We start from the raw sequence: 72,089 nt of genomic DNA on the forward strand, positions 1-72,089 counted from the left end.
CTTTTCCACTGACATGGCCCAACACAACACAACACCACACCACACCACTCCACACCGCCCACTTGTGTCAGGTTTTCCACTACAAAGACCTGGGTAGAGTGGTGTGAAAGTGGTACTAAACGTGGTACTAAAAAGTATCCAATCCAGAGTAGGTCTGAGCTAGGGGTCAAACACTTCATAATGACTGATCACTCACTGACTTTTCATTTAGACCACCAGGATATAGTTGTAATACATGATAGATTCCATTTGTGTTATAACCTATTATAATGTATTATAATTATCATAGTAATATATTAATACTTTATAGAGTGTTATAATCACAGTTATAATCCATTATAGTGCACTATAATTAGGATGGTTGTTATACAAATTTATATTAATCACAGTTAAAAGGGTCAATTTCTTTCTTACTGATAGGGATACTTTTGTGTAATGGAAAATGTCCATATTTTTATGTGGAGTGGTGTCGTGTCGTGTAGTGAGGTGCTAAAGCTGCAGTCGAAAAGCTTTAGTAGCACGCTTTTCAGGTGTCTCTGTTGCTGCTTAATAACTAATGTGAACGCGCCTCGTTAGAAAAGAGAAATGATTAATGTTAGCGGTGATACTTATTGTTTTCAGTGGTAGAATTTGATTTCACTCTCTAACGTTTTCCAGTAATTACTAAAAATCACTGTACAACTTCTGGCATGTTATCACATATGGTGCCAACCCCGAGTTTCCCGAGTTTGGGCCGTTTTTGAAAAAAAAATGAAAAAAAATAAAAAAATGTTTTTTCAAAAAAAAATTGGGACCTCCAGAAATGTATTAGGCATGATCGCGATCGCGAAATTGCATGTTTAACCCCCATACCAACCCATTCTTTCAAACATGGCAGCCATGTTTGTTTATATCTGAAGAAAACATAATGGCTGATAAATCATGAATGCCTGAACGGATTTCCAAGCAGATTTTTTTGTTTGAAAGCTGTGAACAGTGCGCACACACGTGGTGCATCATCTAGGCATGGGCGTGCACTTTTTACACAATTGCGCAATTACATGGAAGTCAACGTAGGACATTGAAGAGAAAAAATCATGGCTACATAAGTGTTAACTGAACTAAAAAGTTTCTACAAACATCTGCAGTAAGTACAGTACAGTACAGTACAGTACAGTACAGTACAGTACAGTACAGTACAGTACAGTACAGTACAGTACAAGTACACCTACGCAGAACAAAGGGTGAGAAAGAAAACTCATATCAGTGAAATCAATCCAAAAACAGACCCAATAAAATCCTCATAATGTGTCCATTTATTATTTAGAGTTAAATGAACCTTAACGATTTGACAGTGTAAATCAAGTCATGTGGCCACTCAAACATACTGTTCACACTCTGTCTCCATCCACCGAGTTCAGGTTCAGGCTCTCACTACAGACAACAAAAATGTTGAATTACGGCCGTCATAAATCCTCTAGAAAGATCACAAAGCTCTTGTATTGAGGACAAACAACGCATGCAAGACAGCAGTTGGTTTGACAGTGAAGACAGCTGAGCTGGCACAGAGAGTAGAGTAGACTAGACTATAGACAAGACAAGACACGACAAGAGTAGCCTACTGACTAGAGCACTGTTTCCCACGGGTGGGTCGCGGGAGATTTAAATTGGGTCGCCAAAAAAATGCAAAAAGTGTATTTTTTATATAATTATTTATGCTCCATATGTGCATGTGTACAGCATTCAAACAGTGGGATTGCTTATTATTGTCAAGGACAGAACAGAAGCAAATAGGAATTAAGTTTTTATCCAATGATGCTGGTTGCATTGTTACACATATACATGGGTTTTCAATCGGTGGTCTGCGGACCACCAAGGGTCTGCGGACCACCTGGTTTTTCACCTTAAAAAATGGGTCCCCTGATTTTTCATCCCCTGTAAAAAAGGTTTGGGAAACACTGGACTAGAGTATAGTACAATAAAGTCTTTGTGTCAGAGACATACTAGAGTAGACTATAGTAGACCATACTGTCTCTGTCAGATTGGTACCGTGGCTAAAACACTAGGCAGGTACAGAGTGGAGTAGAATTTAAATTACATTTTCAAGGACCCCCTGAACTCTGAAAGTGTACTCACATTTGTATACTGTACGGCCAGAGTTACAGACTGTGTAAATGTCCGTTTAGAACCCCCTGTCAAGGAACCCTGGACCCCCCCGCCCCCCCCCCCCCACTCGAGCATATTGTCACTGTCCTCCAAGTTTCAAATGTGTATGTTTTTTTTCCTTAATGAAAGCCCTGCTTCATCATACAAGAGTGTCGCACAAAAGTAGTGAAAATAGCAGATCTAACTAGCACACAACGCCTCGCAGTAGATATTTTAAATGTTTTTTAAAATAATAACGAAAAAAGGGAGGAACGACCATACAGAGTATAGAGCACAGTACTCACTCGGTGTCGGGGTGGTAGGTGAAACACTCGGGCAGGTACAGCTCCACGAGATCCATGTGGGCAGCCGGACGGGCACTGTGGGCACTGCCACCCTCTGACTGAAGAAGAGAAACACCCAACCACTGATATCTGTCTACAGGCTGGGCACTGTGGGCACTACTACCCTCTGAAGAGAAACACCCAACCACTGCTATCTGCCTACAGGCTGGGAACTGCCAACCTCTGAAGAAAAGACCCAAACACCTCTATCTGTCTACAGGCTGGGCACTGTGGGCAATGCCACCCTCTGAAGAGAAGAGCCAACCACCAACCTCCTGCTACAGTCTCACAAGCTCTCCTCACTCACGATCTGTTTCTCTCTATTCTCTCTCTCTCCTTCTTTAAGTAGAGGTCTCTCTCTCCCTCTCTCTTTCAAAGCCTCCTGTCTGACTGCTTTCCCTTCAACTGTTCCCTCACTTTCCCTTTATTGCGTCTCTTCACTCGCTCTCCCTCCTCCTCTCCGCCTCTCTTCTCTCCTGTTGCGTCGCGGTGTCGATCGCTCTCATTGTTCCCTCTGTCACTCACTGCGTCCTCCTGTGTGTGTGTGTGTGTGTGTGTGTGTGTGTGTGTGTCTCTGCCTGCCTGCCTGACTAGCTGGCTGTGTGTCAAGGAGGAGAGTGTCCCTCTGGCCAGGCGGGCCGTCCCCCTGCACACCCAACCACACCATTTGAATGAGCCCTCCCCCCAGCCCACGCAGAGCCACTGTCTAATTGGCTGCCCCTCTAAGCCAATGAGGGCTCTTGGCAAGGGGCCATGGGTTCTTGGTAAAGAGGATGGTGCTGGGTATTTTAAACACATTCTAAAGCACCTTGTGGAAATGGGGGTAAAGCTACTTCACAATTTACTTAGCAGACTTATACAGTAAACACATATAGGCCTTACATGAAATGCAGAGAGACAGTGTAGTGTAGTGTCTCTCTAGGATCCCACAGGTAAACTAGGATCCCACAGGTAAACCCAAGAAGCTGTAGCGTACTAGCGTCAGTCAGCATACATTGTTTAGTATCGTCGTTGTATGTCCAAAACCGTTCGTTTTGTATTTATCATTTAGAAAAATGAACTAAACTAGTGAAAACAGCCGATCTACAAGCACACAACGCCTCACGCCGCGAGGCGTTGTGTGCTTGTAGATCTGCTGTTTTCACTAGTTTAGTGCGACGGCCTTGTATGATGAAGCAGGGCTTTCCTTCGCGAAAGAATTTACAAATTTGAAACTTGGAGATACGAGGTTTCCACCCGACAACGACGATATTATACTATGAACAGCAGGGGTGCCCACACATTTAGGACTTGAGAGCAACTTTTAAAATGACCAGCTCAACATGATCTACCCACCCAATTTCGTGTACCCGAGGGCCTGAGGGGCTTTATAGCAGCAGCGCACAGGCGTTACATATAAGAAAGCACTTTTAAATAGTAGGGAAAGAATAGGGAAATAGTGGAGGAAAAAGTTGTTAGGCTACTAAAGTTGCAAGTTGTTACTTTTGTGATTATGTTTTTATACATTTACTGTAATAGTTTACATTTTAATTATATATTTTAGGGGCATGTCATGTGGTCTAGCTGCACAGCCTTTGTGATCTACTGGTACTGTAGATCACAATCTACCTTTTGGGCACCCCTGATCAACAGAATAATCTGTATATTAAAACTATAGGATCACAGGTAAGCAATGGGTCTGGCATCAAACGACGCCTTGAGAGGTTGTAGATCGGCCATCGTTCACCGTTTGTTTTGGGGGCGAAAAGAGAGAGTGTTTGGAAATAATGACATTCCCAAAATAGGGATGCCACGTTGAAAGTGGCTAATAAAGGAATGGTTGCATGCATAACAATAACAGGATTATCTAAATTATAATAATAACACGTTGTCACATGTAGTTGGACGGGCATCGATTGCAATGAAATCAGATGAATCTGCAAAGTTGTTTTCTTTTTTTTTCTCCTTTTTTTTTGGGGGGGGGGGGTCATTTCCATTACACCTGATCGGAGCCTTGTATAGAGAGTTCTGCCAATGCGGGGTCAGAAACAATGTGGTTCATGTAACTGGAAATGTAACTTTTCCCTCACAGACTTCAATGCATTCTGTAAACTTCCTGGTTCACGCTTTGTCACTATTCACCAATAGACGTGTATGTAGAAGACCTGGCCCCATGAAGCGAACGGAGTTGGCGCGACTCTCCAATACTCTCCAATATAGCTCTGCCCCTGATGCCCCACATGGAGTGCAGAGCAGTTCATGTGGTGTCAGAGCGGTGCTAAGACGGTGTGCGTGTAGACTCAGTGCTCTGTTCATTAGAGCAGTAATAGGGCTTATTGCAGGTGAAACATGGCTATAGCACTAGCTAGCGGGGCATTAAACCTTTAGCTGCTAATCTGCTACATATGGCCATGTGTCTACACTGAGAGGGAGAGAGAGAGAGAGAGAGAGAGAGAGAGAGAGAGAGAGAGAGAGAGAGAGAGAGAGAGAGATTGACAGACACATTACTTTTGTAATCAACAAGGCTCATTGCTGCTATAATATCAGTGTTAGGCAGGCGTCAGGTAACGCCGGGGGCGACTATATCGTCACTGTCGGGCAGAAACCCCGTATCTCCAAGTTTCAAATTTGTACGTCTTTTTCGCAAAGTATAGCCCAGTCGGCCGCCGCACAAAGGTAGTGAAAACAGCAGATCTACAAGCACACAACGCCTCGCGGTGCGAGGCGTTGTGTGCTTGTAGATCTGCTCAGATCAGTTTAAATCATTTTTAAAATGATAAATGCAAAACGAAGAGTTTTGGACATACAAGGTTTCCACCCGACAACGACGATATACTTTGTTTGCACTCAAGTTCCCACAGACTGGTCATTGACTGTCGCAAAGAAAACTCTCACCCTCATCTCCCCCCCTGTAAACTAACACCCTACTTGGTCATAACTACAGCGTCACACAAAATGCATCAAAAGCATCAGATCTACAAGCTCGCTCTCAGTCTTGGACGCAGGAGGTTTCCAGCAACGGAGAGGATGTGAAGACGTAAATTTAATGATAAATTCACAGCAACACTGAATAAAACGCCATGTCTTGGCCATCTGGCCACTGATGTATATCGGACCGGTTACCCATATATGGAGATCCATGTACTGTATATGGAGATATGCTGTGAAAGCCCAAACATGCTTACTCAGTTATTGTCTCCACCAGCCGAAGGCTGAGGGAGAGTATGTTTTCCCCTCCGTCCGTCCGTCCGTCCGTCCGTCCGTGCGTCCGTGCGTCCGTCCGTGCGTCCGTGCGTCCTCGCAGTTTGTGAACAGCTAATCTCAGTCACCGTTGGCCCGATCGCTGCCAAACTGAGCACACACACTCCCTGGATGCCAATCTAGAACCTCTGCCCCACATTTTTCAAATCAGCCTCATGGTGGCGCTATAACAGGCCGATTTGTGTGGCCTGGTTGTTACCAGCTAATCTCCGGCGCCGTTGGCCCGATCGCTGCCAAACTGAGCACACACACTCCCTGGATGCTAATTCAGAACCTCTGCCCCACATTTTTTAAATCGGCCTCTATAACAGGCCGATTTGTGTGGCCTGGTGGAGACCTGTGCTCGGAAGAGCACTGCTTCTAGTTCGTTATGTGAAAGTCCTATGATGTCTATGATATCTGACATCATACCCTTTCATGCCCATACATGGAGATCCCTGTCTGTAGAACCAGCCAAACAGATATGGGCTGTCTTGGCCATATATGGGCATTCCCTTATGAAGTCCTGTTAGATATGGGCTTAATATTGATGACATCAGGGAACTCCATATAGGCATAAAAGGGATTCTGTTCGAGTGGTTCCCCTGACATCACAGTGATGTCAGAGCGTGATGTCAGAGCAGCAAACCCATTCTGTTCGAGTGGTTCCCCTGACATCACAGTGATGTCATAAAGAATCATTGTTTTCTTTTAAGAAATGACATTGTCCGTTTTTTCTGTGTGAAAAAACGCATCTATGTGCAAAGCCCCTCATCCAAGGCGCTTTACACAGATTGTTCATTACATTCACCCATTCACACACATTCACAAACCTATGGCAGAGGAAACCATGCAAGGCACCAACCTGCTCACTGGGAGCAACTAGGGGTTCAGAGTCTTGCTCAAGGACTCTTCCACACTAACTCTGGGGGAGCCCGGGATCGAACTGGGCACCCTTCGGGAACCCTCCGTGTTCTAATGACGGTTTCTCTACCTCCCCTGAGCCACTGCCGCCCTGTACAGTGAAACTCTATGACACCAGGGTAAAGCCATGGTCTCTGGTCATTGCCGTGAGGTTGACTGAAGCCCAGGACTGCAGAGCTAAATGAGTGTCATGTAAGCTGTGGTGATCAGTGCACGGTAATCCACTTTAAACACCACACTGTGCTGTCATCAGGTTGGGCCCTGTCACCCCAACAACATCCTCTGTTTGAACGGATTACCACACACACACGCACACGCACACACACACACACACACACACACACACACACACACACACACACACACACACACACACACACACACACACAGGCGGTGTGTGCACAGCAAACATCAACATTTTGAGCCTGACTTGCGCTTCTAATATCATCTGCAAAGTAACTAGTATCTAAAGTTTTCAAATAATGTATTGTAAAAGTAATATGTTTTATTTGAATCTGAGATGTAGTGGAGTAGAAGTAAAAGTATTGGAAATTGGAATTATTCAAGTAAAGTACAAATACTTCAAAATGGTACTTAAGTACAGTACTTAACTGCGTCTACTTAGTTACTTTACACCACTGTCGAATATAAACGATATACAAGCTCCGTGGCGTGTTGTGAGCTTGTATATCATAACCGCACTAAAGTGTCACACAAAAGCAGCAGCATTTAGTATAGCCTACACACGGAATACAATCTCAATAAATCACACCGGCGTGAAGTGAGGGGTGCTGCTGCTGGTACTGCTGATGATGTGGCTACCCCATGACAAAAACCCACTTGTCCTAGACAATTCACCGGGAAAATCCCAGTTGTCCTACGCCCAGTTGGCCTACGTCCCAGTTGTCCCACTGTGTCCCAGTTGTCCTACTGTAGCCAGTAGCTACATGTAGCCTACCCCCACCTCAGCATTCGTACAGCTACTGTACTCAAGTAGTGTACAGCTCTCGCCGATAATTCGCCGTCCTACTGCTGTAATTATTGTCCACGACATTGCAAGCGGTGCGAAGGCCAGCGGACCTTGGTCCTGCTCTTCGCGCCCGAGCGCCGCAGGCGAAGCCGTGGTGAATGCAATCGTTATATTTAACGATTGCATTCACTGCATTGCAAGTGCATGATAAACGCATGAATGGGATGAAGATCGCTTGCTTTACAGTCTGTTCGCGGACTAGCCCATACAGCCAGGCTACAGTAGGACAACTGGGACACAGTAGGACAACTGGGACGTAGGACAACTGGGCGTAGGACAACTGGGACTAGCCCAATTCACCCTCCTGGCTCCCAAACTGTGGAATAAACTCCTTGTCGCACTTAGAACAACAGACTCACTTCCTAGCTTCCACCATGGCCTGAAGACTCACCTCTTCAGACTCCACCTACTGTAAGCCCATAGCTTTTAACGAAGCACTCGCCTACCCTCAATGACCATACATGAAAGACAGATAGCATTTTTAGGTTTTTATAAAGTCTTTTACTGATTAGTTGCTTGGTCTACCTACATTATTTTCTAGATTGATATTGCTATGCATTTTATGTGTTGATGTTGATGTATTGATGTATTACCTTGCTTATTGTATTTATGTATTACCTTGCTATTGTAAGTCGCTCTGGATTAAGAGCGACTGCTAAATGCCTAAACTGTAAACTGTTGTCCTGTCTTTGCTTTTATGGCAGTGGACCACAATGGTAACACGCTTCTGCTTTCTTTCTTTTCTTGTGTGTTCATCCACGTTGGCGTTGTTTTAAACTAGTTTAATTGTATTTTAATATCAATAAAGTGTTTCTATTTCCCCCTGATGTTCTGAGCTGACCCCACAGTGCGTTGTGTTAATGTGTAGCTCAGATAAAAGGCCAGACAGACAGACAGACAGACAGACAGACAGACAGACAGACAGACAGACATAGCAGTGTGTTAATGTGTAGCTGAGCCCAGACAGACAGACTGCCTGGAGTGGGAGCTTATCTGCATGTCAAACAACTCACATTAAAGACGCACGCAGCGCAACGCGTTGCGTAGGCTACTGTACACAATACATACTGTAAGCTGCGTGTGCTTTCACAATAACATGAATACTTCTGCCGTGTTCAGGAATGACCCTAAAAAATCGGGGAAGTTGTTCGGTACGCGCACACACACAAACACATGCACACAAAAACGATCATGTGTGTGTGAGAGAGAGAGAAACAGAATGATAGTGTGTGGGGGGGCACCCGTTGGCCTACTGGTCCGGGTGCATACCACTTAGGCATTGCCACAGAGGCATGGATGCCTGTTGGCGTCGCCGGTTCGATTCCCGATCCGGACGACCTTACCCAGAAATGAATGTTAGCGTGTGTGGTCAATGAATTTAGTACACAGGACCCCAATGGAAACAAACCATATGCTGTCTTGGAAAAAAATCCTTTTAGCAGACTTGTATTGTTATGTACTTCCCTGTACTGTACTGTCTCTGCAAACTGTTAAATAAAGTATTTAATCAATCAACCAGTGTGTGTGTGTGTGTGTGTGTGTGTGTGTGTGTGTGTGTGTGTGTGTGTGTGTGTGTGTGTGTGTGTGTGTGTGTGTGTGTGTGTGCGAGCGTGCATGAGAGAGAGAGACAGACAGACAAACAGAGAGAGAGAGAGAGTTGTCAGATAAAAGCAGTGTGGTTTCTAAGGGGTAGAGGTACAGTAGATAACGCATATAGTATTATTTCCCTATCATAAACCCACAGACAGACACAGACGCGGCGACTACGTCTGTCCGTCTTTATCTCCGGGCGTTAATGCAACACCTCTGAATTACCTACGCTCCAATATTATCTTCAATAAACCATTTAGGAAGACAAATGTTGACTTTCTTATGAGCCAAGTAGCCTCTTATCGCCACGCATTGGCCTTTTCTGGTTTTGGCAGCTGCCTTCAGTGAATGTCTGTTAAGCCATTTAAACCGGGTACACATTATAACTTTAACCATTATTTTTTGCTTTAACTTTAAAAAAATAGCAGATATACACCGAGTGCCGCGCTGCGAGCTTGTAGATCTGCTATTTTTTGTTTTAAATCTTGAGAATCTTTAAATGTCCTCTAACTGTCCTTTTTTGAAAATCGCATGTTTCTACGTCGGTGGTTCTCAAACTTTTTCATGTCAAGGACCCCTATAGAATTATGTGCATTTGGCAGCCGACCCCCCATCTCAAAATGTTATGTATCAGGGACCCCCCGGAAGCAAATATTTTAGTTCCAAATGTAAACAAAATATATTGTATATTCAAAGATTTACACAAAATGTTGTTAATGATTTTTCTAAAATAGCAGAACTACTGTAGAAGCTTGCATACATGTAAAGTATAACATAATCCCAGGTCTTAAATGGTTAATATAGTGGGAAAGTCCTGTTCTGGCGAAGCCCGAACTGGCGAAGTGGGGATTTGTCTCCTACCGTAGCGATCTGGCGAATCGATTGTCCACGACACTGCAAGCGGCGCGAAGGCCAGCGGACCTTGGTCCTGCTCTTCGCCCCCGAGCGCCGCAGGCGCGAGTGGCCGCGAAGAGCGGGCCAGGGCCGCGCGGCCGGCGGAGCGCCGCGCGAGTTACGAAGCCGTGGTGAATGCAATCGTTATATTTATGCCCAGGCCGTAAGGCCTGGGCAAGCGCACGATAAACGCCCTGTCCAGAAGACGTTCGCCAGATCGCTACGGTATCGGACATTTCCCCACTTCGCCAGTTCGGGCTTCGCCTAAAAGGTACGTGCCCAATATAGTTGCTTGTGGTGCGGGTTGTCATATTCAGAACGCCAGCGGCTAATTCATCCACTTTGGTCTCAAGAGTTCAAACGAAGACAAACACGATTACGTTTTTTTATTTAATATCAGCGCCACTGATACCACCGGAGAAAGGCTGGTATTTTCTTTGGCACAGCGGGCGAGGGTGTCAGCAGACCATAACAATAGTAAGACACACACACACTTGACTCAGCCCACAGTGGCGTCTGGCCGAGAGGTACTTGTGAAGTTGAAAGAACTTTAGTGAGTAGTTCATTATCGCCCGCTTGATAAAAAAAAAGGCTCATTACTACACCAGCGCTTATCCAAACCACTCTCCTTTCAACTGCACTGAGCCTGCTGTAAGTAACTGAGTTTACTATACTATACACACTATGAACTGAGGGGAATAAGGTTTGGTTGGGTCAAAGTCAATGTTATTTGTAAAAGTGCTATTTATGAGTAAATTTAATTAAGCATGCTACGAAGCTTAGCCAGTGTGACCCTGGGCGCACAACATACTTTAAGCGCTTTGTGCCGGGATGTAGGCCATGCTTCAGAGCATGGACTTTTTTTGGGGGCGAACAAAACAATCTTTGAGAGCTGTGTGCCAAGACATTGGCCAAGCTTCGCGTGGCGCTTAATGAAATGAACTCATAAATAGCACCGCTCACTTTACACTAAGTGTGATTTGTCAAGATGACACCAAGATGTAGGCCAGATGTAGGCCACCTTTCAGAGCCCGGACATTTTTTGGGGCGTACAACAAACTTTGTGCCAAGATGTAGGCCAGATGTAGACCAGATGTAGACCAGATGTAGGCCAGATGTAGGCCAGATGTAGACCAGATGTAGGCCAGATGTAGACCAGATGTAGGCCAGATGTAGACCAGATGTAGACCCGATCTAGGCCAGATGTAGGCCAGATGTAGGCCAGATGTAGGCCAGATGTAGACCAGATGTAGACCAGATGTAGGCCAGATGTAGACCAGATGTAGGCCAGATGTAGACCAGATGTAGGCCAGATGTAGACCAGATGTAGACCCGATCTAGGCCAGATGTAGGCCAGGTGTATACCAAATGTAGACCTGATCTAGGCCAGATGTAGGCCAGATGTAGACCCGATCTAGCCCAGATGTAGGCCAGATGTATACCAAATGTAGACCTGATCTAGGCCAGATGTAGGCCAGATGCAGACCACTCCAGATGTTGGATCTTAGCTCCTTTCAGGAGCACCGCTCAAAAAAAGGAAATTATTGAATAAAAACATACACATGCACACACACACACAGCAGCATGAGATGGTGTAATGTGCTTAGCTTCTGTTTGACTGAAATCCATCCATCAATTACTGCACGCACGCACGCACGCACGCACGCACGCACGCACGCACGCACGCACGCACGCACGCACGCACGCACGCACGCACGCACACACACACACACACACACACACACACACACACACACACACACACACACACACACACACACACACACACACACACACACACACACACACACACACACACACACACACACACACACACACACACACACACGTTTTACACACTAAAACAGCAAGAACCCTCTCACACACGAGAGGGAGTCTGAAATTGAGAGTTGACTGATTGATTAATTGATTGATTGATTGATGGATGAATATTGTACTGACAGCAAGGGACAGGCAGTAGGAGTTAAAAACATGCCAGATGGATGACGGGGATAAAAAACATGTTTCCATTGTGGTCCATTTAAACATTCAACACTCAAACAACCAGAATAACTACTGTGTGTACCACTGTATAGAGCATACATGGGCAACTGGCGGCCCGGGGGCCACATGCGGCCCCCACCTTCACTTAATGCGGCCCGCAGCTTAATACTGGAATACTGATATATTATTGATTGAGGTTTCCTATTAAAAAATAACAAAAAATAATTCAGGATTCCAATTCAAAAGAAGCAAAAATAGCCGATCTACAAGCTCAAAACGCATCGCAACTATTTTTTGCTTCTTTTGCATGAGATACTAGAATGACAAAGTAGGACGTAGCAATATGCAATGAGGCCCTCTGGAGTGAAGGTGGAAATATAGTGGCCCTCGCCATCATCAAAGTTGCCCACCCCTGGTATAGAGTGTAAATGTACAGTTTCAATTCATGATAACATAAAACCAGGAGGATGGGTGTCACTCACAAACCATGGAGGAAGGCCAGCCAGGGAAAACATTTAACAAAGTGGGAGAGAGAGAGAGAGAGAGAGAGAGAGAGAGAGAGAGAGAGAGAGAGAGAGAGAGAGAGAGAATTCATTAAATGCTGGGGAAATCGGAAAGAAAAGAGAAAGAGACGTTCACATAGTAAGGTCGTCTGTGTTCATTTAACTATTTTGGGCCTATTGGTGAAACCAGTGTTGCCAGAAGTACACTACTACTACTATAATATTACCCTCTGCATGTACGATCAATAATGCCGAAAATGCCCAAACGTACAATAATTTAGCCGTTTCACGAAAAGGTGCGTGAATTCACAAAATTCCATGGCTTCTGATTCAGGATCCGGTTTGTCAGTAAATCAGGAAATCTGACCCTAGACCTGTACTTGGAGGCGTTAAAAACAGTGGTCTTTCATTCCAGTCCCAGGCTTTTATTTGTGTAAAAGGTCCAGGGAGTTTCCTTGCTTCCACACAGCGCATATTTGATGCATTTTTGCCTCATGTAGGAGTCTCAAACAAGGTTGTTTCTTACAATGAATACTCAATAATTTACACATTTACACATGATTTATCTTTTTTTTGGCAGTGTACGATAGTTTCAAAGCTCAACATCGTTTGGATCGGCTATTTCTTTTTCAATATTTTTGAATGAGGTTTACAACTCTGAAAGTGTACATATATGTAACCCAAGTGGGGTCCAGGCCACAGCCCATAGGGTTTCTTGAGGGGGCTCCAAATCTGAGCGTCTACAAATGGAACCAAATGGACCCTCACACCAGTACAACTCAAGAGTGATGGTGGTCCTTGAAACTAGAAGGTATACTATAACACTAATAACAGATATTCATTGAAGGCAGCTGCCAAACCTAAAAGGCCATGCTTGGAGATAAGAGGCTACTTGGCTCATAAAGTCAACATTTGTCTTCCTAAATGGTTTATTGAAGATAATATTGGAGCGTGTTACATTAACTCTGTCTGCCTGGTACACTGTGGATACATTAACACTTGGGGATTTTTTTAACTGTGTAGATCAGGGGTTTATAGATAAGCAATGTTGGCACGGGTGCAAACATTGGCACTACGCACAAAGATTTTGGAAACTTGCTTACAAGCTGTACCTCGTAAAGATGACTAATCAACGATAAAAATGATATCAAACACAATACCAATTGGTATTATTAAAGGGGATACATAATGGACCAAAGTCTCCTATAATTTCCTATAATTGTTTGTCAATATGCCGACGGGCCGGTATGCTGACACTAAAACTAACCCTAACCCTAACCCTAAACCTAAACCTAAACCTAACCTCAGTAACCGTGATGAGTAACTAACCTGCCGACGCTACTCGGAACAACGGACCGGCGGGACAATGAGCGGACCCCGTACATCCTATAGTATAGACATAATTCTACTACATTCATTCAAACTCCTAACTCTGACTGGGGAGGGATTCTGGGAGATAGGTGGGTTACTGCTCTGAATCTAATGATCATTACATCCTGATGTGAATGAAAATATTTCTAAAGAAGAAGAAATAAAGGTTGTTATATGCAGCCTGTGGGCGATCAGAGTCAGTTGGGAACATTCAATGTTGAAGTGGTCTCATAATTAAACTGACAACCAGGACAATGAAAACATGGCACTGTGTTAAAAAAAGGTTGCTGAGATGAAGAGATACTTTAGATTAGATATCACACAATGAACTGTGTGTGTGTGTGTGTGTGTGTGTGTGTGTGTGTGTGTGTGTGTGTGTGTGTGTGTGTGTGTGTGCGTGTGCGTGTGCGTGTGTGTGTGCGTGCGTGCGTTGCAGTTTGATTCCTTTAAATAGAAGAGAGGGAAACAATATAAAATGATGGATTGATTGACAGATGAGCACATGGAAGAAGGTATTGGTTTCATTACATTGATCTGGTACACGCACGCACGCACGCACGCACGCACGCACGCACGCACAGACACATACACACACACACACACACACACACACACACACACACACACACACACACACACACACACACACACACACACACACACACACACACACACACACACACACACAGCATCCGCTCCCAGCGGCAGTGTGGGAACCTTAGGAAGGCCTCAGGGACGGCCTGATGGCAGAGGATCCAGAGTGCTGTCACTCCATGGCGGAGCCCTCACATCATGCCTTCCACTCATCTCCCCATCCTATATGTACAGTATGTATGGACCCCTAGGGGGCCCACAGTACGGAAATGACTCAGCGCTAGTGTAGCCCCCCATAGTACAGCCATGAACCAGGCCACAACGGCCCTGCCGATCGGACTCAGCCCTATTGGCACGACGGTTTGTGTGTTGGTCTGGCGAGTGGGAGCCCTGGGTTCAAGCCCCGCTTCCGTGCATTACTACAATCAACAATTTCAATCACAACAATTTCACTTCCCAAGGAAAAAAAAACAATTATTTGAAGTGCACAGTAGAGAATACTAGAGAAATGGAAAATTCAAAACGCTAATATACACCTGGGAATATATCTGTTGTATGATGTACTAGAATGTTTTTAATGCTTTTTAATTAGTCTGATATGCGTTCATATCATACAATGATTTTGTATTATGGACTATTCATGTATGTTTCAAATGTATGTTTTTAAATGAATGTACTGTTTTCTTTTTCTCCAGAGATTTAGAAGACATTTGTAGAATCAGCCTATATCAGTGTCAAAGGACCCCTAAAATGATATGTATTTGGCCGTGGACCTCCATCTCAAAGTATGTTGTTCCAGGGACCCCCAGAAGCAAAGATTTGAGTTAAAAATGTTCACTCTGAACTTGGGTCTTGCCTTAAGCTAGATGCAGAATAGATACTGTACAGGCAGCAGGGTGTCAGTCTGGGGTTTGACAGACTAAACACCTCAATGCTTTTGGCTGCACTGCCCCCTTGTGGAGCCATTTGTCCAAGCACCATTCAAAACAAATTCAATACTAATGGTCTTTCATTGAACTCATGTCAAACAGTTGCTCTCCAAGCTTCAAAGGACCCCCAGAACCAGTGGTGTAAAGTAACTAAATAGATTTACTGAAGTACTGTATTTAAGAAGAATTTTGAAGTGTTTGTACTTGAGTATTTCCAATTTCCAATACTTTTATTTCTACTCCACTACATCTCAGAGGGAAATATTGTACCGGTACTTTTACTCCACTACAATTATTTGAACAATTTTTACTAGGTAGGCTAGTTTGTAGATTTCGATTATTATTACAAAACATACATTAACCACTTCAGCCATATATACATTTTGATATAATGCAAGCTTGTAGATCTGCTATTTTCAAAAGATGTTTGTACATTTGAAAACTTGAAATGAGACATTCTGCATGAGTACTTTTACTTTGGTACTTTAAGTACATTTTATACTTAAAAAATATAACTTTTACCACCACTGCCCACAACTCTAGAGAGACAAATATGTTATTAATTGATGTTTTAATTGATGTTTTAATTAACAAACACTTTAGCAATCATTATTATCACAATATAGAGCTATCTAACACTGTTACTGAACAAACACTCTATAGCAGGGGTCTTCAACAGGGGGTCCAGGACCCCTAGGGGGTCCTCAGAGTTACTACAGGGGGTCCTCCAAATAATTTCTATATTAACCACTTGAACCTTTGCGTCCATATTTTGAGAACTTTAGCCAAAAATAGCAGATCTACAAGCTAACAATGCCTTACGCTGCGAGGCGTTGTGAGCTTGTAGATTGGTTATTTTTTGGCAAAGAGGCATAGTGTAGAGTGGAAAAAAGAGCAGACTAAGTACAGAGTGAAAGGTCAAGTTTATTAAGTATTGACATTTCAAGTGGTTAAATATCTTGACAAGAACCCAAAATACACTGATGATTGTGCTGTCAAACGATGAAACTATATGGAATCTATGGAAAGGTTGTGGGGGTCCCTGCTTCATCTCTCTCTCAACTAAGGGGTCCTTGGCCTGAAAACGTTGAAGACCCCTGCTCTATAGCAATGATTACTATCACAATATAGAGCTATTTAACACTGTTACTGAACAAACACTCTAGTCTATAGCAATGAGTACGGTCACAATATGGAGCTTTTTTTTAACACTGTTATAGATCTACAAGCTCACAGCTCTGCACTCGGTGCCGCGCTGTGAGCTTGTAGATCTGCTATTTGTCAATAGCTAAAGTATCAAATAATTCCAAGACTTAATTGGGTTAAGGGGGATGACCCTCCTGTAGTCACGCTATCCGCCGTTGGCAGGTGATCTTATATCTGATTATATAATCAGGTCTCTCTAACAACATAATGGGGATTAAGATTAACCCCCACAGCTTCCCCAACAAGCACAGTTGGATTAACCTGCTTCGTGGGAGAGGGAGAAGAACGGGAGCAGCTAGGAGCGGTATGGCGGTCGCTGTATACCGCACTGCTGCGACGAAAAGAGAGCTGAGCCACGAAGACAAAGCTCTCTGTCTACCGAGCAATCTTCGTTCCTACTCTCACCTACGGTCATGATGTGTGGGTCGTGACCAGGGACGTGCTGGGCCCCTGATTCAGCCCCGGGAAAAAGAGTTGGAGAGGCCCTCATTGTGCGCTATAGCGATATTTGCCATTTCAGATCACGACAAGTGACAAGCCAGTGGGCCAATTACATGAGTTGTATTTCGTCGTTGTCGGGTGGTAACCTTTTATGTCCAAAACCGTTTGTTTTGTATTTATCATTTTAAAAACGATTTAAACTAGTGAAAACAGCGGATCTACAAGCACACAACGCCTCGCGGTGCGAGGCGTTGTGTGCTTGTAGATCGGCTGTTTTCACTACTTTTGTGCGACGGCCTTGTATGATGAAGCAGGGCTTTGCTTTACGAGAAAATGTACAAATTTGAAACTTGGAGATACAAGGTTTCTGCCCGACAGTGACGATTTACTTTTTTGGCCACCCAGCCCCCAAAATGGAACGAAGGCCATCATTTTATTTTTATTTTTTTCCTAATGGCCGGCCTGGACCGGCCGGGAATGAACCGGCCGTTCGGGAGTTGTCCCGCTTTTCCCAATGGCCAGCACGTCCCTGGTCGTGACCCAAAGTAAAAGGTTGCTGGTACAAGCGGACCAGACGGGTGGCTGGCAGCCGCATCTCCCTTAGAGATAGGTTGAGAAGTTCAGTCAGAGAGAGAGAGAGAGTGACTCGGAGTAGAACCGCTGCTCCTTGACTTGGATGGTTTTTAACAGCCTATACGGCTTGTAGACAGTTAAAAACAAAAGGGAAGTGGGGAGGAGGCTTCACTTCCGCTTTAACCGGATGCTCATCATAAGACCTTTGTTGCCCCAGACTGTATGACGGGAGCATTTGCAAATCCCAGGAGTCAACAGTCTGGCCACGCGACACCACATTGCTCTCAACACAGGGACATGTTCCTTTACATTGCTTTACAAAATGTGTTAATTTTTTGTCTCTGTATGTTGTTTACGTCAAGAGCTATGGTGGTTTCTGTTGTCTCCATTGTATGGTTTGGATTGGGGATAGGTGCAAGAAATCGTTAAAAATAAACCCCATGGGACATTAGTTGACCAGGGCAACAAGAAGAAATCATAACCAGACACCATAAGGGTCCTAAAGAAACATGTCGGGTGCTGGAGGAGCCTCTCTCCTGCCCTACTAATAATGACAAACATCTGTGTGTGTGTGTGGAGGAGGAACATGAACTATGGGAATCACGCAGGTGAATAAAATCATGGTTCATGATTATTCATAAGCAGATCGGCTATTTCCTGGTGAGAGACAAGGTATATTAAAAAGAAGGTATGGTCACCGACCTTCATTTTCGCTATCATGCAATTCGCACTGCGATTTCAAACTCAAACCGGACGTTGGGTGAAATAACTTTGTTGGCTATGAGAGCCGGCTGGACAGCTTATGAACAAACACTATTTCTGAACAATTGAGACCTTTATAAAATACTCCGCTGAGGAAAATAAAGGAGGCATGTCACACATTTTTTTCTGCTGTGTTGCTTTTTCGATGTGCGCACGTTGTCATTTTATAGCGTTATCTAAAGAGTGCAAAGTACGTTTCTAAATGTGCCAAGTATCACAAGACCGGTTTCCTGCAAACAAATCTCGCAATACTTCAGAGACAGAAACGATACCTGCCGCTGATAAGATACTCAATACAATTACTGTGCACATCAAAGAGCAAGTGATTAGAAACCATGTCTTCTTTATATTCCAGAACCGATTGTATGACAATGGTCTCATAATCGTTCATAAATAGCATTTGTTCATGGGCTGGTCCAGCCGGCTCCATTCACTGCCATGTATTTCATTGAACTTCCGGTGCGAGGTTTGGCACCCATGGTGAGCGCCATGGCGCATCGCTGGTGTCCTGAGCGACCTTTCCTTAAGAAAGAGCTTCTTTGGTGAGAGAAACCAATGAGGCATTACTCCTCGTGAAATTATCCTCCGTCATGCAATGGGATCAATTCACCTTTTATTTGCTGAGCTGCATATCTGGTACCATTTAAACCCTCTATAATTGGTAAAAGGTACTTATAATATACGTACTTGATACAGTGTTTTTCATTCTCTATCAAATGTCTTGGTAGCACAAAAATAGCCGATCTACAAGCTCACAAGCGTTGTGAGCTTGTAGATCGGCAATTTTTTGGCAAATGTTTCTCCCCAGGATAATGGATTTTGATTATCGCGATAATATCGTACATCGCGATTTCTTTTGTCACAATAATCGTGATATGAAAGTTTCATATCGTCCCATCCCTACTGACATCATCAATGGGGTATCCAAGCTAATAGATACTGCAGTCTTAATATTCCTAAAAAAGTTACAATGTTATAATGGAATCCATTGTCCTCATGATAATAAATCGAAATGTATATTAAAAATATATTTTATTTTATCGTGAACGTTAGTGAGGACCAATTATACAAGGTTGAAAAGTGGTGAAGTTGTCCTTTAAAGGCCTTAAAGGAGTGTAAATCCCTAACTTCCTTTAAAACCGCACTGAAAAGCCACTCAAAACTGGTAACAACAAACTTAGCCTATCCTTACCTCCCCCTGACATTTCTATAATAAATACTATTTTGTTTGCATTGTATTTTACGACGGTTATTTTTTCTTCTTTTTTTCGGCATAGTATCTGTGTTCTGTCTGTCTGTCATTCAATGTTATGAGTTAAAAAAAAGCAGGGTTTCCTGCAGGAAAAAGTCTTGACCAGGGGGGATCTCACAAAGGATCTCGCAAAGCGCGTGCGCCGAAATTCTTTGATAATGAATTAGTTAATTCAAGTAATTAATTCACTTAATTTGTAATATTAATTCTTAATTTTGCCCTATAAAAAAACACATAAATGTGCCCATGATGACGGAAAACACAACTAAATTAATTCCCTTATTTTAGACTAATTCTTATTTTTGCCCTCAACATAAAAGGAGAGGTTGACTCTTGTCTCTTGGCCAGGGGGGACAGATTTTAGGCCAGGGGGCCCCCCTGGCCAATAGAGTGCTGCAGGAAACCCTGAAAAGGATCTCAATGTAAATAAGACATGTGCTTTCCTGAGCGTATCCTTTTAGTTGACCTTGTACCAGTGAACTGTACTGCCATTAAACTGTACATTTTCCTGTGCAAACTTCTAATACATTATTCAATCAGTCAATCAAAAACCTGTAAGGGCCCAACCGTTTCCCAATTCTATAATCTCCCAATCATTAAGCATAAAATATCCATTTCTCGTACGGATCTTGATTTCTACTACAGTTGTGGGGACATTTGACCCTCACACACACACACACACACACACACACACACACACACACACACACACACACACACACACACACACACACACACACACACATTTTGATACCAATACTTTTGTTGCATTACATTGACACAAACATTCATACTCCCATAGCAGAGGAAACCATGCAAGGCACCAACCTGGGAACCTTCCAGTTCCTAAGCGGGTGCTCTACCCCTGAGCCACTGGGACTTCTGTAAGAGAGCTATATCTATTGATACTTTTACTTTAAGTAAAACATGTGAGCTGTGGTGGAAAGTAACAAAGTACATTTACTTACAGTGTAGGTATTTGTACTTTACTTGAGTATTTCCAAATTTCCAATACTTTTACTTCTACTCCACTACATCTCTGATCCAAATATTGTACTTTTAGTGCTCTAGACCCCTGGGAGATGGATTGCTGAGGTCTAGCGCCACACCTACCATCAGCTCCCAGTAACTACTTGCCGCACGACTTGCTGCACCCAAACCGTGCTACTCATACGCTCAGTTGGCCCGGGATCGAACTCATGACCTTGTGGGTCAGAGGTGAGAGCTCTACCAACTCAGCTACCCGGACACAAGTGAGTACTTTTACTTTTGGAACTACAAGTACAGAGCTATTTCTACATTGCAGTATTGATAGTTTTACTTGAAGTAAAACAATACAAGTAGTTCTTCCAGCCCTGGTGGGTTGCGGCCAGGCCTCCAGTACACAGTCCAGTGGGCTGCAGCTACGCCAAGGTACACCAGTCAAAATGTAATTTTCTGCAAGATTACACACGATAATGAGTCGCTTTGGAGGGACGCCATAAATGATGGCTTCCAATTATAGATGTATAAGTATCGATCTGTCAGCTGAACCAGAGAGGGGGAGAGAGAGAGAGAGAGAGAGAGAGAGAGAGAGAGAGAGAGAGAGAGAGAGAGAGAGAGAGAGAGAGAGAGAGGGGGGGGAGAGAGAGAAAGAGAGAGAGAGTAGAGAGAAAGAGAGAGTGTGAGGGGGAGAGAGAGAGTAGAGAGAAAGAGAGAGTGTGAGAGGGAGAGAGAGAGAAAGGGAGAGTGTGAGGGGGAGAGAGGGAAAGCGAGAGAGTAGAGAGAAAGAGAGAGTGTGAGAGGGAGAGAGAGAAAGGGAGAGAGCGCGTGCAGAGAGAGAAAGAGAGTGAGCGAGAGAGAAAGGAAGAAAGAGAAAAAGAGACAAAAAGCAAAACAAAAAGAGACAGAAGTGGAATTCTAGAGGGACAGGGTGAGCAAGAGATAACAGAAGAGTAGAGAGACAAAGCAGTTAGAGACAGATACAGAGAGAGACAGAGAGACAGAGAGATAGAGAGACAGAGAGAGATACGTCGAGGACAGAGAGACAGACACAGAGAGAGAGACAAAGACAGAGAGACAAGGACAGACAGAGAGAGAGACGAGGACAGACAGAGAGACACAGAGAGAGTCACGATATCGTGAAGGAGCAAAAATCTAAAGTCACGTTGACAGACTCCTTAACTAACTACGTCAGAAGGAGATGCAGCGAAGACACCATGCGGTGTGGAGAGACACACACACACACGCACGTACACGAACACGCACACACACAAAGTCCACAAAACTCCCCACAACACCAGAGCAGCCAATGACAGCAGCTCCCTGGGAGCCAATAGGAACCTGAGACACGTGATCTCACCTGGGAGAGAATATATACATCACCTGGTCAACATACACTAATATACTGTATATATATTGTATATGTATATATAAACAGTGAGTATCTTACTGTACACTCTCACACAGCATCTCTTATTCCCACATGCGTAACAACAGTGTAATGTAATGCATCCAGCAGCTTCCAGCAGCACACAACACAAACCACTCATCTCCAAACCAGAACCTTAACAACAAAAAGGAAAGAAAGAAACTGAGCCGCCGGTCCCACGTTCGTACGTACGTACAAAAGAAGGCACGACCGGCGGTCCCAGTCCATTCCAGCCGGTATACAAGTGTACACACACACACACACACACACACACTCACAACACAACACAACAGTGCAGAAAGCAGCAGTGGAGCAGCACAAAAGCCAGTGTGTGACTGTGTGTGTGTGTGTGTGTGTGTGTGTGTGTGTGTGTGTGTCAGTGAGGCAGTGTAAAGTCTATACTCACTGTCACGCAGGAACAGCTGCAGTCATTCACTCAGTCAGTCTCAAGGACAAACGCTCCGCACGCCTCTCTCTCTCTCTCCCTCTCTCTCCTCGCCTCCGGTCTCTAGGCTCAGCGATGCAGCAGCGCACGCGCACACACACACACACACACACACACACAGTGGGAGAAGCGATGCACACACACACACACACACACACCCTCTCTCTTGCACTTGTGTGTGTCGTCCGGTGCTGAGTTTACCTATACCCACACCACACTACTGAGAGGGTCTGATGGAAAGTGTGTGTGTGAGAGAGAGGGAGAGAGAGAGAGAGAGAGAGAGAGAGAGAGAGAGAGAGAGAGAGAGAGAGAGAGAAGGGCAGAGCAGAGCCATAGAGGACACAGCCAGTATTCCTCATATGCGGTGGGAACTGAGAGGCAGCGAGATAGAAGAGAGAGAGAGAGAGAGAGAGAGAGAGAGAGAGAGAGAGAGAGAGAGAGAGAGAGCGTAGAGGACACAGCGCATCGGCTCCGCCACTGTTCTCTCTCTCACACACACACACACACACACACACACACACACACACACACACACACACACACACACACACACACACACACACACACACACACACACACACACACACACACACACACACACACACACACACACACACACACACACACACACACACACAGAGAGGGATGCTTGAGAGAGGAGACAAAGGCAGGGAGATGGATAAATGGACTCTCCAGAGAGAGAGAGGGAGGCAGAGAAAGGGATACATGTACTAATGTGTAGACTAAAGAAAGAGAGAGAGCGAGAGGAAGAAAGGGGCAGAGATGGATAAAGGTACTAAGGTGTAGAGAGCGAGAGAGAGGCAGAGAGAAAGAGATAGAGTAAGAGAGAGAGAGAGAGAGTGAGAGAGAGGCAGAGAGAGGTGCATCATATTTCTGTGTTGTTGACTCAGCATGTGAATGTGATGCATGTGTTGATATCACAGTGGCTCTGGTTCAGAGGGCGTGTAGTTGTGTTAGGAAACAACCAATAAGGGTGGGTTTTTTCTTCTTCAAAGCAGGCGTGTGTGTTTATGTATACACTGTGTGTGTGTGTGTGTGTGTGTGTGTGTGTGTGTGTGTGTGTGTGTCACATTCCACTAAACCAGCATCTCGTGGTTCTCCCCGTTGGTCTTTCTTCACAGAGTTGACAACAGTTGGGGTGGTTTTCCTCCGTTAGGGTTGATCAGTATAAGCAGCCCGCTGACCTCTTGACCTTCGTACCCACAGAGAAACCAGGACTGAGTCTGAGAAGCAGAGCGGTGTCAAATCTGCTGGTCGGCGTGCCTCGTGTACACCTGAAACATGGGCTTGAATATGGGCTTGTTACTGACCGTTAAAACTTGACAATAAACACAGAAAATATTCTACATACGTGTGGTAAACACAAAAGAGGAAAAAAAACATTCATTCCCGTTTCATTGATAATTTGTCAAACGACGACGTGGGTTCAAGGCGTTCTGGGAATAAAGAAAAAGTAGGCTAACCGGTTCATCAGCAGAGCATGTAGGTTTGTGTATAGTAGACAGTGCTGAAAATAGCCCACATACAGCCTGGAGTAGGGCTGGGCAATTAACCCTAAACATAACCGCAAAGGACTCGTCCATGATCGACTAGCGACACATTGAGTTGTTCTTCTGTATAACCGAACACTTTGCATGACACCTGGTTGTGATGTGTTGACCCTGGCCTATGTGTTGTTGCTCCAGGAGTGGCCAAGCGTTGTCCGCCTACACCGATACATGTGTGCAGGTGTGACATATAAAAATGGCATTTATCCAAGGCGCTTTACAGAGATTGTGCATTACACTCACCCATTCACACACCGATGGCGGAGGAAACAATGCAAGGCACCAACCTGCTCAACATGGTTTGGAGTCTTGCTCAAGGACTCTTCAACACTAAATCTGGGGGAGCCCGGGATCGAACTGGGAACCTTCCGGTTGATGCCGCCCAAATAAATTCAACAGTGGCTGAAGCTGGATGCGAAAACAATTCATAGATTTACAAAACAACTGCAATGCTGCAAGGACTAATGCAAACACTAAATACAGTACATGGTACATTGAACTTAAAGTCAAAGTTGTAAGTAAAACAGTTAAAGTGGTTGAATGTGTCTGGCGTGGGTTTTATGAATATTTAAACAATGAAAAGTATTCAGGTTCAGGTTTTGATGCTTTCATTAGTGGAGCATCATCAACCAAGCTTAAAGGACAACTTTGTTTTTTTTTTACAATATGGGTTCATACTTTAGTTTAGATTGTAATCAGAGAAAAGAAAAGATGAGTGTTAAAATGTTTTCATTTACTGCTTTCTATTGTTTTAGTAATTTTAGTATTTTGATTTCAGTGGGTGCACATGCGTACAAATGGCTAAATATGTCTTTTTAGACACAATGTCCAGCAATGTCTTTATTACTATTTACACCAGCCCCCATAAGTCACACCAGCCCATGAAAGAGTGTGATGCATCTTGGGAATGGGCTTATTGTGTCTAAAAATACATTTAGCCACTTGCATGCATGCAAATCAAAATCGTTAGAATTACAAAAATGACAGAAATAAGTAAATGAAAACATTTTAACACTCATCTTTTCTTCTCTAATGACTTTCTAAAATATGAACCCTTGTTGTAAAAAAACAAAGTTGTCCTTTAAAAAGTTAAAATAAACAATAAACAAGCAAAAAAAAGCCATGTGATGTGTTTTCTGTGTGGACGATGAAATAATGCTAATCAAATTCCACACAATGAACACTCCCGATGGCGTTAAGGATTTTTTCTTTCTTTCTTTTCTTTTTTTTAAGTGGCAAATACAACAAAAGACACAAACTGATCTCCAAAAGATTGTTGCAGGTGGGTGTACAGCAAATTGCATGGTCAGTAATGAAAAGCAGCTTAGAATGCTTTCAACGCACAGAATGGGAATTTGTCACGTCTGAGCTGAGCGACCAGTAGGTTGTTGTCACCATTAAATGGGTTGATGGCAGTAGGTTTTGACAAAAAGTCTGGGAAATTAAGATTTACGATGCTCTCCCCCTGGTTTACAACCTCTAACGGCGCCGAGTCGGCTCACGCGACCGTCACACCGGTCGACACGGCGACTAGCTGGCTACCGCTCGCTCGCCGGTGTCTCCCGTGGCTCAAGGTCGCCTGAGACGGCGCGCCTCCATCATGGTCAATGAATAGCGACTTTAAGCAAATGACGTCTACGGCAGATGACAACAGTAACCGGAAATGATCAGTGCTCAATAGATAAATCTGCTGCTGTCGCAGCCGTCCCTACAACGCCAGAAGCTCCCTTTCCACGTTGTGGCTACGCCGCCTGCTGCGTGGTCGCGTCGCCATGGGAACCAAAGCCTTCAGTAACAGGGGTGTTAACAAAGGCTGTTTGCTTAACCATTTTGACTGCTACGGCGATTACGTCATAGCAGCCGTATCTAGGGATGGGTATCGTTCACCTTTGAATCGATACGATACTTTTTTTGATACCTGGGAATCGATACGATACCTTTTTCGATATGATTTTCGATACTTTTTATTTATTATTATTATTATAATTATAATTTGCCTTTTTCTATGGGCTATTTTACACACCACAATAGGTTATTAAGCCAGTCATTCAGCTATTTTAGTACAGACGTTGGAGAATCATCATAATAATAAACATTATTGGCTATTGTCGGCTATTTTCACAGTAGGCTAATGAGTGTAGCCTACTAAAGCAGTCATTAAACTTTCAGTAGCCCAACTGTTACAGATGCGACCGGCCAGGGGTGTGTTCAAGAGTATCGAAACAAGGTATCATTCGTTTTTACCTGAACCGATACTCGATAGTATCGACGTCATGAATCGATACCATTAAAAGTATCGCTGACGATACCCAACCCTAGCCGTATCCCCGCCTAGCGGTTGTAGAAACGGGCTGCTTAAACTGACTACCGTAATATACTTTATACAGTAGGTCATTTGTCTCTCAATCAATGATGTGATTAACCTACCCGGTAGCTCCGTAAGTCCGTATCTCAGCAACTGCACCATTCAAAGGTCTGAAAAGACCTAACAAATCCCCATTCAGTTCGAATGGGGTGCAAATAGTGTGAGCAGCACACAGGTCATGGTGAGAGTGCAGGGAACACATGTGAGAGGATCATTGTACAATCAGTGATGTTCAGATCAGTGATTTTCAACCCCTTTCACATCAAGGTCCATTGATCATTCGCTATATTTGAGCCATGGACCACCGTTTGATGAGATTTAGCCTCTCAGACCAAAGAGGTAGAATATTTTGTTATCGTCGGATAGGATTTTGTCCACAATTCCATGCTGTATTGATGTGGTACCATACAGTAGGACTGATAAAAGGTCAATCAAAAATAACAATTATTCAATTATTCTACTAATTAATAACATTCTCTAATTGTGTAGACGTATTGTAAATGAAGTAATGCAGGTGTTTAACAATAACTTAACTCTTGGGAGAGTAAAATGAAACCAAATGGACCCGTAAGGGTCCATTTGGTTTCATTTCACGCTCTCAAGAGTTAAAGATCTACACAAGGCTGCGTTTGGTTTCCAACTCTCCAACATTCAGCTGGGGACCACCTGGAACCCCCTCAAGGACCACTGGTGGTCCCCGGACCACTGGTTGAGAACCACTGTTGTAAATAAATCAACAAAAAAAATAATGAGAGAAAACAGCCTCAGTGTTATTTCATTGCTGTGCACAAATCTGTAATGAATGTATCATGTGAAGGGACCTTTCATTTTTTGCATAAAAACAAAACAAAACATTCTGAACATTTGATGATGGATGACATTTGATAACAAGATCTTTCCCTCGGAAAACGCACAAGTGAATATTGGTGGGAACAAATACAGTACAGTACAGTAAAATCCTGCGTGTTATGTTAAAAGGAGCAATTTTCAACTTTATCCCCCATATAATAGGTCCTACTCACTAAAGCTAATTGTACGAAAGCACATTTTCCGTCTACTCACTCTGCGCCTCATTGGTGGGAAGTGGGGCAGTTCAGAAACATCATCGATGATGAGGATGCTGTAGTTTCATAGAAACTACAGCCTTATACTTCCCGGAAGGCTGGCAATGCTGAAATAGAAGCCGTTGTTCTTGCATTATCAGGAGAATTAGCCAGTAGCTATGCCCCTCCCAAAAAGCTTTTGTCCAATGCTAGCTTAGAATAACTTCCTGCTTTTTTTTTATCGTCCACTAATCGTTAATCGAGGTAACTTTGAAATAATGGTTGATTTGAAGTCCTACGACCCAGCCCGTGCTCCCAGCAGAGGGTTCACTTCAACATCTGCTCTGGCGTGGCCAGTAGTGGTGGGCAAAAACCTTTTTTTTAATGAAGTTCTTGTTTCTTCGAATGTTACGTTCTTATGAAGGTAATCACTCTTGAACGACATCACTAGTGGCCAGACTGTCGCCTCCCACAACGTTCAAATGCCTCCGTCATGCAGTCTGGAACAACAGAGGCCACTTCGTCTTCAGTCACGCAAATCTGTCCCAATATAAATCAAAATAATATAGCATATATAGCTGGAAATGAAAAGAACAGTGGCCAAATACGTAAGCCATTTACCATGAGAGGGAGTGGGTTGTTGGCTGATTTACCACTGTTTCAGGGTTGTGGCACGAGGCAAAACCGAGTGCCAAACAACCCTGAAACAGTGGTAAATCAGCCAACAACCCACGACCCTCGAATGGTAAATTGCTTTTCTACCACTTCTACCATATAAATGAAAGAAAACACAGTTGTAAGTTGCACGGTTATTTAGTTACAATCATTAATTGTTTCAGTGGGCGGGGTCCATGAGCCAACTCAAGGTTGTTGACTGATTTACCACTCAGAATCCAGTATCTAGATTGACCACAAAAAAGTGGTAGAAATATAATTTTAGGGGACCTTGACATGAGAATGTTTGAGAACCACTGATCATAGAAACATACGTTTTTTTGTTTTTTTATCGTGAGCATTAATGACTTACAGACGACAGCTTCCGGGAGGTGGCGTTCCAGACTCTAACATACATATAGCATTCGGAGGTTGTGGGATCAGCTTGTCCGGCTACACGAGACTTTAACTTCAACATCACCCTGCTGGTCTGCAGTCTGAGGTAAGAAACACCTTGGATGATACACTAAAACATGACGTGAGAGGCCTTCTATTTTGACTCTCTCTCTACAGCAGTGTTTCTCAACCTTTTTTCTGCATGGGCACACTTTTCATGTCCCAAGAATCCATGGGCACACCAACATAATACAGGGGTGTAAATGTCGTCACTGTCGGGAAGAAACCTTGTATCTCCAAGTTTCAAAATTGTATGTTTCTTCGCAAAGTAAAGCCCTGCTTCATCATACAGGGCTGTCGCACAACAGTAGTGAAAACAGCTGATCTACAAGCACACAACGCCTCGCGGTGTATTTATCATTTTTAAAATGATAAATACAATACTGGCTTTCAAGCCGTTTCAAGGGGCACACTTGACCCTTCTCTGGGGCACACCAAAGGTCCCCAGGCACAGTGGTTGAGAAACACTGATCTACACAGAGTCATTTTCTCCTCCACCTCATCTGTTCTCTGCTCTGTGCAAGAAGAGAAGTAAAAGACTGGGAGGGTTTTACACAACCAGTGGTGGTCAGTTAACCAAGCATGTTTTTACTTTACTTGAGCATTTGGTTTGAGTTTCTTTGGGAGCTTGTGATATGACTCCACTACAGTACATTTCAAAGACAAATATTGTACTTTTGACTCCACTATACTATTTCTAGGATGGGACCCACACTAAAACAATAAAGAAAAGAAAGGAAAAAGGAATAAAAGAAGAAAAGAAAAAAATTATGAATTAATATTTTTGATTAGATTTTTTTGAATTTTAGGGGAACAATTCAACATTTCTTAAAGGTCCGCTGTCAGCCCCGAAATTATAATTGTATGATACAGTAGGTCATGTGGTCTCTCTCCCGTGTGGATCCTGAAACAGTCTGAAACTGTCTCAGTGTAATCTGCCCAACAACAGCTGACCAGTACAGTAAGTAGTCATACAGTCAGGCTATACAGACAATTAATTTGATTGGCTTATAATTGCGCATCCCCACAATGACATCATAAAAATATTAACTTGTTTTTTTAAGATGATTCTTAAAGTGACAGTAACCCTTTAGGTGACAGGCCCCCTTTAAGAGCAATGCATTGATCTTAAAAACACACCTCAAGTGTTCTTTAAAAGCCAAGTACGCCAAAAATTTAACCGGAGCATACATTTTCGACTAAGCAACTTTCACGTTGCAGTCGAGTAAATAAAAATATTCTACCAGAGGGCATCTTACAGTTTTGACCGCCGAGTACAGTGGTCCACCGCTGGACACCACAGGGTCTCTCCTCTGTCCCCAATATGGGGACATAAGGACATTTGTGTCCGCGGCCTCGCCTTTTGAGCCGTAGTTGTGGCGCCGATCCTTCTACTCCTATAATGGACGGCATTTCGGTTCCCCTCCCGTCCAGCCCCCCTGTGGCGTTCTGGGGGGGCTTGGGGAGGAGCGTCTCTTTGTCCCGAGCGTGCTCAGGCCCCCCTCCAAGATCCAGGCTCGTCCTGGGTCTCAGTTGAAGCCCAGGCCCGCTCCCTTGGGCCTCTGCGCGGCCCGCACAGGCTCGGTGATGCCCCTGCCGTCGGGGCCCAGGCCCGTGCCGGGGGTCCAACCCATGCTCTGCAGCATGCGGTTCCCCATGTTGGTCTCTGGGATGGGGGCTGCGCTCTCTGACATCACTCCTGGGGGGGAGGGAAGGAGACAGGAATAACCCTTTTAGGACTGCTGCTGATTCTAAAAACGCCTTCTAAATTCTGACCTGGGTTTTCTGAAAAACTTCAAATATTTATTCAAAAATCACAAAAAAAATAATATATCGCTGTTGTCGAGTGGAAACCTTGTATGTACAAAACCGTTCGTTTTGTATTTATCATAAAAAAAAAGAATAACTAGAAATATGTTCCTATAAAACAGTGTGGGCTCGCATGTAACACCATGTATGGGCATAAAGATCTACCCTTTGGCTGCTTCTCATTGGCTAAGGGCCCTGCCTTTGTACTGTCGAGGAGTACTTGACTGTAGGGGTGGGCCTGGGCCGGTATCGACATTTTCTTATCACGGTTACCGTCTTCCCATTTACCGCCGGTATTGCGGTAATTATCGCACCCCCGTATCTATTAAGGTTCGGCGATAAGCCAAAATATTGCAATCGTCTTCCCAAAAGTCGCCTCTCCACAGCCTGACTGCCCGAGTTATACTTCCCCGTACAGCACAGCGGGTCTGGCTTTGAAAGGAGCAGATCTACAAGCTCACAACACGTCGCATCCGCGACGCATACTGAGCTTTTAGATCTGTGCACTGTCGGGTTACCATAGAAACGTAGGCTACTTGGGCTTTTCAGACACAGACAGCTGTGTGTGAACAAACCAGAAAAGAGACGGGTAGTCAGATCGTGTACAGTGATTCTGTAAACTCAGTAACTCAGGTCTCAAATCGCAGTGATTGAGTGCTGATATATACAGGTTTTAGTTACAAGACTTGACAGAAAAGGTTATAAAATCGCCGACGGGACACAACGCGCGACGCGGTGGAAAAAGTAAAATAGTTTCATTTTCGGTTTTAGTCCACGCGGCCCGCGCTCCGCCCGTAATCCGTATGAATAAAAAATAAACTTCCATAAAGTACTGCCACAACACACGGTATGTATTAACATACTTGTGTCGTGTGGATTACAGAGAAAGTTTACGCAGCTCCGTACTCCCCTACGAGGCTGCTGCTGCTGCCCTGTGTGCAGGTCTGTGTCTTCCGAGTGACGTATGTGGCTTCCAAACATGTGGTACACGGCCCAGAGCAGAGCGGCATGGAGCGCTTGCGGTCCTCGCTTCTCCCCCGTTTTAAAACTCGCTTGTTTTCAATAAAAAAATAGACATTTTTTTTTTCTTTTTTGACCGCGGTAAGCACCCTGACACCGCGGTAGGCCTCGGTATACCGCGGTACGGCAGTACGGCGGTTACCGTCCCCAACCCTACTTGACTGATAGATAAAGATCTACAATGTTGATTTATTCATCTCAAATCTGAAAAACATCTTTAGAGATCATGGATCATCACCCAATCTTTGTGGAGACTTTAATGAAAATCTGCTGTCCAGCACACCGCGTCCAGCACAATGTTTTTGAATCCAGAGGATATGTACAGGTAATCACAGGTGCAACCACTGAAAAGAACTTGACTGATACACTGCCTCCGTACTGTCGAGGAGAACTTGACTAAATTGACATGATAGGTTACGCCATTTTTGAGGAGAACTTGATAGATAAATAATGAAGATAAGATAGTGTTCTCGCTTTCGGCGAGCCCACAATAATGAAGAAAATAATGAAAATAGCTGATTGACAAGCACACGACGCTTCGCACCGCAAGGCTTTGTGTAGGAAGAGGTGTGAGTTACCTGGGGGGAGGGCAGAGCCCAGCGGGGCGGCTTTCCGCCTCCGTTTGACGTCACCCGTACACAGAGAACCCAGGTGGCCGCTGGTCTGTCTGCAACACAACAACACACTGCTTTAGGATAACGTCTAGACCAGGGGTTCTCAAACTGTGGGTCGGGACCCCCAGGGGGGTCCCCAAATTATTTTGGGAGGTTGCCAGATGATTAACTTAATGTGCAACATTGTTTTCTCACTCAACAGTAAAGAACCCAACATAAAGTTTAAGTGTATAGAGGTTATCTGCACATTTCTAAAGTGACAATTTAAGGACTCCTCTAAACAAATTAAAACATTGGCCAAATTGTCAACTATTAGAAGCAGAAATTGGGAAAATAGCCAATCTACATGCTCACAACGCCTCGCGATGTGAGGCGTTGTGAGCATGTAGATCTGCTATTTTCACAATAGAACTGTGTTAAACAAACTCTTAGTGCTCGTAGGGTGGGGGGTCCCCAGTTAAAATGTGATTATTTTGGGGGTCGCAGCCTGAAAAGGTTGAGAACCACTGGTCTAGACCAGGGGTGGCCAACTTTGATGATGGAGAGGGTCACTATATTTCCACCTTCACGCATATTGCTAGATCCTACTTTGTAATTCTATAGTATCTCATACAAAAGAAGCAAAAATAGCCGATCTACAAGCTAGAAAACGCATCACGCTGCAACACGTTTTGAGCTTGTAGATCTGCTTTTTGCTTCTTTTGAATTGGAATCTAATTTCAAATGCATTTAGTTATACTCAGTGTAAACAACACTGACACTGACTGACATGATGGAATAGTGTTGTGCTGGAAAGTAACTAAACTGAGTACAAGGCATGACCGGTGCCTTGGACTCCATTGGCATACCTGTTGATTATAGTAAAGCAACATTGTGTGGACTAACAAACTGACAGAATACAACTACAAAATGCGGCAGGCAGAGTTTTACCTTCAACTAAGAGTTTTAACTTCAACTAAGAGAACATATTACTCCAGTTTTAGCGTCGCTACACTGGCTCCTGGTTGTTTTTAGGATTGATTTTATAAATAATTGTACTTGTTTATGAAGCTCTTAACACATTGGATGCCCAGAATTATTCAACATTTAATTTGCTGGTGCCCATGGCAACCCGCCATTTTACCTACCTTCGAGGTACTGGCGAGAAAAGTAATCCGAGTAAATGTAATCCAAGCATGTCCTGTTTATTTCGCGAAAATCTTTTCCTTCAGTCAGGACCGTGTGACGGCCGGTAGAAGAGGCCGCCGTTTTGAACATGAAAGTGATTTAAAATCTAGATTAGGAGAAAACTGCATCTTTGTGCAGCAGCTAAACATGGCAGTGAACGGGCAGACAGCACTTCCCGGTCATGTGATCCCACGGTGCATTTTGTGAAATGGAGTTTGTTTCATCACCGCGGTAGTACAGTACAGGTGCTACAGTACAGTATAGTTTACTGTACAACGCGGCAAACGCGTCGTTGGGCACACAAAGACATCAAAGAGATTGACGCGTTGCCACCTCGTGGGCACCCGTTGAGTTAATGGTCTGGTACCGTCTTATAGCGAGGACCAATCAGGCATTGACACTAAGGCTTGCCCACCTGCCCTCGGCAGGTAAATAAAACATCAGGGCAGGTGAAGTTGGCTTTCAGGTTGTCCGACAGGGCAAGTGCTCATTTGAGAGGGGACACAAATGTCTATAAACACAACACGAGATATCTGTCTAAACACCTGAACGTGGCCAGTGCGCTGTGTCTTCTGGTCTGTGGAATGTAAAATAAGAGCACTATTTACCTATAATGTGCTGTTTTCACTGTTGCTACATTTAAAAATATAAAATAAGTGTGAAACCATAGACATATTCAATCATAGCTAAAGTATTTGGTATTTGGATTTGGAGGTATTGAGGTATGACATTTAATCGCACAGCCCCAGAAAGTAAAGAAATAAGTGTTAAATTGAGCGGTAATTAAAATCGTACCTATCATTTTATAATGGACGATTTACTTTTCGGGCAAGTGGGCATTACCTTCGGGCAAGTAGAACATGACCTGTACTTGCCCGATGGGCAAGTGCCTCTGAGACCTTAGTGTCAACCCCTGCCAATTATGTGAAGAACTTTCGGTACACTTTGAATGCCAGAGTACTTATAAGCACTGCGTTGGCGTTAACGTCTGGTGTTACGCTAACCGTGACAAGAACACCGTCATTACACCCTCTCTCTCACTCTTTGTCTCTCACCTGCTGGCTGTCTTCACCGAGCAACTTCTCCTGTGGCCTCGGTCTGTCCGCGAATCCCAGTGCAACTGAATGTAGAGAAGAGGAGCGAGAGAGACAAAGAGAGAGAGGCAGAGGGACAAAGAGAGAGAGACAGAGAGATAGAGATGAATGACACACAATCCCGGCATCCCGCCATATAAAAAACCTTCCCAAAAAAGAGACTACGCTATCTTTCTATTCAAGGGAGGAATAAAAAGAGACTACGCTATCTTTCCATTCAGGGGAGGAATCGAGTTGCTTGAAGCAGCAACTTTTAGCCTCCCGCTCTGCGGTGAGACAACGCGGCAGCCAACCAGACACGAGCTGTGGTCTGGAAAGGGGCGTGGACCAGGCGTACACACCAAGGTTATCTGGGTGGCTCATATTTGCTTGTACACACTACACACACACGCACGCACGCACGCGCACACGCACACCACATATACACACTCACTGGGGGGGAAACTCGGCTACTTGCATGAATGAGCTCACTTCAATAAAACTTCTGCAACTATCGTTTGTATGCATGGATTAAAAGCAAAATAGAATATCACATCCTAATATACACTCTGTAAAACCGTGTGAAAAGAGTGTGTGTGTGTGTGTGGGGGGGGGGGGGGGGGCACACACACTAGCGCTGTGCTTCATAAACAATCAGCACAACTGAGATTGAGTTGTTCACCTTTTATTTTGAAATATCCGAGATCACTAGGATTTTCTGGAAGAGTGATCATCGCTAGTTTGACCACTTCAAATACTCTTTATTTTTGTTAAATTAAGTAATTACAAAAAATAGGCCATCTACTAGTTTAACCCATTCAATGCCTATGACGGGATTAGGAGGACTGAGTGTGACTGTGTGAGAGTGGAAATGGAAGCCAGCCGTTGCTTCTCACCTGTCCATGGTCTCTCCTGGAGGCTGGACTGAACCACGGTCTGTTGGGAGACAAAAAAACAACACCTGCTTTTACACCAGGGGATTTCAAACTTTTTGGACTCGGGTCACCCCTGTAAACAACTTTGTCATCCACGGCACTCCTGAATTACACTGTTCATTTTTAGAATCTTATATCATATTGGAGAAATATCCGTTTCCATCAGAACTGACTGAAAACAACTTTATACTTAACTATATTTAAACACTTAAACCCCAGCATCTCTATTCTGGGGGGAAGGTTCAACAAAAATAGCAGTTCTACAAGCTCACAACGCATCAGGTAGTGACATGTTGTGAGCTTGTAGATCATCCATTTTTTGGTGAAGAGAGTTGGCTGTAGATGGGAAAAGCAGCATAAAAGCATAAATCACTCTAAAATATAACAAAGTAGGAATGATTCAAATGAACAAACGGTCCAGATATGAACAAAGCGTAGAGCTGAAGGAGTGTGGAACTGAAGCTGTGACAGACTTAAGACTATAACAGAGGGAATGCACGTGACATCATCATCATACCCGGACGTTATGCGCCACCGAGTGGCAAAACACTACTTTCTGGCCTTGACAGCCCATACATCCAAACAGTAAAGCAGGGGTTGACACTAAGGTCTCAGGGGCACTTACCCGAAAAGTAGACGATACGATTTTAATTACAGCTCAATTTAACACTTCTTTATTTTCTGTGGCTGTGCGATAAAATATGTCATACCTCAATACCTCCAACTCCAAATACTAGCTATGATTGAATATGTCTAAGGTTTCACGCTTGTTTCATGATTCCACAGACCAGAAGACAGAGCGCGCTGGCCACGTTCAGGTGTTTCGACAGATATCCGCTGTTGTGTTTATAGAAGGTTGCGTCCCCTCTCAAATGAGCACTTGCCCAGTCGGCAAAGCAAACTTCACCTGCCCGAAAGTTTTATATACCTGCCGGGGGCATGTGGGCAAGCCGTAGTATCAAATACCTGGTAAAATCTGATTGCATTAAACAACGCTAAACAACATTAAACTCACTTTGCCCTTCACTTTATGCATGCGCTTAACCTCTATACAATAATCAATACGTCACTCACTTATTTGGGTCCTAGGATTGTGTGTGTGTGTGTGTGTGTGTGTGTGTGTGTGTGTGTGTGTGTGTGTGTGTGTGTGTGTGTGTGTGTGGCGTTGTGAGCATGTAGATCTGAATGTAGATCTGCTATTTTCACAATAGAACCTTGTTATACAAAATGTAATGCCACAATGCTTAGTGCTCGTCATGGTTGGGGGGGGTCGCCAGTTAAAATATGATTATTTTGGGGGTCGCGGTCTGAAAAGGGTGAGAACCACTGTGGTAGTGGACCACTCACTCGTGGGGGTCCTGGGATTGTCGTCCCAGTCTGTCGCTGAAGCCCGGGGGTCCGGAGGACCCCTGCAGGATCCCGTCAGACGTCTGCTGGTGGCCGTGGAGGCGACTGAGTCTGGCCTGGAACCCTGATGTCAAAACAAAAAAATATAAACTAAAATATCACCACTGATATCACCACTGAAAACACAACTGGAGGAAAATACAATTCACGCTGTATAGGAATAACACAAATAAACGAGGGGGGACAACAATCTTGAGGTCTGGAATAGAATCAAATACCTTGGTGACTTGGTTACTGATCAAATGACTGATGCTGATGATGATATCTACAGACAGTGTAGAAAGTTGTATGCTCAAGCAAACACTATTACTCCTAAGTCAACGTTCTACTAAAGTGAAAGTGTCATTGTTTAAGACATATTGCACACCGCTCTGTACTGCTCACCTATGGTCAAGAAATCTTTTTTTCAAAAATTTAGACAAAATAATTACTAAATTAATTTGGGATAAGAAACACCCTCGAATAAGGAAGGATTTTCTGCAAAGGCCTAAATCAGAGGGTGGAATGGGGTTACCAAACTTCAAATTATATTATTGGGCATGTAACTTGCGTGCACTTTCTTTTTGGCTCCAAGATCAATTGCCCATGTGGGCGATTATTGAAGGTCGATATTGCCCCCCAAACCTATAGTTAGGCCTAAATCAGAAATTAGCCAACAAAAATAAATGTTGCTACATACTGTTCATGTACTGTAAGCCCCTCCCATACACTAAAATGTGTACCCGGCCTGAATGCGTTAAACTATAGGATCATAGAATGCAGAGAGACATTGCAGTGTCTCAGTAAACTATAGGATCATAGAATGCAGAGAGACAGCGTAGTGTCTCAGTAAACTATAGGATCATAGAATGCAGAGAGACAGCGTAGCGTCTCAGTAAACTATAGGATCATAGAATGCAGAGAGACAGCGTAGTGTCTCAGTAAACTATAAGATCATAGAATGCAGAGAGACAGAGTAGTGTCTCAGTAAACTATAGGATCATAGAATGCAGAGAGACAGCGTAGTGTCTCAGTAAACTATAGGATCATAGAATACATAGAGACAGCGTAGTGTCTCAGTAAACTATAGGATCATAGAATGCAGAGAGACATCGTAGTGTCTCAGTAAACTATAGGATCATAGAATGCAGAGACAGCGTAGTGTCTCAGTAAACTATAGGATCATAGAATACATAGAGACAGCGTAGTGTCTCAGTAAACTATAGGATCATAGAATGCAGAGAGACAGCGTAGTGTCTCAGTAAACTATAGGATCATAGAATACAGAGAGACAGAGTAGTGTCTCAGTAAACTATAGGATCATAGAATGCAGATTCAGCGTAGTGTCTCAGTAAACTATAGGATCATAGAATGCAGAGAGACAGCGTAGTGTCTCAGTAAACTATAGGATCATAGAATGCAGAGAGACAGCGTAGTGTCTCAGTAAACTATAGGATCATAGAAAGCAGAGAGACTGCAGTGTCTCAGTAAACTAAGCGACAGAACTGGGGCACTGTGGTAGACAGAGCCAACCTGAGTAATACACAGCAATACACAAAGCTGGGTTGCTTTATGTTTTTACAGTCATTTTACTGCACGTCCACGACTACTGTACTGTTGACAGAATTATGTTATTGAGAGCTGGTTTCTTCAACACTAAGACACACAGTATCAACACCAGGAGCTGAAAGATAGCATTCCAAAGCATGACTAGACTAGCTGTAGACATGTTGTTAAGACTGCCTTGTTATGTGTGTGCAGTGGATGCCTCCTACTGGCCATAAGTGGTACTGCAGCAACACTAGGATGAGGTGAGATTTTAGTCTTTTATTTTGTCTCATGTTTAGCCTTTTACCCCTTTTCTACCCAATTCGGTCGCTTTGCCAATTCATTCCTCCCCATACACATCCCCGCTGACAGGTGCTGTCTCCCCCAGCCCGTGGGAGTAACGTGTAATTAAGCAATATTAAACGACAGGGTGTGCATTATCGTGGTTATTGGCAGGCCAGCGTTGCTGCAGGAACGAGCCGATAGGTGAGTTCCGTTGGCAGGGCTGAAGTGCCGATAAATACGATAAGGCACGACTCTCGAGTGTAATATTGCGATTATACAACAGTTACCCTTAAAAAAAAGTCAATTTCATTTCATTACATTTTTTCATGCCAGATTTCGCTACTATGTCCCTGAACCTCACATGAAAACTGCTAGCCTAGCCGCTTACAAAGCATTGACTACGGAAACTATAGAGCAAGGGTCTTCAACAGGGGTTCCGGGACCCCTACCGGGTCCTCAGAGTTATTATAGGGGGGCCACCAAATCCTTGTGTGATAGGATCATTATTTTCAATTAAAAACTTTGGACCCTATTCTGAGGAGAACATTAGGAAAAATAGCAGATCTAAAAGCTCTCAACGCCTTGCGCTGCGAGGCGTTGAAGGCTTATAGATCGGCTATTTTCAGCAAAGAGGTTTGGTGTTGAGGTAAAAAAGAGCCGACCAAGTACAGATTGAAAGGTCAGGTTTACTAAGTATCGACGATTGATGTGGCTAAATGTCTGAAAAAACATTAACACGAATCCAACATGGACTGATGACAGTGCTGTCAAACGAGTCGTTTAAAAATCTGCATCACATATTTATACAATATGTAGAGGGGGTCCCTGCTTCATCTCTCTCTCAGTTAAAGGGTCCTTGGCATGAAAATGTTGAAGACCCCTGCTATAGAGGGTATGCACAACATGCATAAAGTAAGTAGTAAGTAAGTAAGTACATTTTATTTGTATAGCACTTTTCACAGAGATAGCTCACAAAGTGCTTGACATACATCAGAGGAAATAAATAAATAAATAATAATAATAATAATAAAAACAGGCAGAAGATAAGAAAACAGAACAAAACACAGAAATGTACAGTGCATCTTTGAAACAAAACAAAACAGGAGATACATTTCACACCCTGGAGGAGAAGCTCACTGACTTTCCCCAAAAGCATGCTGAAACAGTAGTGTTTTTAGCTGGTTCTTAAAAATGTCCACAGTATACCCTGGTCAGCAGACCTTAGGGTCCTGCTGGGCACATATGGTTCTAGCACGTCTGTCAGATATTCAGGTGCTTGGCCATGCAAGGCTCTAAAAGTGAGCACCAGGACCGGTGTAATGTGACACCTTCTGCTGGACCTTGTTAACAGCCTTGCTGCAGTATTTTGGATGAACTGAAGGCGGTCTAAGGAAGTTTTATTGAGGCAGGTGAGAACTGAGTTGCAATAATCAAGGCGAGATGAAACAAAGGCATGGATAATCTTTTCTAGGTCGGAATTTTGCAACATTCCTAAGGTGGAAAAAACAGGTACTTGTCACCGACTTTATGTGTGTGAGTGAATGGCAAATCCTACCTCTCTGTGCTCCGGGGCTCATGAGAGGAAAGGTCCCGGTCAGGATGCTGTTGAACACGGGGTCCACCATCTCCAGCTCCTCCCCCCCGCCCCCCTCCCCCTCCCTCTCCCACCAGGGGACCACCCCGGCCACGCCGCACGCTCCCCCACCGCCACCCGGACCCCCACCCAGGCCCCCCGGCTCCCCGTCGTAGAACCAGTCGCTCTGCTCGTCATCACCTGGGGAGGTGGGGGAAGAGAAAAGAAAAGAAAGCAGTACATGAATAAAATGTATTATCCCTATAAAAAGTAAACCACATGTTCAGGAAGACTGAACACGTATTCTACCATTTTTAGTTGGACAACTTAAAATACACTTTCATTAAAATAATGAATGCCATCTATAAGCTTTACAAGCCGGCGCGCTGAAACAGGTTGTAAGCTGGTAGAGTAGGTGGCAAATTTTCTGTGCATGACGCACTTCCATAGAAGCTTACTTGGAAACTGAATGACTGAAATCAGTGGTGGAGCCTTGAGAAGTTTACTCCATGGGGAGTGAGTGTACAGTAGACGATGAGCTGATACCTGTGGAGGTATAATATGAACTAGACTAGAATGGAGAAATCATCCGTCAAGGGCTTCTGCCAGAAATATGGGGCGGGAATAGTCGCCCCGTATTCCTCCCCCTGCCCTACTGGAGCTTCTACAGCTAAAGCTGCAGATTAATATTTCAACGGAGACGCGCCGTCTCAAGCAAGCTTGAGCCATGCGGACCGAGGCGAGCCGAGCGAGCGAGTCGCCGGGCAGAGAGTTGCGAAGTTTGCTTGAGCCGACTCAGCACCTTTTGGATTGCATCCCGATAGGGACAGAATAGTAAATGTTATTGTGGGTTAATGCTGTTGCCCCCAACTGCCACTCAAAGTGACTACTGGGTTGGGCTGCTGGATGCAAGGGTGCCTTGGCGGATGATTTGACAGATGATTTCTCCCGCGTGCTTTTGCTCATTGGCGTTGGAAGCCCCCGGAAGCAGTTGCTGCCTGCAGTTCCTGCTTCCAGGGCAGCTTCACAGCTTTCTGGGAGCTTGCTGATACCCAAGACGGAAATAGCAAGACACAGGATCCGTTATCTGCGTGACATAGGTGGATACCTTTTTAGGAGGCGGAAGCAGGTTGGAGTCTATTCTTTTCCAATGGGAGAGTGAACGTGAACACAGCTTCTGAACCATTCTTTAGTGCCATGGTCTTGGTCACTGAACTAAATACTGGTCGTCACAAGCCACATGATATTCCCAAAATGTTCATACAAAAATGGCTTTTTTTCAGCAACACACATGAGGAGACGATCAACTTTATTGTCGCCGTTTATCAGACGCCGGCGCCCACTTAGGATGCCATTTGTAGGCTTTGTGTACCACGTTGCACTCTAGTGGCTCCAACCAGGATCTTGTATATTAAAAATCTTTGCTGGTACCTTGTCTTCCCTCATCGTTGGTGTAGAGGCCTCCATCACTGCTGTTGCTCACACTGCTGGTCTCACTGGTCAGCGGGGAGACAAGAGGAAGAGGACACATGGAATGAAATGAAAAGGGCATTTCTGCAAACAACTGTCAAGCACTATCAAGTCATTAACTTTACTTTTTGCCGTTGACATGTCAGCTCGTCAATGAAAGGGTTAATAACATGACCCCGTCCCGTTCATCCCTTCAAAGTAAGTGGCAGCAAAAGTGTTAAGGGTCAAATCACAACGGACACTTTTTCTGATCAATATCGATGTGAATGAAGCGATTTTGCGTTGCAGGTCGCCATTAACACTTAAAACTTGTTAGTTTCATTGATTAAAGCAAGTTTTGTTTTTAAACATTTGTTTTTATTTCAAATATGACAAAATAATTCGAATAGATTTTCATAATCAACTAATTCGATTAGTCTGATTAAGTTGTACAATTGGTGACGAGGTGTTGTGAGCATGTACATCAGCAATTTTCACAATAGAACAGTGTCATACAGAATGTAATGCCTCAACTCTTAGTGCTCGTCAGGGTAGGGGGGTCCCCAGTTAAAATATGATTATTTTGGGGGTCGCGGCCTGTGACTTATAACAGTGGTTCTCAACCTTTGCAGGTCGCGACCACCAAAATAGTCATATTTGAACTGGGGACTCCCAAAATAGTCATATTTGAACTCGGGACCCCCTTGGCATTACATGTAGTTTGACTCTATCTATTCCATTGTGAAAATACACAATGGATCAGCTATTTTCACAATTTCTGCCTCTAGTATTTGACAATATTACCTATGTTTGACCAGAGGTCCAGAGGTACTAAAAAGGCCTTTAAAGACCTTAAATTGTCACTTTAGAAATGTGCAGAGACCCTGTATAGTATACATTTATACTGAATGTTGGGTCTGTTTACTGTTGAGTGAGAAAACAATAGCTAAATATCTGGGGATCCCCCCGAGATAATTGAGATAATAGGCTCTATGCATATACGCCATTTTGTTCTACTTCCGGGTGTCTTTCGACTTCCTTCACTACTGATGATACTAATGAAGGCTCTGTTTGATTTATTGTACAGTGGTTCTTTAATTTCAAGTACCCTCATAACTCTGTACAAATGGAATCAACAAATGGAAGCAAATGGACCCGCATTTGTACACTGTCAGAGTTACACACCTCTATGGGGACATTTGGAACCCACTCAAGGACACTTTGAAACCCACTGGTGTAGCAGAGTGTTTCCAGTGAGCCAACATGCACAATATCAGCACCCAGACTCTGTTTGACCAGAATGGAACAGACCCTTAATTAGTATCATCGGTAACACCTGTGAAGGAAGTCGAAAGACACCCGGAAGTAGAACAAAATGGCGTATATGCATAGAGCCTATTGAGTTGAGAATGACTGACTTCTAGGAGTAGGATGTAAACAGAGTGAAAACACTAACCACCTGTCACTCATGTCCTGGTCGGAGGCCTTGTGCTCCTCCTCCTCCAGCTCCATCTTGTCCCTGCAGCGTGCGGTGGAGGTGGGGGTGGAGGAGGAGGTGACGGGGTCCTCGCTCTCCACCTCCACCCCTTCATCTGCTGCCTCCATCAGCCGGTGAGCCGCCATCTTCCTCTTCTTCACGCGGTTCTTACCCCCTCCTCCTCCTCCTCCTGTTAGGACTGACACTGTTTAACACGTAATGCGCCTCATCAGAATCGCAATTTATTTTTTGCATAATTGTCATAATCGTTTCCGTGTTGATAAGACATTTTTTCAGAAATAGTGGAAACTAGCAGGTCTGCAATCTCACAGCCCGTGTTGTAATTGCCTATTTCCACCATCAGTGGGTTTTTTTTAATACCATCAGTATAAAGTTATTAAATATGTCAGTCATTCCTTTGTAAATTCAGTTTATTACATTATCTGTCATGTCTGCACCAAATTCAAAGCCTAAAAGCCAAACATAAACAAATCTTTTTATTCATAATGTTCCAGTGTTCAACGATGAAAACACTATTAACCCATTAAGATGGGGAACACATCTGTGTCACGTACTGTAACCACTTTAACCATTATTGCCGAGTGCCGCGCTATGAGCTTGAGCTTGTAGATCTGCTATGTTTGAAAAAAAACATGAAAATTTGAGCAAATCTTTGAATAAATATTTTAAAGCTTATTTGCTTCTGGGGGGTCCCTGGAACAAAAAAAATGAGATGGGGGTCTGCGGTCAATACATATAATTCAAGGGGTGCTTGACATTAAAAACTTTGAGAAGAAACATACGTTTTTCAAAAAAAAAAACATTAGGATTTGGAAGACATTTATAGGTATTTTTGGAGCTGTGTGAAACACAGGCTCCCTATACGTGGCTGTGTGGGTCTGTGTGTGGGTCTGTGTGTGTGTCTGTCTGTGTGTATGTAGCCTGACTTCGGCGCGTAACTAGTGCCGCACCATTTACGCCACTCGCGCAATATATACATCAAAATGTGCGGCTCGGCCGGGAATGGTGTTCTATTACCTTTCGTTCCGATCCGCCTTACCATGCCGACGTAATCGGCAAAAAACGACGCTTAATTGTCCCCATTGACTTATAATGGGACAATGCAAGAAATCACTTTCAAGTATTTTTCTCTCATAAACCATAGGAGCTACAGTTTCAAACCTCGGAGAGGAGATTCATAATGATTTTAAGAATGAATCGAAAAATAATTACATCACTCGGCCTCATGGTGGCGCTATAACGGCCCACTTTACGTTTTGCCCCGTAACTCTTGAACCGTGGATCGGAAAATTAAAATTCTTTTTTCCCTGGATTCCTTGGGTCAAGACGCATCTCCCCATATAGGCCACGCCCATTTGCGCCAGGATAGATTTTCCGCCATCTTGAATTTTCTCCAAAACACACTTTTTGCTCCTTTTCCTACATATTTTCTTCAAATGTCACAAAAATCGGTACACATGATCTACACACACACACACACACACACACACACACACACACACACACACACACACACACACACACACACACACACACACACACACACACACACACACACACACACACACACACACACACACACACACACACACACACACACACACACACACACAGCTCCACTTCACACAGGTGTGATTTTTCAAGTCTTAATGGGTTCACATTAAATGCCCTAGATGGCGCCAGAGTCATCCCCTCTAGCTGCCCAAATTTCTCCCATCCACCTCCATTGTATTCTACAGGGCCCTGTTGCATCAGTGCATGCGTGATGACATCACTTGGTCACATGACCGTAGTCAGGATGTTGTTGTCTTCCACCCAGTATGGGCCAGTGTAGCCTATAGCTATTGTTTGCCGATCATAATTTGGTCATTTTGCCAGCCATACCCACAGTTAGCCATAAAAAATACATACAATACGTGGGCCTCCAGCGACATCAAAGAGTTTGACGCGTTGACAGCACGTGGGCATTTAGTGAGTTAAGGGTAATTATTGGTGTGACATTAATGTTCATGTAAAATGTGATGAAGGTGCCAGCCCTACCTCCTCCTCCACACAGCTCCATGCCCACCCTGCCCTCGGCGGTGCCCACCATCACCCCGGGCATCCTGCAGTCTGCGTGGGCTCTGGGCACGGCAGGGGGTCCTAGCAGGGTGCTGGAGGTCACAGGCTCCTCAGGGGGGTCCACGGCCATGCGCTTCACCTTCAGGGTCAAACCAACCAACGTCAAGTTTATTATGTCCCAAACGGGGCAATTCATGTTACAGCAGATAATGAAAAACATTATAAACAAGAACATAGATATACAGTAGACATGAACATGGTCACAAGAACCAGATAATAACAGTACAGTGTGACAACAACCATCCATATGCCTGTCACAATGATTACATAATCGTCTAATCGCAATTATTTGAGATAGAGCTACAAGCTTGTAGATCAGCTATTTTCAAGAGATGTTTTTAAAGTATAAAAGTATTAAATATGTCAGTAATCTGCCCTGTGCAGTTTGTGATTATGAAGCCTAAATAGCAAACAGAAATTGAGTTTGTATTCACATGTTCCAGTCTTCAATTGAAAAAAAAAGAAAAAAAGAAAAAGAAACAGAATTAAATCGCTAATCACAATTATTTGTGTGACAATTAATCGTCATTTTAAATAAATGTGTAATCGTGACAACCCTAACCTGACAACCCTACCATAACCTAACTAAACAACAGCTACCTCCTCCTGCTTCCATTATCGATGACACGGATGGAAGTAGGTATAAATGAGAATTTGTACCTGTCGTTTTTAGTTACATGGGCCTCTAAAAACAATAGGTACAAATTCACACAATTTCAAAGAATTGCCCAAATAAATGTTCATGATTTTTTCAAAAATAGCAGATCTACAAGCTCATAGCTCGGCACCAAGTGCAGCGCTATGAGCTTGTAGATCTGCAATTTTTTAATAACTAAAGTATAACATAATGGTTAAAGGACAACTTTGTTTTTTACAAGGACTTTGTTTTTTACAAGGATTCATATTTTAAATTGTAATTAGAGAAAAGAAAAGATGAGATGTTTTCATTTACTGCTATCGTTTTAGCGAGTGGGTGGGGGCATGCGTAAAAGTGGCGATTTCTTTAATACTATTTACAGTAACACTACTAGCCGCCATAAGTCACATCTGCCCATGAAAGATTGCGGTGCATCTTAGGAATGGGCTTATTGTGTCTAAAAATACATATTTAGACACTTGTACGCATGCCCCCCCTCCACTGAAATAAAAATCATTCAAATCTCTAAAACAATAGTAAGCAGTAAATGTAAACATTTTAACACTCATCTTTTCTCTTCTCTAATTACAATCTAAAATATGAACCCTTGTTGTAAAAAACCAAATCCTTTAAAGTGGTTAAAGTCCAGACCTTGCGCCTGCGCCGCAGGCTCCTCGTGCCGTCCAGCAGTGCCATGTCGTCGTGCCAGAGCGGGCGCTTGCCCCGGCCGCCCGGATCGCTGCCCGGCGGGGCGCGGCGCTTGGGCCCCAGCTGCTGCTGCTCGTCAGAGTCGCTGTTGTTGTTGTTGTTGGCTGCCGAGCCGGAGACCCCGCCTCCCGTGCCGGCACGGTAGTCCTGCAGAAGAGAAGAGACACGCCGTGATTAGTATAGTGCCTCAGTCATACTTAGAGGTAGGGTAAGTGATTTCATTTCGTTCAAATATAACAATTCAAATAACAAAATGGGTCTATGTTACTATAGAGTGTTTGGTCCATATTTGGACTTCAGCCTTATCCCCTGTGAGAAGAAAAAAGCAGGCTTGAAGCTTCATTTACGGTACTCTGTAGAAACCAATGGCATGACTATTTCTTTATGGTCTAGACCCTAACCCCTAAATTTCTTTGCCTTTTTTTACTATTTTGAAAATCATTTTTAAATAGTTCAAATGGCTGATCTACAAGCTCACAACGTGGCTCACGATGTAGATCGGCTACTTGAAGTACCGGTATTTTAAAATAGTAAAAAAAGGAAAAGAGGTTTATGGGTTTAGGGTTTAGCATGGACGAAAAACTAGAACAGGGGTTTTCAAAGTGGGTGACGGGGCACCCTGGGGTGCTGCGACGGCAGTCCAGGGGTGCCGCGACATAAGTTGATAATATTTGAATTTATTTGGAATTTATTTAGTATCATTTTAAACTTGAAGTACAAAGTTATTTTCAGTCAGTTCTATGGCTATTATCTCAACGTTTTCCTCGCAACATAATCACTAAAATATCGTCACTGTCGGGCAGAAACCTCGTATCTCCAAGTTTCAAATGTGTACGTCTTTTGGTAAAGCAAAACCCTGCTTCATCATACAAGACTATCACACAAAACTAGTGAAAACAGCCGATATTGTGTGCTTGTGGATCTGCTGTTTTCACTAGTTTAGTACATTTTGTAGATGATAAATACAAATCATGTGGTTTTGGACATACAAGGTTTCCACCCGACAACGACGATATGCTATAAATAAAAGGTGCTGGGAGTGAAAATTATAATGTAGGGGTCCCTCGGATTAAAAAAAAATATTTATGAGGTGCCCTGAGACAAAAAAGTTTGGGAACCCCTGCTCTAGAAGTCCACTCTGAGAAGAAGATCTCCATCCATCCATGGTTCCTCCTCACCTTGTGCGAGTCCTCCACGCTGGACTCGGAGCCCTCGCTGAGGTGGTGTCCCGCCGCCTCCCAGGGCGGGTGGGGGTTGTCGGAGCGCCGCTTGCGGCCGCGCCTCTTGCGGGCCTGCCTCTTCAGCAGGCAGCCCACGGGCCCCAGGGCCCCGCCGTGGTCCCCGCCGTCCCCCAGGCCCCCCCCGCCGCCCCGCGCAGCCTGCTCGGAGCTCTCCTCCAGCGCAGACACCAGGTCATGAACCAGCTCGTCCATCGTACGCCCAAAGTGCCTGGAGGGGGAAGGAGGGATGAAAGAAAAGACCATTTTCACCTTTGAACCTTCTTTTTTTTCGTTCTTTTTTTTTCTTAGGTGATAAAGTCCCAACTTGGGCTGGGTACAATAACCTCGATACCACCATCACACCACGGTGGTGTAAGTAGGGATGGGAGGATAAACGTTATTATCATTTATCGTGATTAAAAAACACACGATAATTGTATTGTGGAGATTTGAATTTGTTGTGAAGTTATCCTCCGTCGTGCACTGAGATCAATTCACCTTTTATTTTCTGAGCTGCATATCCGGTACCAATTAAAAACCTCTATAATTGGTCAAACGGACCTGGAAACAATGTACTTGATACTGTAATTTTTCACTCTACCAAATCAAATGTTCCGCCCCAGGATAATGGATGCTGTTGGGGATATTCTGATTATCGTGATAATATCGTAAATCACAATTTCTTTGATCACAATAACCGTGGTATGACATTTTCATATCGTCCCATCCCTGGGAGGATGTCCCCCAAGGAAACGCAGGGATTCATGAAAATACTTTTTTCACCTCTCGCTTTGTTTTCTCTTAGGCGATGAAATCTCAACTTGGGCTGTGTGCAATAAACACAATACCACCATCACACCAAGGTGGTGCAAGTGTCCGAGGCTTGATCTACAAGCCTACAGCGCGTCACAAAGTGACATGTGACATGAATTGTTCACTGTCCACTCAAAAGTGCACTCAATTCAATTCCATTTCAATTCAAAAGGGCTTTATTGGCAAGCGAAAACATACGTTTACATTGCCAAAAAAAGAGTTAACAAGATTCTAATTGGCCCACTAGCACAGTTAGTACGGTGTGTTTAGGGCTCTCAAGATTATGACGATTAATTGTCACTCAAATAATTGGGATTAACGTTTTTGTCTTTGACAATTTACATTTCTGTTTGGCTTGTAGGCTTTGAAGTTGCACATGGCAGATATGACACATGAGACATGACCTAAATATAAAATAAATTACTTGCTAAAAAGAACATTGATAGTGGAAATGGCAGATATATCTGCTATTTCCACAATCAAACATATAATTTTCCGAATGTCTGAGTGAGTGTCTGTCTGTCTGTCTGTCTGTCTGTCTGTCTGTCTGTAACAGCGTTTCTCCTCAATGGCTGGAGCAATTGATCTGAAATCGCATCACCATTAGCATATGAACACACCTGACATAACTGTGAGGCCCGTTTGTCACTTTCACAAATCATATGCTGTATATTAGCATTTTTATGGTGTATCTACTATCTATTCTGCATCTAGCATGAGGCATATCTATTCTGCATCTAGCATGAGGCAACATGTTTAACCAGCTCTCTGTGTGTGTGTGTGTGTGTGTGTGTGTGTGTGTGTGTGTGTGTGTGTGTGTGTGTGTGTGTGTGTGTGTGTGTGTGTGTGTGTGTGTGTGTGTGCGCGCGCGCGCGCGTGCGTGCGCAGGTGGGGGGTTACGTTCCATCCCTCATACTGTGTGCACAGTGCACACCACATAACCCACACACTGCACATCATTTCAGAGCTCATATCTTTGAACGGGTAAGGGCTAGTTTATTTAAATGATTGAAAATATATGAACATTTTTCAACATGGAAACGATTATGACCGAGCCGATTATGGCAAAATAACTGCGATTATGGCAAATAATTGCGATCAGAGACGATTATGTAATAGCTGAGACAGGCCTAGCTGTGTTGGTTCTAGGTTGGTGGCCTTGGCTTGTTGTGACTTGTTGTTGCAGGTTACAGTATCTGTTGACAACTACAACATATTCTAACAAGCTAACAGCGCTTGTATAGACCTGTTCTTTTTGTTGACAACAAGCAACACAGTTGTAGTAGCAACACGGATAATAATAAAGAACCTTTTTAATCATTCATATTCCTTTGCGTCTTAAGCCCCTTTTCCACTGGTGTGGTGACCCAGCACCACACCACTCCACACCACCCACTTATGCCAGGGTTTCCACTACAAGGACCAGGGGAGAGTGGTGTGAAAGTGGTACTAAACGTGGTACTAAAAAGTATCCACTCCAGAGTAGATCTGAGCTAGGCCAAAGATGGCCAAACACTTAATGACTGATCACTTTGACTTTTCATTTAGACCACCAGGATATAGTTGTAATACATGATAATATATTCTACTGTGTTATAACCACTATTATAATCCATTAGAGTGTATTATAATTATCATAGTAATACATTAATACTTTATAGTGTATCACAGTTATAATCCATTACAGTGTATTATAATTTAGGATAGTTGTAATACAAATCTATATTGTATTATAATCACATGAAGGGTCAATTTGTTTATCACCGATAGGGGTACTTTTGTGGAATGGAAAATGTAGATATTTTTATGTGGTGTGGTGTGGTGTGGTGCTAAAGCTGCAGTCGAAAAGGGGCTTAGTGGTTTCCACCCACAACAACAACAACACAATAACATGACTAAACAACGTCATCACCTATAACCAGTGGTTCTCAACCTGTGGGTCGGGAGTGGGGACCCCCAGGGAGGTCCCCACATGATTTTATGGGGGTCCCCAGATGACGATGTAAGGACATTTAACGTCAAACGTTGGCCAACTTGTCAAATAATATAAGAAAGAGGCAACAATTATAAGAAAGAGGAAACCATGCAAGGCACCAACCCGGGGCCCGTTTCACGAAACCTAGATTAGGGATAAAGCCTGGCTTTATCAGCTATCCTGGCTTTAGTAAGCCTGGGTCAGAGCTCAATCGGTTTCATGAAAGCTGAATTATCTTGGCAGATTAGCCTTGCCAGTTAACCTGGATATGTTAAGCCTGAACTTGGTTTCATGAAAGTTATCCCACCTTAGTTACCATGGAGATTAAGCTGTGAAGCTAGCCTGCTCCGGACCAGGCTAACAGCCAAGATTTGTTAATCCAGTGTCATTTTGTTAAAGTTTTGTGAAATAGCTGTTAGTCCAATGACTCCAAATGTTAACAAAATACCCTTTCAACACCTATGTTAGTATACAGACTCATTTTAATGACCCTGCATTAAAATGAAATAAAACAATACAACAACATATAATCAATTTAATTATAGGCCTATTACTGAAATGGTGAATAAATCATGAATCATATGACTTGTGTGATATGTCATTGTCAGTCACTCTGTTATAGGCACACTATACTTCACATTGTTGTTAGATGTGTGATAATATATTACTGAAGTTATTATATTATAAAAAATTGCTGACAATGTATGTAGCAAGGGTGTTTTAAATAGAGTAACCATAAGAGTAATCTAGGTGTGATTATTCTATAGCCGCCAGAGGTGTAAAGTAATGAAGTACATTTACTTAATTAAGTATAATCTGAAGTATTTGTACTTTACTCGAGTATTTCCAATTTCCAATACTGTATTTACTTCTACTTCACTATACATCTGAGATCCAAAATATTATTATTGTACTTTTACTACATTTATTTGAAAACTTTAGTTACTATAGGCCTACTTCTCACAATGCAAAGCATTGAACTTGTAGATCTGCTATTTTCAAAAGATTTTCCTACATTTGAAAACTTGAAATGGGACATATGCAATATGAGTACTTTTACTTTTTGTACTTTACATACGTTTTGATACTTATACTCAAGTACATTTTGAATTCTGGACTTTTACTTGTAACAGTCTGTCTTCATTGCAGTATTGATACTTTTACTTGAGTAAAACATATGAGTACTTTTTTCACCACTGATAGCAGCTATAGCATGCCTGTCTGTTTTTTTTATGTGGGGGGAGGGGCAGAAGAACCCTGCTCTGTTCCTCTGTGCCGTGATTGGTCACGATCAAGGAATCAACGCTCGACTGCATGGGCTTTTCAAGGAAAGCCCATGCCCATGTCAAGCCAGGCTTTACGATCCTGGCTCGACAAAGTCTCTCCTTCTCAGCCTGGCTTGGCATTAGTGGAACGGAATAAACCAGGCTATACGGAGGAGGCTTTGTCAAGTCTGGATTTGGCTTAAATCCTGGCTTATTTAATTCTGCTTTCGTGAAACAGGCCCCCGCTCATCAGGAGCAGTTAGGGTTCAGAGTCTTGCTCAAGGACTCTTCCACACTAATAACTCTGGGGGAGCGGGACGTGGATCACAACTGGCCACTCTACCCCTGAGCCACTGCCAACAAGCTCACAGCGGGGCATTGAGGAGCTTGTAGATCTGCTATTTTCACAAAATGTATCTGTGGAGTGTGGAACAACTTTGTCAAAACTAAATGTAATGCCTCAACTCTATACATTTCCAAGTACCTATCAGGGTGGGTGGGTTTTGGGGGGGTCCCCAGTTCAAATATGATTGTTTTGGGGAGGTCCCCAGTTCAAATATCATTTAAGGGATCCCCAGTTCAAAATAAATATGATTATTTTGGCCTTGAAGGTCCCCAGTTCAAATATGATTATTTTGGGGAGATCTCCAGTTCAAATATGATTATTTTGCTGAGGTCCCCAGTTCAAATATCATTTGGGGGGTCTCCATTTCAAATGTGAATACTTATGGGGGGGTCTCAGACTTCAAATATTATTTGGGGTGAAAAGGTTGAGAACCACTATGCTATGTTACCGGCTGCCTAGTTAGTTAGTAAGTAGTAGTAGTAATTGCATTAGCCAGCTCTCTAGCTGTGTGTGCTGCTGTGCTGATGTCAACAAAACAGTGGCGTTCATTCTGTGTGAATTCCAGAGAGTGTAGTGTAAACAACACTCACCAGCCGCTTCCCCTCTCTTTGCCTTGGCTTTTTAGATTCTCTGCTCGGAACATTAAAGCCACAGTGAGACCGTTTAACCCAGAAGCAAGGAGAAACAACATGGAAACAACAACACACACACCATGGTGAGACACAAGAAAAGGATTAGCGTTAGCTTTAGCTTTAGCTTAGGGAACTACTTCCTGCTCTCTCTTCTTCGTGTTGTTGTTGTTGCACGCACGGCGGTTGGTATCAGAGCTTGTTGACGCAGTACCGCCACCTAGTGGCCCAGACACCAGACTTTTCATTTGGAGCAGTGGTTCTCAGCCTGTGGGTGGGTACTGGGTACAGCCAGGGCTGGGGGGGTCCCCACATTATTATTTTTTCAATTTTTTTAATTTAAAAATGTATTTTTATTTTATTTTTATTTTTTATTTTTATTTTTTTTGGGGGGGGGGGGGGGGGGGTTGGTCCCCAGATGTTTAGGTAAATGTTAACATGGTTTTCTCACTCAGCGGTAAACAAACCAACATAATACAGTATACGTATACGTATACAGGGAATCTGCATATTCCTAAAGTGACTTTTACCTTTTACCTCTGGTCAAACATTGGTCAAATTGTCAAATATTAGAAATTGTGAAAATAGTCTTGGATATTTATGTATTTTTAGTTATTTCAAAGTCCCCTCCTATCTCATGTTTCAGGGCTACCTCACATCTACAGATACAAATAATTACATCTTGTTGCACATTCATTCAGTCTCCTATAACTGACTGGGGAGGGAGTCTGGGAGATGGGTTATTGCTCTTATTGATCATTAGGGTGGGGGGTCCCAAATGTGATAAGAGAAGGCCGGGCAAGGCAACCTTAGGCACGGGTGCCAACATTGGCATCACATTTGGGTGTTCACTGGCAGACTGGCGTTCGTGTGTGAGGGTGTCTTTTTCCCCCTCTCTCTTCTTAATGAAATAGGCTATTCAAAAAAGATTTAGTTATTTCAATTTATGTAGGCTATTTTTAGTTATTTCAAAGTCCCCTCCTATCTCATGTTTCAGGGCTACCTCACATCTACAGATGAAAATAATTACATCTTGTTGCACATTCATTCAGTCTCCTATAACTGACTGGGGAGGGAGTCTGGGAGATGGGTTATTGCTCGTATTGATCATTACATCCTGAAAACATTTCTAACGAAAATAAAGGTTTTTATTATTCTATAATCTGCCATCTTCCATGCATGTTTACTATTTGAATCAAAACAACTGGGGCCTAAGGCTTTTTATTCCCTTATAATAGGTCAATTAAGTCAACTAAAAAAGGAGGGGAAAATCACACCCAGTGTGAAGTGAGCGGTGCTTTTTATGAGTTCATTTCATTAAGCGTCCCGCAAAGCTTGGTCAAATCCAGGTGTAGGAGCGGTTAGCACCGCTCTATAAAACAACAAAACAAAAAACCTTTCTCAGACCAGACGATATTGTTGGTCATGTAAACTCCAAACAGACCCAAGTACAAGATGGGAACACACCAGTGATTCTGTAAAACAAAAAATATATAAAAATAAAAGTAAAGGTTTACGGCCATTTTCCTGCAGTAGATTCAGATTTGCCTGCCAGTTACACCCATGTTACAAAAGATTTGGGGAAGAGGTGTTGCATGGAGGCAAATATATGTAGGTATATTTTGTTTACTAAGTTTACTAAGCCTCTAATATTGGCATAAGGAAAGATGATGCTTAAATGGTTGTACAGTAATCATGTCCAAATGTAAAGACTGCAATAACTTTCAAATGCCATTGATGTAAGGATTCTCTATTGCCAGATGTGTCTGTTTTTTTTCCTTCTCCACAGTATTATTGTATTTAAGATATCATTAAAAACAGAAATGTATGCTTACAGTACAATAGTCATAATATGAAACTCTATTAAAAAATATTATATTAAAAGTCTGTAAAAGAAAACGATTACAACTAGAAACTGCACAGCACTGCCAGGGGAAATGACGTTTATAAGACATACGGTATAAGGTCAAGATTATGTTTGCCAAATTTTGTTAAGATTGGTATGAAAAATATCACACCCTGTGGCAAGTGAGCGGTGCTACTTATCACGTATGTTATCTTCATTTTTATCTATCAGTTAAGTTCTCCTCGACAGTACAAAGGCAAGGCCCTTAGCCAATGAGGTGCAGCCAAAGGGTAGATCTTTGTGCCCATACATGGTGCTACATGTGAGCCCACACTGTTTCGTAGGAACAGCATTTTCTAGTGGGCTAGTCCCAGTTGTCCGACGTCCCAGTTGGGCGAACAGACTGTAAAGCAAGCGATCTTCATCCCATTCATGTGTTCATCGTGCGCTTGATATATAACGATATATATAAATATAAATATAACGATTGCATTCACCACGGCTTCGTAACTCGCTCGGCGCTCCGCCAGCCGCGCGGCCCTGGCCCGCTCTTTGCAGGCACTCGCGCCTGCGGCGCTCGGGCGCGAAGAGCAGGACTTGCAATGTCGTGGACAATAATTACAGTCTGTTCGCCCAACTGGGACGTCGGACAACTGGGATTTTCCCTTTTCGGGCTTCATTAAGTGTCCTGCGAAGCTTGGCCAATGTGACCCTGGACTTACAAACATACACCAATTGACCATTTACAGTCCAGACAGACAGGGGGAAAACAGACAAAGCCAGATGTAATAGTTTGCGCCACAAAAAAAAGGAAAAAGAAAAAAGGTTTTTAAAACATTTTTTACTATATAAATCTAGTCGTATAGTGTTGTCCTTTTCAGGAACAAGAACAATGGGATTACACCGCTCACTGTTTGATGGTTCGCTCACTCCGAGGTCCAGCATGGTTTGAATCTCACTGTTGAGAGGCTCCACCAGTCGCTCAGGCACTCTGTATGGGAGTTGGCGGATAGTTGTATGGTTCTTTAACTGGATGACGTGCTTTATTAGGGTTTTTTCTTTTCTGGTTTTCTGGTTTCCACTGAACAGATTTGGGAACTCATCACACACCTGCATGAATTGCCGATTGTGCAGGCAAGTGACTTGCATCAGGTGCTGTGTGGTAGTGAGCATGGACAGATCTGTATCCTCCACGGCGTCCTCCATTAACTCAGTAACTCCTCCATTGTTTCGAGTAGGTGCTTTACTGGCCTGGACGTCTGTTCCTTCCTCAGAGCAATTCCTGTCCTCCCACTCCTTTAGAAGGTTGATGTGGTACACTTGGGATGCCTTTTCTTTTATCAGGGTGTGAGACCTCATAGGTGACAGGGCCAACTTGTCTCACTAGTACAGGGTAAGGACCGTGCCATTGGGAAAGCAAGACAGTTATTGCTGGAGGTTGGAAGCAGCAGCATCACCTTTTGACCTGGCTGTAGCACCCTATGCTGTTGCCTTTTGATCATACCAGGTTTTCTGTTTCAGCGGGGCCAGTGTTAGTTGTCCGGACCCCAGTGTACAGAGCCAACACTCCGGTCCTGGGTAAAACTAAAGCATTTTGACGTGGGTTTAAACCGTCTGGTTGTTCAGCTGGTTGGAGAACCAGGCCCTCTTAAACCTTCTGGTTCTTCAGCTGGTTGGAGAACCAGGCCCTCTTAAACCTTCTGGTTCTTGTGCTGGTTGGAGAACCAGTCCAGACAATCGTACAGGTTTAAACCTTCTGGTTCTTGAGCTGGTTAGAGAACCAGTCCAGGCCCTCTTAAACCATCTGGTTCTTCAGCTGGTTGGAGAACCAGTCCAGGCCCTCTTAAACCATTTGGTTCTTCATCTGGTTGGAGAACCAGTCCAGGCCCTCTTAAACCTTCTGGTTCTTCAGCTGGTTGGAGAACCAATCCAGGCCCTCGTACAGGCCGTCCCCGCTGGTGGCGCAGGTGGCCTGGATGTACCAGTTGCGCGGCGGCCGCAGCGCCTGCAGGCCCAGCTTGTCGGTGACCTCGGCGGCGCCCATGGCGTTGGGCAGGTCCTGCTTGTTGGCCAGCACCAGCAGCACGGCGTCGCGCAGCTCGTCCTCGGCCAGCATGCGCTGGAGCTCGTCGCGCGCCTCGCCCACCCGCTCGCGGTCGTTGCTGTCCACCACGAAGATGAGGCCCTGCGTGTTCTGGAAGTAGTGGCGCCACAGCGGGCGGATCTTGTCCTGGCCGCCCACGTCCCACATGACAAAGCCGATATTCTTGTACTCCACCGTCTCCACGTTGAAGCCGATGGTGGGGATGGTGGTGACGATCTCGCCCAGCTTCAGCTTGTACAGGATGGTGGTCTTTCCGGCGGCGTCCAGGCCCACCAGGAGGATCCGCATCTCCTTCTTGCCGAACAGGCCCTTGAACAGGTTGGAGAACACGTTCCCCATGGCGGTGTCACTCGCTCGCTGCTGCTGGCTCTCGGAAAGACGGCTATACTCCGCGCCAAAGATATGTAGTGTTTTCTGCACGACCAGCGATGCCCTGATTATCTGTGTGTTTCAATCACCGTTGGTGGGGTTGGTCTTGCTACTGACAAGGTGTTGTGCTGCTCTAGTGGCTCGATGTGGTCTTCCTCTAACTGGCTATTAATGACCTTTTTATAGAATACCGCTTATATGTGGTCCAAGGCACCGCAGTGATGTAAGACCGGCAACAGTGCAACATCATAGAACGCATACTGATTACATCAGGGATCTCCATATAGAGGCATAAACAGACAGATACAAAGATATCCATGTATGAGCATAAAGGGGACACAGGCATACAGAGATCTCCATGTATGGGCACAGACGGTTGCGATGACAACGGGTATAGCGGGTACTGATAAGAGAGTCTCAGGGTGGACATTCTAATCACAAGGCCACTGAGCTGCCACTGACTGAGTAGGTTTGAGAATAGCTTTCCTCTCATTCATAGAAACATCTGATGTAAGCTCACAACACGTTGCGCTGAGACACATTGCTTGTGTGTCTTTGGTGTCCAAGAGAGAAAAGAAGCCGTGGGAGACCAATGAACCAGAACCTTACCTCTTTATCCCTAAACTCTTTTGCCTGTTTTTACTATTTTAAAACCCATTTTTAAATAGTTAAAATAGTTGATCTACAAGTTCACAACGTGTCGATGTAGATGGGCTACATATTTGAAGTATATTAAAATGTTTTCCAAAATAGTAATAGTAATAGTGTTAGATCTGACACTTTCTGCTATTTTTGTTTCCCAGTTTGGGAAATACAGTATGAGGGTTCCACCCTGCGTGCGTGAGTGTGTGCGCGCGGGTGCGTGCGCAGAGATGGGCAGCCAGTATGTATTTGAAATACTTTTTTTTCCCAGAAATGTTGCAAAGCTTTAATGAGAGTCTTGTTCATCATTGAACAAATTAAAACCATGCCTACATGTTTCTGCCTAACAAAGAACTTCTCCAGGACAAACAGCAAACAAATTCAACTTGGCTCAATACAATTCAATTCAAAGGAGCTTTATTGGCATAAGAAATTATATAAAACACATCCAAGTACTCACATTTTGCAATTTATTGCACACACCAATAAAGAATGCTTACGGGTATAAAACCTTTTTTCTTCTTTTTTTCCTTTTTTACATGTTCTCTTCAATAGAGCATCGCAGTGAGGTGTCGGAAGCAAGCTGGCCATTCATCTTTACCATAGGGTTTTTCATTATCAGCCACAAAGTCGTAGCAATTCAATGTACATTTACCACTAGGCTGGTGGTTGTAAAATGGTTCTATATGCTCCTTTAGAACCCCCGAGTATGTATGCAATCACTCTAGTTTTAGTAAAAACACGTTTTAATCAAGATCGCACGGAGAAGAACTGCATTTCCCATGCTGCTAAACATGTACATCCTGTGAAATCGACGTCTGTGATTGGTCTAGCTGCTTCTTCTTTCACATATCTTGCGGTTACCGCGGAAGTAGCTACTGCCCCCTGTCTTCCCGGCGGATTATTGCACGTCAGCAGAACTCTGCGAGCGAGTGTCTTTCTTTTACAAATATGATGCACTATGTTAAGGATGATGATAAGAGCGTCCACAGAGATGACAATCACTACATTTCAGGCCATATAATGGCCTGGATAACTAAACTGAGCGTGATTTAAGGGCTGTATTTCAGGAAACAAGACTGTCATTCGCAATGCATTCTGGGAGTGTAGTTTCCGCAATTTTAAAAATAATCATGTACACAGTCTTGTACCCTGCCCTTTTTTTCAGCTTTCTAATTAATCTTTGCATTAAAAAAAAATTGAATATTGACATGATTCCTCTCCAGCCGAGGTGGCTTTGTCCAAGGCTTAAAAATGTTTAAATAAATACTTTATGAAATGTCTATGGAAGAAATGAATGCGGAAAACGCTTCCGACACCAGAGTGAGGACGGGGTGGGGCTTCAACTGCGATGCTCTATGGGACGGGGGTCCCTGGCACAAAACATTTTCAGATGGAGGTCTGCGGCCAAATGCAAATGAGATAACATGGAGGTCCTTGACATGAAAGCACTTGAGAAGCACTGCTTTATGAAACACGTGTTAATGTGACTGTCATTGACCACAACATTATTACATATTCTACAAAGGTAATATTAAAGACTCTCAATGTCTCATCATCATCATGTCTAACTGCATTATTCATTCCACAGTTACATTGATCTTCCCAGGTAACATCTTCAGAGTGTTACCATGACCAGTGTAAATACATGGAAAGAGTGCGTCAGTGAAAGTGTGTGTGAAGGTGTGTATGTGTGTGTTAGTATCAGGATCAGAGAATGACAGCTTTCCTTCATCCCAGTCCAGCTGGACTCTGATCCTCTGAGGTTTCTGCTTCAGTGAGAGATCAGTGACTGACACTGGTCTGGAGAATGCTGCTGTGTATTTATCTTTAGATAACCTTATGCTCCAGCTTTGCTTATTGTTTACTTTCCTCTGGTACACACCCAGTAACCAGCATGTATTGTCTCCAACCTCAACATCCCAGCTGTGAGTCCCTGAGTTAAAGCCCTCAGAACCCTGGACAATGGCAAACCTCTCTGGGTTGTCAGGAAGCTGCTGCCTACCACGTCTCACACTGGTCAGATCATCAGACAGGGTGTATGTTGGATAGGCAGTGTTGGGGTCCAAAAAGACAGGAGTGTAGGAGACAATGTCCTTCATCTTGTTCCAGACTCTGAAGGTCAGGTTTCTCAGGTGTTTGGTCACGTCTATCAGTGGTCCTGAGACCAGCTGTGGGTCCTGCAGTGTGAACTGGACTCTTTCCATTGTGGTCTTGTAGTTCTGCAGGAATGAGATGTGTTCAGCTCTCAGCTCCTCCTCTATGGCTCTGATGTCATTTGAAAGGGTTCTTATGTCTCTGTTCAGACCCACAAACTTCTCCTTCATCATCTGACTCTTCTGCTGCTCTTCCTCCCTCAGTGCAGTGATGCTGGCCTCTTCTTCCTCATGCAAAAACCGACGCATCTCCTTAAACTGCTCCTTAATCTCTGTCTCTGTGCGTCGGGCCTGGACCTCAGCGTATTTCGCTATGAGGCCACTTTTCTTTTTAACTTCATTAAAGATCTTCAGTTTCTCCTGTAAAGGCTTCAGTAATTTCTGGACTTCCTCCTTGTGATCCAGAGCAGCTTCATCGATGGGTCTGAAACTGTGGTTGGTGTGTTTTTCAGAATCTCGACACATAACACACACTGGCTGTTGACATTCCAGACAGAACAGGTTGAGTTTCTCAGCATGCAGACTGCAGAGATCCTCAGAGCCTGATGAAGTTCTCTTACGCTTTGAAGCTCTCTGTCTCTCCTGTATGAAGGCCTCACACACATTCTTCAGAGCCAGATTAGGGGGTAGATGATCTGTTGAATGTATTTCCATACAAACTGGACATTGCTTTATTCCCTTCTGTCTCCACCATTGCTGTAGACAAGCATTACAGAAGCTGTGGCTGCATGACAGGAGGACAGGATCTTTAAAGATGTCATGACACACAGGACAGGAATAATCCTCTACTGGAAGAGAAGACGTGGAAGCCATTTATGATCTGAGTGAAGCTACAAACACTCTGCTCAATACAGGAAGTCAGTCAGTGGTGGTAACACTTCCTCCTCTAGAATGTTCCCTGAAGTTTACTCTCAGTGTGAATGGTGGTTGTTGTTACAGTCCATTCAGCAGCAGGTTCCAGTGGTCTGGGTCAGTATTCCCTCCTGTAGCTGTGGAAAGACAGTCTGTCCTCCTCACTGGAAGTTGTGTTTGATCAGAAGGTCAATCTTATCGTCTCAGATGAGTCTAGCTATGACACATCACCACAGACCTGTTGCAAAGCACACAGACATACAGAGGATTAAGATACTGCATTTACACATATATATATGAAAAGAAGAATATTATTGAGGTGAAAGTCGACACTGGCCTCTAAATCATCTAAAGGCCTTATGAGTCATCGACAGTGTTGCAGTGGTCTTGGGTCGCGCGCCCCCGACGACCCAGACCTTTTCTGAGCCGGGGTCTCGCATCCCCCGAAGTTCACACCTCGACAACTGTTTAACAAAGAAACTAGCCTAATTACATATCAATAGACCTTTATAGTAGTTGTCGAGCGACATCCGCGACCCCCAAACATTAAATCACCACTGCACCACTGGTCAACGATCTCCATTTAAGGAATATAAAGTTCAATTTGAATGGGTCACTGGGAAAATGTGACAAAATGTTACAATGTTTAAAACTTCCTGATGATGCTTCTCTTCTTCAAATCTGTTTCCACAGACCCAATTCTGGTCTTTTTCATGATTCAAATTTACCAGAAGTTTAAAAAGTAAGATTAGAGTCTGGGTTATTGTGTTCTACATTGTCTAAAAGTTTGAACACAACTTGTAGTGAGTCATCTTCTGAGTACCTGCATGTAAAACACATAATAGCACTCCAAACATTTGGTCTTCTTGAGACCCCACTCTGAATTCTAAACACAAAAGAAATCTAATGAAATTTGCGTTTTGTTCAACTAACTGGGTTGTACATTGTTCCACAGAGACTGTTAAACACATCAATGCATATAAGATGTATTCTGTACTAGATGTAATCAAGTACAGATTACATCCTTGCAGAATTCACCCAAGGCCTTGTGGAACACTTGAAACTGGTGGATAGATGAGATACAAATCCACAATGGAAAAGTTCCCAGGACTTTTATTGTGATATCCTTGTTTTTACAACAAGGTTTCATATTTTAGATTGCAATTAGAGAAAAGACAAGATGAGTGTTAAAATGTTTTCATTTACTGCTTTCTATTTCTAATTTATTTGATTTTATGGTTGGGGCATGCCTGCAAGCGGCTAAATAAGTATTCTAAGGCACAATACGCCCATTCCCAAGATGCACCACAATCTTTTATGGTCAGATGTAACTTATGGGTGCTAGAAGTGTTACTGTAAAGAAATCGCCGGCTTATTGTGTCTAAAAAGACATATTTAGCCACTTGCACGCATGCCCCCAACCATTGAAATTAAGGACATTAAAATGGCTAAAACTATACAAAGAAGTAAATGAAAACATTTGAACACTCATCTTTTCTTTTCTCCAATTACAATCTAAAATATGAACCCTTGTTGTAAAAAAACGAAGTTGTCCTTTAAGCTTTAATGTCTTCAATCACATTCTGTTTTACAATTTCTGACTAATAAAGTATTCAATCAATCAAAGTCAAGTTAAAGTACAGGTAGAATGAACAACTATCAGAAATTAGGATTGTGTAAGAAAGCAGAAGGCATACATCCTTACCTGTAACGTTGTCTTGAATGTTTCCTCACAACAGAACAGAAGGTCACTGCATGTGAAAAAGCGGTCTGATAGTTGAAGTGAAATGCTAGTTGCTTGGTGGTGGTGGTCACTCCATGGTGTGTGTGTTGTGTCCTGACTCCTGTCTGTGGTGCTCTGACTCTGAGCAGCAGCTCTATTTGTCCTTGGAGAGGAGAAACACCTCCTCCCACCTCCCCACACCTCTCCTCCAGTTTAGAAAACACTCATTCGTCCATTTCAATGTGAAAGGCCAGGAGACCCAGATCAAAAGCCAGCCTGATTGACGGGCCATCGTCACACAACATGTGAATAAAAACTAAAACTTTTATTGAAACAACATGATATGTAGTGATGAGGATAGAAACTAAACTGTTTATTTTCACAACTTGAAACATGTATTGGATATTGGTATGTGAATAAAAACTAAAGTTTTATTTAAACAACATGTAGATGTATGTGAATAAAAACTAAACCATTTATTTAAACAACATGAAACATGTGGTGGTGTGAATGAAAACTTTTCTTTATTCAAACAGATGTGTTTGTTGGACATTATGAGGATATATATGTCTGGAACAGAAGCGTCATGGAAAATGGGTTTCTTAACATTCCAGATTCACAACAGTGAATTCACACAATTTAGGATTACTCAGCTACATTAAACATGACTTTGCATCATTATAACGGTATGGACATACAACAACAGTATAGTTTACGGTATACCTGTATGGACATATACAGTATATGTTGTAATGCTCTTGGTACTATTGGCAAAGTACAAATCATAATGTGCACATTATGCAGACTGTCTCTGTGAGACCAGACTTGTTTCTGTAGAAGAGTGTAATTTTCAACACCTACTCTCCTCTTTTTGCAGGAATTGACTTTTGATAAACACACACAGCCCCCCCCCCACACACACACACACACACACGCACACACACATAGTTGAAATACATGGCTTTCAAATCAGCCTTTCAACCCTTTTTTCCCTATAACTTTAGATCAAGTTGAAGATAATCATCTTTGCGCTGCTGCTTAAATGCTGAATGCAAAAATATTATTTGTGGGGTGTTTATTGCTCAAATGTGAAGCAAGAGAATTGTAGACCAGGCATGTAGCCAGCGTTAGGCAGCCTTGGCCAGTGGTTCTCAACCTGTGGGTCGGGACCCCCAGGGGGGTCCCCAAATTATTTTGGGGGGTCCCCAGATGATTAACTTAACGTGCAAAAACGAGTGGAATCAGAGTTTCAAAGACATTTTTCTTTTCTTAAGATCACCATTCTGGCAGGAATACGCCTGGAAAATAAATATAAGGTACTTTCAAACACCTCTGTCAATATCTAAGTATAATTTAAACTCTGGCTGCTGGAGGGAATGCAGGGAGAGTGAAGCGGATCACACCCATGTATTCCTCACATGCCCCAAAATACAAACCTTCTGGTCACACAAACAATAGAACAAATATTTGGGAGAGCTTTAAACTTACAAAATCATAATATATACCTTGGAACACGCCCCCAGAGTCTGCAAAGTCGAGATTTATATCTCTTTTGGATTTTGAGAATTACAGCGCTCAAGCAAATATCAAGGAGTTGGAAAAGTTTGGAACCTCCCAAGGTAGAGAAATGGTGGGAAAAAACAGAGGATATGTACCTTATGGAAAAGGTGACCTATAAAATGAATGGCAAAGAAAATGCTTTCGAAAAAAGGTGGGCCCCTTATGTCTTAAATAGGGGAAACATGTCTTTTTAATTTTCAAGGTTGTTTTTTTCCCTTTGGTTCTTGTTTTTTTCCCTTTTGTATTCAAACCTAAAGTATTCTAGATATAAATATTAATTTAAACAATAGCAGCTTTTTCTCTGTTTTAATGAAATGACAACAATTACATAACATTTACATAGTCTCCTTTTTTTCAGTTTCTTTTTTGTAATGTTTTTGTTTACAGTTTTTGTGTGGATTTTTTTTGCTCTATGTGGTGGTGAGAAAAAAAAAAAAAATATATATATATATATATATATATAAATTTGTCAAAATGTCCTTAAAAAAAAGAAAAAAAAAAGGTCATAACATGTTAAAAGTTCCGAAGAATGATATGATGAAGAGATGTGCATGTTTTGACACAATAAAAAAAAACTTAACGTGCAACATTGTTTTCTCACTCAACAGTAAACAAACCAACGTAAAGTTTAAGTGTATAGAGTGTAGTTGTCAATTTAAGGATTTTTTAATATGACTAAAATGACAAATTTAACACTGGCCAAATTGTCAAATATTAGAGCCAGAAATTGTGATAATAGCCGATCTACATGCTCACAACGCCTCGTGTTGAGCATGTAGATCTGCTATTCTCACAATAGAACCGTGTTAAATAAAATATAATGCCTAAAATCTTAGTGCTCGTCAGGGTGGGGGGTCCCCAGTTCAAACATGATTATTTTGGGGGTCGTGGCCTGAAAAGGTTGAGAACCACTGGCCTAGGCGACCACCTGAGATCTGATCTAACCTAAATTTGAAAATAAAATAAATCTCTTTTTCCATTGTGTAAAGACCTGACTGGACAGTATAATGTGGAGAGGACCGTAGGCTTGAATAACAGCCTATGTTTCCTAGTATAGAATGTCGCTCAGCCAGCTCCATTCATTGACTGGTAGGCGGCCGGGCCGTTAATCCACACCGTTATAGAGATGTAAATTGTGGGTGGGGCGCCTACTAAAATCTCATTCCTGGTGACGCCACTATTGTAGACAAGACAGATTAGATTAGCACACACATAGGCAGACAGACTGCATGCTGTGATGTAAAGACACACATGGGGAAAGGTACCGAGCCATTACACAATCACAGGGTGTTCAAGAAAGAGGAACCTGGCCTCAGTGATGCACAGAGTTGCAGGTCTAATGCTGGACACGATGAAAACATATAATTATATGATTAATGTAAGTTAATAAACAATATTGATCATGCTGAAGTTTGAAATGGACTAAATCATAGACGTACAATATCTGATGAAATGGGATATGTATTATTATTTATGTATTTATTTTTTTGGCTAAGGGATAGAGATGCATTAATTGGGTGAAGGGTCATTTGAAATGACAAACAACAAATGCAGAATTAACTTGATCACTCAGCAGCTTTTGGGACAAATAGCAGCATTTCTTACTAAAAAGCCTCAGACTTAAAATGTTTACCAGGTAGAAGAGCTGTTTATACTGTAGGCTATATGCAGTACACACACACACACACACACACACACACACACACGCACGCACGCACGCGCACGCACGCGCACGCACGCGCACGCACACGCACACGCACGCACACGCACACACACGCACACGCACGCACACGCACGCACACACACTATATTGTAGTAATGTTCTATTATTATATCAGTCTTCTAGTGGTCACCAGCTATAATCTATCATTTAGGGTCGGCATAGACGAATTGGGATTATGCCTGGTTGTCCCAGGTTCGATTCCAGGCCAGGGTAGCAATGCCGATGTGTTTCCCTGAGCAAGACTCTGACGGGCCCTATTATGATCCAGGTCTTATGCCTTATGCCTTAACTTCTTTACTTTTTTTTCCTCACTATTTCTTCAAATGCTGATCTACATCTGCACGTTGTGAACTTGCAGATCAGCTATTTGAAATATTTAAAAAACAAAAACTAAATAGTAAAAAAAGGGCAAAGAAGTTAAGGCATAAGGCACAAGACCTGGATCATAGTAGGGCCCTGAGCAGCGAATCAGCTGCGTTGGGCTGAAAATACTGAATTTCCCTCGCGGGAGGAAATAGGTATCTATTATTATCAGAATCTATCATTGTCTTCTAGTGTTCACCAGCTATGAGCAGCTCCAGTATTTGTCTCTTGGTGACATCACAACCGTACTCTGCCTTTCATTTTAAGACAATTGAAACTGATCTGTACAATACTGTATTCATCTAATCTGGGTTTGTACAATATAGAAATAGCTGTTGACTCTTTTAAAGTGAACTTTAACAGTTGCAAAAGGACATATATTTCTGCTGTTTTCTGGTAAATCAGTACGTTTAGTCACTGAATACATTTGGCTGGTGAAATGATTAAATTATGCCTCCAGCCAAATTGCCATCAACGTCTGTCACTATAGGAAGATCAGAACATGAAAAATAAAAGTCATATCTGAACACATTATATAATGGAATGATGAATTATGCTATTGCAGCACAAAAATGTAGGCTAGTTAAATGTAATGCATAATCACAACATAATGGGTCTGGTGATGTCATTTACAATTTTAACGGGATAGTCAACGTATGTGTTGTAAATATTAACCATTCATGGATAGTCAACGTATGTGTTGTAAATATGAACTATTTATGTAACTTTCAGTGACTCAGACAGTACGACAGAGAAACAATGAATTCAGAATAAAAATATAATCTAGATTACAGTCAAGGATCAGAACAGATCAAACAGTGAAGAATAAGATCAATGCAATAATCATGGGAGCAGGCAGAGAATCACAATTCTGGATAAATAAAGTCTGCTAAATGCAGGGACATGCTGGGCCCCTGATTCAGCCCGGGAAAAAAAGAGTTAGATAGGCCCTCATTGCGTGCTATAGAGAGAGATCTCTCTCTATAGTGCTGCGCTGCTACTCAAAGATTTGCCATTTCAGATCATGACAAGTGACAAGCCAGTGGGCCAATTACTGAACATGAGTTATATTTCGTCGTTGTCAGGTGGAAACCTTGTATGTCCAAAACCGTTTGTATTGTATTTATCTTTTTAAAAATGATTTAAACTAGTGAAAACAGCCGAAAAAATGTATAAATTTGAAACTTGGAGATACAAGGTTTCTGCCCGACAGGGACGATTTACTTTGTTGGCCGCCCAGCCCCCAAAATGGAACGAAGACCGACATTTTATTTGTATTTATTTCCTAATGGCCGGCCTGGATCGGCCATAAGTCGGCCGTTCGGGAGTTGTTCCGCTTTTCCCAATGGCCAGCACGTCCCTGGCTAAATGCCTACATTATAAATGATAACTGTTGTATTTCTCAGGAAGTCAGAACATATGACCGAAATACCTTTTGTATGTAAAACATGAATTCTTGCACATTAATCAGGCATTCTGCATAATAAACCAAATAGCCTTTCTATTATTCTTGCACTTGGATCCTATCAGATACCAAAGTACTTTACCTAAACGTACTCTTAAACCAATGAACAGTGGTATTTACTCACACTGTTCTTTCTGTGGAGTTACTCACACTGGGTAGCTAACAGGGACGTGCTGGCCATTGGGAAAAGCGGGACAACTCCCGAACGGCCGGAAATTAGGAAAAAATAAAAATAAAAAAATGTCGGCCTTCGTTCCATTTTGGGGGCTGGGTGGGCCAACAAAGTAAATCGTCACTGTCGGGTAGAAACCTCGTATCTCCAAGTTTCAAATGTGTAAATTTTTCGCAAAGCAAAGCCCTGCTTCATCATACAAGGCCGTCGCACAAAAGTAGTGAAAACAGCCGATCTACAAGCACACAACGCCTCGCGGTGCGAGGCGTTGTGTTCTTGTAGATCGGCTGTTTTCACTAGTTTAATTCATTTTTTAAATGATAAATACAAAACAAACGGTTTTGGACATACAAGGTTTCCACCTGACAACGACGAAATATAACTCATGTAATTGGCCCACTGGCTTGTCACTTGTCATGATCTGAAATGGCAAATCTTTGAGTAGCAGCAGCACTATGGAGAGAGATCTCTCTCTATAGCGCACAATGAGGGCCTCTCCAACTCTTTTTCCCGGGCTGAATCAGGGGCCCAGCACGTCCCTGGTAGCTAAGCAGATTAATGGTCATTTCATAGGAATCGTTCACTTTGTGATACAAGCATGACAGAACTTGCCTTCCCTCAAATGACCATACAACATGTAATTTAGATAGAATTTTTTTATATTATAATTTGTTATGGTGCTTGATCTGCCAATTTGTCTTAGACTTTCCTACTATTTCTTTCCATTTGATGCATTGATGGATTACCTTGCTTATTGTATATCTGTCTGGAAGAGTGTCTGCTAAAAGATTAAATTGTAAAAGGGAAAAGGGGAAAAGGTGGTTTGATATGAAGTGAATGAGGACAGTATCTGATATTGAGTTTTATTGATCACCAAGGGGAAAATTTTCCCTTGCATTAACCACGCTAACTGCCTGGTGCACCATCCACAGTCCTGCATCAGGAATGGACACAGATGGTGTCACTCTAAGTGGACCACATTTCGTTTTCATGGTGAGGTGTTGTCAGCTTGTACATCTGTTGTATTTGTCAAGTGAGGAGTGTAAATACCAACCTGTGTGTTTACTGTGTTGTCTCAGGAAGGGTTGTGATCCTGGAGGATTTTAACTGTTCCCTCTCAACGCTCTGATTCCTTAACACCTCCTATATTTGAATAAATCAATAAAACAGCCATTGTTTTCCCTGTTTACATTGAGTGTAATACCGGCTTTCACCTGATGCGTCCCCTCACTAACGCCCATTGAGGAATACAGGGAACTTCCTACAGAATCCCACACAGAACGGGATTAAAACATATCTATTGGAAAACACAGGCTAATACACTGCGCATATGGTCCTAATGTAGAGTTAACATCCACAGCTACAGGCTCAGCACTTTATATGGTTTATTTGTACATGTACGGAGAAGGAAGGGCTTTCCGCAAGGATGTCCAGTGACTATCGAGGTCAAGAGACCAAGACTATCATAGCTAAAGTACTAAACTAAAGACTCCTCATCAGAATCTTACACTGTTCTCTCACTGAAGCAGAAACCTCAGAGGATCAGAGTCCAGCTGGACTGGAATGAAGGAAAGCTGTCATTCTTTGATCCTGATACTAACACACACATACACACTTTCACACACACTTTCACTGAAACACTCTATCCATACATTAGCACTTTAGATTCTCTGAAGGTGTTACCAGGGAAGATCAGTGTAACTGTGGAACAATGCAGTTTGACATGATGAGGAGGAGGATGGGTCATTGAAAGTCTTTAGGGCTAGGGGGGAATATTACTTTTGTAGAATAAATAAATGTGTTGTGCTTAAGTGTTTCATAAAGCAGTGGCTCTCAAACCATTTCATGTCAAGGGCCCGACGTTGATATGTTTTTTTGGCCGCAGAACCCCATCTGAAAATAGTTTTTGCCGGGGACACCCTCAAAAATGTTCGAAATAGTTTGTGTATTTTTGGAGCGGTGAAAGCGCTCCCAATGAACAGGTATGTCCGTGGGTATGTCTGTGGGTGGCTGGGTGGGTGGGTGGCTGGCTGGCCGTGTCCGTAGCCTGGCAATACCTTGAGTGGCCACACACAAAACACTAGTTAAAGGAGGGGCGCTGTTTTGTGCAGGCCAGGCACACTCACCACTCACTCTGACTCACAGGCACAGTTTACACTCACTCACTCACTCACATAGGGTACAGCTGCTCAAATTCACCGCTCCACTTCGAACCGAGGTTTGATTTTTGTTCAATAATTTGGATTAAACCTTGTTTTGAACTTTGAATTCTTACTCTCACTGGACATTCGTCTGCATTTAGAGTGTTAATTATCTAGATTAAATATGTTTTATTGTAATCCATTATGTCATGAGTCAAACTGTTGTTATCCCTCATTCGTTATTTTCTCAAGGTAGTAAGTAGGCTTAACTGACACAGTGGGAGACTCAAATAAATATAATTTGAATACATGATATTTTAATTAGAACACAGCAAGCTGTGAATATTGCGCAAAACAACCACTTTTATGTTCAAGATTATTTCTCTGTCATTCTCCGACACTGATATACTAACACACCTGCATACACACCTTCACACACACGTTCACTGACACACACTTTCCATTTATTCGTATGGTGATTGTGGTCTTATTTGCATTTTAAACAATTACGCAGCACTAATCTACACATCTTTAGGTATTCTGTGATTTCCCCTCAAGTGTGTGTTTAACAAAAGGTCTTGGTCAGCCAATTCCTTCTAAAGGGTGGAAGAGGAGTCGAGGTGTTAAAAATGACACTCTTCTACAGAAACAATCAGTCTAGTCCCATATAGAGACAGTCTGCATAATGTGTACATTATGCTTTGTACTTTGTCAATACTACCAAGAGCATACAACATATACTGTAATATGTCCATACAGTTAGGATACAAACTGTTGAAAAGGACTATAATAATATATATATATGTCCATATAGTTATAATAATGCTAGTGAGTTGATTAATCCTACATTGTGTGAATTCACTGCTGTGAATCTGTAATGTAAGAAAACCATTTTCCATGACACTTCTGTTCCAGAGATTTGAACAATAAGAAGGGTCAGGGGTGATAGTGCATGCACAAATCCACTCTAGCCCAGGTGCTGGACAAACGGCAATACAAGAGAAGGATAGAGTCCGCAACACTGGTAATACTCAGCTCTGTTTTATTGCTTCAACGTTTCGATCCGTTTGGATCTTCTTCAGGAATAATCCTGACAAAACTACTTCTTAAAGGTCAAGGATGTTCACGATCACAACACCAGAGGCAGCTCCACTAATCATCATCAACGTAGATTTAACACTAAACAAGGCTCTAACTCGTTCTCCTGCTATACCATCAACATGTGGAACGCCCTTCCACAATCCTTAAAGGAGAGCAAATCCCTAGCCTCCTTCAAAATTGGTATGAAAAGTCCTTCAGACAGCTGCTACCCGTGACTTGTAAATAGACTAAGCCCCCATGCCCCCCCCCCCTTTTCTTTTTTCTGCCTTTGTATTTGATGTTATGCTTTTGAAACTGATATTATCCAAGAAAAGTACTATGTTCTATCCGTCTGTCTTTCAATGTTATATGAGATACTTAAAGTGTGGTTCCTGTGGAAATAAGCCTCGGCTTTCTAGGATCTCCTTTTAGTTGACCTTGTACCAGTGATTTGTACTGTCTTGAAACTGTACTTTTTTCTATTGCAAACTTCTAATACATTCTTCAATCAATCAATCAATCAATAATTCAGGATTATTCCTGAAGAAGATCCAAACGGATCGAAACGTTGAAGCAATAAAACAGAGCTGAGTATTATCAGTGTTGCTGACTCTATCCTTCTCTCTCAACAATAAGAAGGGTGGCATGACGTCCAACAAACACATCTGTTTGAATAAAGAAAAGTTTTTATTCACACCAATACATGTTACATGTTGTTAGAATAAATGGTTTCGTCTTTATCTACATGTTGCTTGTTGTTTAAATACAACTTTAGTTTTTATTCACATACCAATATACGTTTCAAGTTCATAAATTAAACAATTTAGTTTCTATTCAAATCACAACATGTTGCATGTTAATTCAATAACAACTTTCGTTTTTATTCACATGTTGTGTGATGATGGCCCGTCAATCAAGCTGGTTTTTGCTGGGTCTTCTGGCCTTTCACATTGAAATGGACCAATGAGTGTTTTCTAAACTGGAGGAGAGGTGTGGGGAGGTGGGAGGAGGTGTTTCTCCTCTCCAAGGACAAATAGAGCTGCTGCTCAGAGTCAGAGCAGAGAGCACCACAGACAGGAGTCAGGACACAACACACACCATGGAGTGACCACCACCAAGCA

At 43.0% G+C, this 72,089-nt stretch overlaps 3 protein-coding genes across 7 annotated transcripts in view; all 3 read right to left on the bottom strand.

Moving 5' to 3' along the window:
* The window catches only part of LOC308301383 (estrogen-related receptor gamma-like), a gene marked incomplete at both ends in the record, with an annotated part of 47,917 nt that extends 45,432 nt beyond the window's left edge, over nucleotides 1-2,485 (bottom strand). The window contains one exon of the mRNA XM_080745355.1: nucleotides 2,430-2,485. Within this exon, the coding sequence (XP_080601481.1) occupies nucleotides 2,430-2,485 (56 nt within the window). The remainder of the gene's footprint in view (nucleotides 1-2,429) is intronic.
* Nucleotides 2,486-28,693: 26,208 nt separating this feature from the next.
* Nucleotides 28,694-52,867, bottom strand: gpatch2 (G patch domain containing 2). 5 transcript variants are annotated; one of them, XM_080745351.1, is made up of 12 exons: nucleotides 52,734-52,867; nucleotides 47,703-47,973; nucleotides 46,468-46,671; nucleotides 45,099-45,258; nucleotides 43,017-43,236; nucleotides 41,543-41,607; nucleotides 40,094-40,312; nucleotides 36,667-36,790; nucleotides 35,281-35,320; nucleotides 34,367-34,431; nucleotides 32,109-32,218; nucleotides 28,694-30,400 (listed from the first exon to the last, which is right to left on the bottom strand). In XM_080745351.1, the coding sequence occupies exons 1-12, from the start codon at nucleotides 52,832-52,834 to the stop codon at nucleotides 30,231-30,233; spliced, it is 1,749 nt and encodes a 582-aa protein (XP_080601477.1). In that variant the 5' UTR covers nucleotides 52,835-52,867; the 3' UTR covers nucleotides 28,694-30,230. The 5 variants fall into 5 exon arrangements, with proteins under 5 accessions (XP_080601477.1, XP_080601479.1, XP_080601476.1 ...); XM_080745353.1 differs by having other exon boundaries at nucleotides 32,109-32,197; nucleotides 43,020-43,242; XM_080745350.1 differs by having other exon boundaries at nucleotides 43,020-43,242.
* A 3,642-nt stretch (nucleotides 52,868-56,509) lies between these two features.
* Nucleotides 56,510-57,061, bottom strand: LOC308300290 (ADP-ribosylation factor 1-like; the record flags this gene model as incomplete). The annotated part of the gene is made up of 1 exon (XM_080744109.1): nucleotides 56,510-57,061. The coding sequence occupies one exon, from the start codon at nucleotides 57,059-57,061 to the stop codon at nucleotides 56,510-56,512; it is 552 nt and encodes a 183-aa protein (XP_080600235.1).
* Between the last annotated feature and the right edge of the window lie 15,028 nt (nucleotides 57,062-72,089).

This window comes from Nannobrachium achirus (genome assembly GCF_963921795.1).
Source record: "Nannobrachium achirus genome assembly, chromosome: 16".
In the NCBI taxonomy this organism is placed as follows: Eukaryota; Metazoa; Chordata; class Actinopteri; order Myctophiformes; family Myctophidae; genus Nannobrachium; species Nannobrachium achirus.

Bases quoted from the DNA above. Each gene is read 5' to 3' on its own strand.
- gpatch2 (XM_080745349.1), bottom strand. From the start codon at position 52,834: ATGTTGTTTCTCCTTGCTTCTGGGTTAAACGGTCTCACTGTGGCTTTA. The intron at 43,243-45,098 runs GTAGGGCTGGCA...CGTGTTAAACAG, and splicing joins GGAGCTGTGTGGAGGAGGAG to TGTCAGTCCTAACAGGAGGA. The intron at 32,219-34,366 runs GTGAGAGACAAA...GTTATCCTAAAG, and splicing joins TCGGTGAAGACAGCCAGCAG to CAGTGTGTTGTTGTGTTGCA.